Source organism: Setaria viridis, chromosome 6, assembly GCF_005286985.2.
Source record: "Setaria viridis chromosome 6, Setaria_viridis_v4.0, whole genome shotgun sequence".
Lineage (NCBI taxonomy): Eukaryota > Viridiplantae > Streptophyta > Magnoliopsida > Poales > Poaceae > Setaria > Setaria viridis.
Genome location: NC_048268.2, coordinates 25731056 through 25803144, shown reverse-complemented (window position 1 = coordinate 25803144; position 72089 = coordinate 25731056). Strand labels below are relative to the sequence as shown.

Here is a 72089-nt window from a genome sequence, read left to right as displayed (position 1 = left end):
CAAAAATGGTTGTTGTTTTAGTTTTTTACTTGGTCAAATTTCTCTAGCTATGGCCATGCTCATAGAAAAATATGCCAACATCTACAAAACTAAACAAATACATTACCAAAATATATATCATGGTGGATTTGATTAAACCAATTTAATATTATACATATTGTTGTGCTTTTGTATAAACTTGATTAAAGCTAGAAAAAATTTGACTTGGGATAAATCTAAATTGGCCTACATTTTGTAAGAGAGTGAGTAAAATGTAAAGAAGAAGCATGCAATGCTTAAACAAAAAACTTTAAATGGGAAGATCAGCTTCCGAAAACCTATCAGATAAGTAAATAAAAAGGTACCAGGAATATCTTTAACCAAGAAGTCACACGGGTGTTTTAGGACTTCTAACGTAGAAATTGCAACCACCGGATCTTTCACTTTACGGCTGAGATTCGAATGTATTTGGTAGAGGATAAAATTTAAATTTTGGAAACTCAAACACACAAATTTTCAGTTACGTGTGTGAAGCGATGCTAATAAATTGGGCTGGGATCATGCTCCATGTTCACTAATGTAGCGATTTAGCCGCAAAGTCAAGGGCCTCCAAGTCCCCGTACAAAAGCTTATCTCTATGTTATACCTGTAGGAAACTACATTACTGAGTCTTAATCTAAACAGGATCTTAAGCATCTAAGAACATGAACACCACTTAGAGTAGGGATGAGACATCCAACTAGCAGCCATAGTTTGCGACGATCCGGCCACGATTGTCATGGACAAGGCCGGGATGGGAGCTGCCGTAGATGTACTCGCCGTAGGTGTACAAGCTTGACGTAGATCACGCCTGTCTTCAGGCCTCCACCTTGTCTGTCCAGGGACGACGATGGTGGTGTGGCGGTAGCCTTCGGGCGATTCCAGCGCTGCTACGATCGGGTTGGCGTGTAGGGGGAGTTCTCTGGAGGTTTTGGTGCGTTAGCAGTCAACCCAAAACCCACCGGCTCCCCCTTTTCTTATAGCGCAGGGTCGCTCAGGGCCACAACCATAGTTCGATTGCGCCTCCGATCGGAGCGCGAGGTGGACGTTCGCGAGGGAAACATAGTCGGGCGTCACCTTATCCCTCCTGTTTTTCCTCTCTATTAGTTCCCTTTTGACCACCTTCAAAATATTTCCAACAATACCAAGTCAAAGAGTAGGCACAATATTGGTGAATCCACCAAGGCATCCAAGGGTCCAGCCAAACCAAAATAACAAGCTTGGATGCTCACTTGATCCCTCTTGATACTTAATCACCTAGAAACACAACCTCGAGGCCAAAACTAGCACTAAAAACACTTTTAAGCGTAATGATCAATATTAGCGCTCTAGTTGGTTGAATGTCTTCTATGTAGCATTCTTTGAACTCTAGCATCATGGAATGGCAAAGTGAATTGTATATATAGGCTCAACACCTCAGACTAGGCGTTCCTCCAACAGCTCAATTTTGTTGGGGGGAGGGGGGGTGTTGTGAATCCAAGGCTTCAAAGAAGGGTGGCTCATCTTCACCTTCTTCATTCCTCCTCTCTTTCTCTTCTTCTTTCTCCTCCTTTTCTTCTTCCTCCGCTTCAACCATGGCTGAAATTTGTAGGGGGGAGGGAGGATCTCCAGAGGCTGCATGGGGTAGGGGGATCCAGCCCCCAACCCCCACACTGGATCCGCCCCTAGTTGTACTCATTGTAAGATCTAATATGAACAAACTTTCCAAGCACTAAACTATGTAGCATCTAAATTGCATAAACCATACCATTTGTTGGAACCTCACCTATCAGGCATCAGCAACATTGAACACTGTATAGCCTAGCATGTTGCAACTCCTATCATTGGACCATATATATGGCACGTGCATCTTTCCATCTGAGCCTTTTCTTCTTCTCTGCATAAGGCTGCAGTGAAGCTCTAACAAAGTATCCATAATGTATAACCCTTTATCATCGACTATCAATGTTAGAAATCTTTGCAAACTGAAGTAGGGCACACTCTAGCATTCACAATCCATATTGCTGGACCTATCCGGAGTGTACAGGTGCACCAAGGTCATTGCTATGGCATTTAAAATCAGGATCATCTGGCATTCACATTTTCCTAATACTTGTCCAATTCAGTTAAATTGCTATCCTATCTTCGTTCTTCAATGTCTTTCCTTGTATTGCATCCATGATACCTAAACATGTTACTCCTATTGGCCATGTTGTTGTTAAGCACAAAAAGTCACACTATACCCAAACTAGGGACATTTCCTACGGATGTCAACGAAATTTTGGTGGAATTCTAAATATTTTGAAAGAGAATGTTATATGGTTTGCGAAACTGCCTCATCCTAGATAAGGTAGTTCATCATGAGTCCATCCCTTGAATTTTGGTAGGATGGCTCTAAACCTCATGTACTCTCTTCGTTCTAAATTGTAATTCATTTTAGCTTTGTTCTAAGTCAAACCTATCCAACTTCGACCAAGTTTATAGAAAAAATATATTAACATCTACAATATAGGTAAATGCACAGCCAATATATATTGCATGGTGTATCCATTGAAAGTAGTTTGATGTTGTATACATTAGTGAATTTTTCATAAACTTGGTCAAAGCTAGAGAAGTTTGACTTTGGACCAACCTAGAATGACTTGTAATTTGGAACTCAGGGAGTACTAATTATTGGTTTTGTGAGGGATGAGGTGGAATGGATCAACCCATTCCATTCATGAAATTATACAAAAATTAGGACTGAGAAGATCATGGGCCACCCCATTCCTTGAACCAAACACACCCTAACACTTTGGTTGGCAGCAATATTTAATTTTTTGTGTAATTAGTATGGTAAAAATGTCACTTGATTCACTATTAAAGTATTCTAAGTGCATATAAGCTTATAGTTTTTTGGTCATGTATTTGTAACAACATCAATATTCAAATATGTAAGTGGAAACACTCGATGTTACTAAATTGGTAGTACTTTCAATATTATTTGAAATGTCTTATTTTTGTCGAAATCGATAGTAAAGTATCTTCTTCTAGACCATGCCAATTTTCTAAATGTCTTATATTCTTAGTTGGATGGAGTATCTTAATATTTTCAAGGATGGTAGTTATATAACATTAACATATGAAATAGCCATGTGTGTTCTCATTATTATTAAGTACTCAATTAAATGTAGAATCTAAATATACTCATTGTAACATATAAGTCAATTTGTAAGTGTGCATAAATCTTCTATACTATGAAGCATAAGTTTTCTAGAAAATATTTTTCACCAAAGGATAGCCACATGTAACCTTGTGCTATGGATCACGACCGAGCTCCCGGATCCAATGCACCTTAAGGCTATGGAGCTCGACCCATGGCGGATGGCCCCAGCCCCAGCCCCGACGAGGGTTAGACTCACCACTTAAGCATGCACGGCATGAGGGTGGATCAACAGCAGCACTATAGTAAGGCCTCCTAGACCTCATCTGCAACTGGAGCAGATGAGAAGAACTCCGATGAGGATGGTTGAAGGACCGAGCAGGAGACCAAAGGGGGAGTGAATGGGAGCCAATACAAATTTCTTTGAAAGAAACTCAGCCTAGATCCCAAAAACAAACCCCAAGCAACCTTTCTAGCCCTCGCCAAAATCACATGGTCACAACGGACTTACTGACCCTAGGAACAATGCTAGGAAGGCCAAGGAACATAGCGGAACCAAAGATACACCAAAACACAGGCTCACCCAAAACTTATTGTAGTCATTGACTGATCGAATCAGGACAAGAGCCCCTTACCAATTCAATCAATGGTAATAGTGCCTGGCAAAAAGGCTGAGAAACACTGTAGTCAACGATTGATTTGTTGATTCCTTACCGTTCCCATACCAAAACTTATTGTAGTCATCAACTGATTCGATCAGCACAAGAGCCCCTTACCAATTCAATCGATGGTAATAGTACTTGGCAAAAAGGCTGAGAAACACTGTAGTCAACGACTGATTTGTTGATTCCTTACCGTTCCCATAGTATCAATCGGTGGTAACAGTACTTGGCAAAGGCTGAAAATATTGTAGTCACCAACTGATTCCGTGAGGTACTACTATTACCACCGAATCAATCGGGTGATGCCAGTTCGCACAGAAATCAACCAAAGCCGACCAAGAATTCTTCGCAACTCAACCAGACAAACTCCAAATCAAACAAAATTTTAACCAAGGCTGCGCCTGGCCATGATAAATCTTTGCCCAAAAGATCTCATAAAAAAGATCAAGGTTTTTCCATCAATTTCGCACAAACACTCAAGAACACAAGAGAGGGAGAGTTTTGGGGATATCCAAATCGAGCCAATTCCGAGGGAGATTTGAGGAGGGAATCACTTCAAAGTTGCTCACAAGGTTCTTAGCAACAAAAGCCTCCAACAGATCTGAAAGGATTTAATTGGGCTCAAACATGAAGAAAAAAATTCCCCCAAAAATGCTCCGAAAATCTGAAAGAAGAAACGGGAGTAGACCTCAAGAACAAAAGATTAAGCCACAAATTTGTGAAGCAAATTCAACTAAAACACGAGAAAATCATCTGTACAATATGATGTCTAGCCTCCTCCCATCATCCTCCCACTAGAATAGAGAAATCTATTCTCCTAGAATAGAGAAATCAAGAGAATAGAGGTGCTAACCCTCTCAGCTCTCTCCTCTCCTCACTTAAGCACTTGCTAGCCTTAGACCAAATGAATTAGGGTTACAAGGATGCCTCCACAAGCCAGCCATCCTATCTATATAAGGTCCATGGATGAAGATAAAAATAGTCCTACGGCAATAACTAAGATAACTACCCATAGGGGTGTTTTGGTCTAGATTTTTGTAGACTCATCGGACGGATACACCACCTTCATGACTTCACTTCGCCTCGATGCAAGCTCCATGATTTTCAACATCTCATGGTTGATTAAATTTATAAAACTAATTGGTATCCTAGGGTCTTATATTACATCATTTATAATAGGCATGTGCATAGGTCAGCAAACCCACCCAACCCACCTGCCCCAGAACCACCCAAACTGTATAAACAAAATGCTATATGGATGGAGTCGAAATGAGTCAGAACCCATTAGACGCATGGATCTCCATTGTTGAAGCTGATGATGATGTCCCTGCACTTATTGGCCTCCGTTGTCTTCCTCATTGCAATGTGGAGGGCGATTGGCTGCCCATCGGCTTCCGCTTTAGCACCACGGACGAAGAGATGCTTCCACTCTGAAGCACCATACCATGACCGTGTAATGACACCACTACCCCTCAAGGTAACACATTACTAGCGGAAGGGTGACAGCGCAGCCATGGCGTCATCTAGAGGCCATCTGAGAATGCGAAGTTTATTGTCTCGCTGCACTGCAAGCACTCCATCAGCACTAAGTGGATGATCTTCTGTCGCCGTTGTACCCACCGTGCCTCCCCTCTTGCCTCCACCTCTTCCATGATAGTGCTGCTGGAAACTAGCAACATACCCATGCCCATGTAAGCGTGACGGTGAACTATTTACTACGAGGTGTGCAAGCCGAATGCAAAGACATAATAATCCAATAGGTCATGTGGAACCAACTAACACACCCAATCCAAACCATACAAGCTGATCAATAAATGGGTGGGTGTCAAAAAACGATCCAAATCCATACAAACCCACCCATGCGTAGGCCTAATTTATAAAATGTCTAAGAAAAGGTGTACAAAACATTATCTCTCTTAATTTTTCTACTAAATACATGTCACTAGTCTCGAACCATCTTTATACTAAATCCATGTAATTATTTATCTAAATGTATGTAATCTTTGAAGTAAATTCACAAATAAAAATAACTAATATATATTTCCTTGTATCATGGATAACTAGGGCTCTCATAATAACCATTTGAAACTTATGGAACTAAGAAGCATTAGGATGTTGGCTTCTTATTTTGTTACATTTTCAGTACTTACATGTTACTATTTATTATGTAAGTGGGGTTCCACCGGCAGGTCAATGGACCTTTTAGAAGGAGAACTAGTGAAAGCTTTCCTAGTGCGGAGCCGTGATCCTAAGCGAGCATAAACATTTCTTTCTATTGTCATCAAACGAAAAAATAAGTATCAAAGGTGAAGGGCATTATCTAATTTGCTTTTTGTATACTTGTAATATCATTCTTTATAGCACGACATTAGTCAGTTGTCTGCATAAAAATCTTTTATCTAGAGAAACCACCTTAAAAATAGAAAAATGAAGGAAAGGAAGATTTTAGAAGTTCTCTCATTAATCAAAAGAAAAGAATGAAAACTATGCTTCTTATTTTATAGGGGACTAATATTACAATCACTTTTTAGATAATGGAAGTACGACTTCAGCTCTCTACACCATTAGGAGATTAAAACACCACGTGCATATATACATATCAATCCATCATGAAACTGAAACATACCAGCTTTAAAAGACAAAAAAGGGGGAAATTATCATATGCTCCTTGGTCTTGTGGACATCAAGGAAAATAAGTTTTCGCTACATTCCCCAGCCAAATAGGGAGAGGAAAACTGGCCTCCATTGTCATTATCTGCCAATTAGCATGGTCTTGTAGAAATCTATATTAAAATTAGACACGAAACTCATGTACAAAATACTATGTTTGAATGAAAAGCTCACATTTTGCATATTTTTAAATAGCTATGTTTGTTTCAAACTGAGATGCCAAAATGATCTGGTGTTTGGCTAGTCATATAACATTAGAGATACTAGCCATCAACCCGTGCATTCGCACGGGGCCACTATTTTATTAATCACTATATGATAATTTGGTAATTCTGCAGTGTTTTAATATAGTAACCAAATAGGAGCTCGAAATTATCGAATACCCATATTAAAGGAAGGCTTCATCATTTGCCTGGACTTCAGTTCATCCCAAATAGACAATCATCATATCAGAGGCCTATCACCTCTCGATCAACTCTTAGCATACTGAGCATGTCTTAGTGGTTAAGAATTACTACACCATATGACAACCACTGAAAATTTCTCTATGATAGTTTACTTTTCTCAAGGTCAATAGAGTACTTCAAATTTATTATCTTGTTACGAAGCATTTTCAACAAATCTACGCGCATCAATCAATAGAAAGACAATGAGAGCTTGAAGAACAAAGAAATAGCAATAACTGGATAGCATGCTTTGTACAACTAAATCTTGCATTGAACTGAGCAAACATATATGCACTCTGCTTGGGTTTTACTATAACAAAAAGTATAACTTACCTTGTACATGCAAGGAAACCCCAACTAATTTTATTTAAGATCCACCTCAAGACAGCAAGACATCAATGTTACTGAATCAGTAAGCATGGTTTCCAAGAAAAGAAAAGGACCTAAACCAGCCAACCTCAGTCAACCATTGCCTGGTCTTGCCAGGATCTCATCCATATAATTTCCTAAAAGAGCATAAATTGGTCGGTGGATATACTGTAGTATTTTTAGTATTACTACGCATAAAATGCGTATCTAGTTCTGTCCTTACATAAACTGAAAAAAAGGAAGAGAACTTCGGCCAATCAATATTGGTTTCAGCATATCTAATTGCTTGAGGAACAAAATAAAAAAAATGTCATATCGTTTGTGTGAACTGTGTTTTACACGAAAACTCCAAGAGGTTCTTGAGTATGCTGAGTTGATAGCATGGGCAAGAATATGTTATGTTGGAATAACGAAAGTAGAGAAGGCGCGGGAGCTGAGCTAGTATAAAGTGAAATATGAGTCATGTAACAAATAGTTAGCTTCATCTTTAAACAACCATTTGAGTAGCCTCTTCTGGATCCCCTCAAAATTTCTCACATATTTGTATGACAAACCACAGTAGTCGGTTTGCTAACTTGCTTGATCTTTGTGATCATGTTACAATCATTATTTCACGAAGTAGATATTGTAGTTAAAAAACAGTTTCCCTTGCATCATTTGGATTATGTCATCAAAACAACATACAGAGTTTAATTTATGGCCTACCTTTGTTTTCTTGGGTTAAATTGTATCAGCAAAATAATACCTGCAATACTAGAAGGCCTGCAACCACATACGGCAATGGAACTGGAGGTTCCTGTGGTAACAGGGCAGCATGCACATGAAGATTCACTACTAGATTTTTAGTCCAATGCAACGGCGAAAAAACGTTGCAATATGCCTAAAATCGATTTGCAACGGCTACTGGTTGGTTGGCAGGCGTGGCAAGTACTGGCGTTGCAATAGCTCTTTGCAACGTTTTTTGTGGGCCGTTGCAACTTATGATAATTGCCACACACATTTATGTTGCATTATAGAGTATGGCAACGGAGGATTTCGTTGCATTAGCATGTATTGCAACGCAAGCAATCATTGCTATAGTACGTAGTTGCAATGTACAAACTGTGTGGTAATATGGTATTTCGCAATGATTTATATGGTGGCAATAGAATATATTGTCACGGAAATTTGACGTTGTGACATATCCTATAGCAACTAAATTTCTTTTGTAGAAATAAACTATATTGCAACGGAACCATTTTCGGTGGCAATAATTAGTTTTGCAACGGAAACTATTACTTGGGGACTGTTTCTATGGCAACACAACTGCTTTCATGGAAACATGTTTGGTGGCGATAATTTGATTTGCAACGGAAAATATTACGTTGTGACAGATCATATGACAACACAATTAGTTTCGTCGAAATAAACTATATTGCCATGGAAACATATGTGGTGGCAATAACCATTACATATTGCAACGCAAAAAAAACTTTATAACAACACAAAAAAACCGTAGCAATTTGTTCAGCAACTCGCAACCATTTTCAACTCGTTGTGACAACACCGACCTATTGCAACAGATTTTCCGTTGTTGCCTTAGGCTATGTGGCAACGTCACAAATTCGTTGCAAAAATGTCAAAGCCTTGCAACATTGCGTATTTCGTGGCAATAACCCATCGATATTGCAAAGAAAATAATTAATTATTGTAATGAAAAATGCACGTGGCAATATCGCCTACCTATTGCAACAAATTTTCAAATGGTGGCAATAACGCCAACCGGTTGCAACGAAAACTCAAAATCGTTGCAATAACCCCTGCCTGTTGCAACGAAATTTGAGTTGATGGGATGATGGCGGTGGCAATAGCCCTAAAATCTAGTAGTGATTTTTCACATTAATAAACTTTCTAATCTATTATACAAAAAATAAAACTCAAAGATTATTACATTTCAAAGTATGATGATCCGAAGAAAATTTTGATTTGCTTGACACAATCACCTTCGCTAATGCTGCTGAGCATGGCGTCGTAGTTCACTTTGTCATTGAATCTCATCTGACCCACCTTGCTTATATTAGAGAATGTTTAATTTAGGACACCAGATATAATTGATTTAACAAATTTCAATAACGAAAACAACATAAGCACACCAAATGTCTAGCAGCTCGTAGGAAATATATGGTGTGCAAGAACCGTGCAGCCATTTCTGAGTACACATGCTAAAAGGTCTCCAGTGAATTTCATCGAACACACCTAGTATGCACAAAGCAAAACTTGGTGTGTAGATAGAAAAAACTGATCCTGGTTATTCATAGGAAGTGGCGTTGTTGATAGTGGCGCTGAGGTATCCTTCAAGGTGAAGGGTTCTCGGCATCGATATGATGGTCCTGAGACTTGAGAGGGAGTCACCGTCGATGTCTATGGAAATACAAACAGCATGGGTTCGCGGCATCCCGATCGCGAGGGATAGCAGCAAGGTGGAGTCCAAGGTCAAGAGGACCGGCAGCATGAATTAACAAAACTGAGGTTGTAAGGGTTGGCGGCAATGATCGTTGCCGCGGTGAGGGTCGCCGTCGGAGTTGAGGTCGCGAGTGATGGCGTTGAGGTCTGGAATTGAGATTATTCCTGAGCAAGGATATGTGCTTGGTAGTTCATCTAAAACCTTGCTAGTCCTAAGTTTGACCAAGAGCACGGTCACCAGATTGTCATGGTCATCTTGTGCATTGCCGCTTGCAGAGCTGTCAATTAGGCCATGCCATTTCTGGACCGCCAACAGCATAATCTTTTGGCGCGGCCCAAAGTACTGACACCGCAGGAACCTGAGGATTTTTTGAAACAAGGAACCTGAGGATTGTGTCGTGCCAAGATCACAGCATAATCTTGATGATCCAGCATCTTGTACCATTTCAATTTTCAACCTCTTGATTGGTCCTATCTCTACAGATAACGTGGTTAACAAAACTTCAGTAAACATGGGGAGAATATTATTTTTTTTAAAAAAAGAGTATCTGAGCAATTTGTCATGTGCAACCTTTTAGAGCATCCTTTGCTGCACATGTTTTGTCTAATGTACAAAACTGAAACATCAAAATATTGACAGCCACTTCAAGAGTAGATCTAAACCAAAACTCATTTCAGATTTTGGAAACGAACCAATGTAATCTTGATTCTTAATCCTCCGGAAAATTAAAACATAAACACACCAATGAAAATGGAATGACCAAAATTGATTTCAGATGGACCAATGCAGTCGAGATCCTACGGAAGATAAAGAACCAACAATCTTGCTCTTACCACAAGAAATCCTGCAGTTCAACCACGTGAAGATTCCAATCCTATCAGGAGAAATAATCTGACGCTCCATGCTTCTGTCCAGATGTGCACCCAGCTGCTCCTTGATCGTCTTGTAAACGAAGCGTAGACAAAAGGACGACTAATCAAATCAGAATCCTCTTCGCCAAAAAAAAAAATCAGAATCCGTAATAAAATCGCCAACATCCAAGTTGTGCATCTTGTTAAAAAAAATGTACATTGACATTTCCTCTGAATTTCAGAGAGCAGAACAGCTGGGAGCCTGGCACAATTCATTCCATGAGGGCAAGTGCATTGGTCTTGTTTAATAGGAGTCTCACACGTAATCATGAGACGACTTATATAATAGGTTGTTTTTTTAAGTTGTCTCATAGTAGTTCTATTCCCTTAATTTGTGTATAGAAAAAAAAGAAATATTTGAGTTGCATGTAACCACAACTTGTACAATGGTAGAGTAGTCGTCTCGTAGTCCAAAAATCTAGCCTATGATGCGGTTGTTTCGTGAAACAACGATGTCTTTCTCTCTCATCACCCTCTCTCCTCCGCATCAGCAAAAATCTTACATAGCATTGCATGAGATGATCTATGAGACTGCTGCACCCTCAGTGCAGGAAACAAGGAGCACTATAGCCATGGACAGTGAATTTACCGTGACTAACTCACTGTTAAATACGAAGGAAAATAAAAAATAAGGTAGGGAATCGAACCGAGTCTTACCGTGGCAGGGTATTATTCTACCACTAGACCAATGGTGCTGGTTTGCTAATTTCGAAATTGCAAGTCCCAATTATGTTTTTTTACATACATTTGGACAATACGTGTGCTTTCAAGTTCAGAAAAAGCGCAGTAAAGCAAAGGTCCGATTTTGTAAATAAGTTGTCCGTGAGCTCATACTAAAGGGCTTCTTGCCTTATTACCTTTATACGATCTTATGCAAAGCCTCCACATGTTTTGCACTGAAATTTTTCTATATTAATACAATAAATAGCAGTGACTACATGCATCTGGTGAATTCATTACTTATTTATTCCAATATTTTGGATGCGAAATGCGAAATGCGATATCAATGATGCAGCAAGTTAGCGTTGTTGTTGAGCATATGCCATGAGGCATCACAATTGAATATTCTCTCTTCTATGTTTTGCAGAGAGTGAATCTTTGGTAATGGAAGAGTTTTTCTTCTTACTCTTCCCCCAATTTAAAAAAAATTATATGAACGGGCAGGGTACTATTCTACCACTATACCACTGGTGCCGCTGTGATCAATTTAACTCTTAAATGTTAACATTGTTACCTTAAGCTCCATTTTGGATAGTTGTTTATCAACTTCGCCTGGTTTCCTCAGTGTGAAATTTCTACATGAATCGTCGCAAACTAGAGTAGCTCAAGTTAGGTCCTTTACGGCATGAAACCTGCACGTCCAAGTTCCATAACCCTAATTCAACATAGGTGCTTGCATTTGTCGCATTTCATCCCTGTCAGAAGCACAAGACGCCTTACATCCTAGTTTATAATTACAGGAGTAGCTAGAAACAAATTAAATATTCATGCTCTCACCAGATTTACTTTCTGATTAATATTGTGCATTTCATGTGTGACAACTAGTACTGCACTGATGTTCATTTGTTATTTAAAAAAATAGCCGCTTCTGTGTCCTAATTGTGTATTATTGGATTACCGTTGAGTGTGTTCCAAATGTATTGTGAACCTAAGACTTAGTCTCAGAGGAATTATCTCGCTGACAGATGCAAGTAAAAAGAGGTCATAATAAATATGTTGTGCGGCCATGACCGAAACGCCACCCCCTGCAGGAGGCGACCCCATGGCGCCCGCGCAGCACCGCGCCCCCCTCCCCCCCCCCCCCCCCCAAACCAAATCCCACCTAGATCCCATGCAGCGGTCGCCACCCTCACCCATCTAGCACCGGATCTGGAGGCGCCCGAGGAGGATCTACAAGCCCACCGTCCTCCTATCGTCAGTGGCGCTGGGACGGAGGAGATCAAGGCAGCCCAAGGTCCAGTCCAAGTTGCAACCCCCAATTGCAGAGAGGACACGGCGGAGCCACCGTCACTGGCGAGACAACCAAGCGTCAACACTCTTCATCCTTAGGAACAACAGGCCAGGCCAGAGGTAAACGTCAAACTCCCATATCTTGCCCAAGAGATCCACATTCATGGTGGATTCAGCCGGAAGCACAGGGCTCGAGGAAGCTCAGGATCCTTTGCTCCTCAACCTCATTCAAAGGCTCAACCACCCGAAGATCACCTCAGATCCGCAAGCGGCCTCAACGCAAGGTGACAGTGTGAAGGAGACAGAGAGGAGGAGATACACCAATGCAGAGAAGGGGAAATGTATTGCCTCAACAACACCGCAAGAACAGGAGTCACCTCCATTCAAGGCGAGAGAGGGGAGAAATTGAGCACCAGCATGGCAGATTCAACATGGTGAATGCTCTACGGCTAAGAAAGTGGGAAGCTTTCAATCCCCATCTTTTCATGCAAATTTTGGACCAAGGAGTGGTGGACAGCAGCTGCACCGTCAGGTTTCCTCTGTGGATCCCCTCTCTGGAGCTCACCAGAACAATTCACTACAGTCAGACCTCACTGACGAGCATGGCTATCAGATAGTCAGGCCATCTTACTGGTGGCACCGAACAGCCAATTCTCCAAGCAAGGTAGTACATTTTCAACAACCAGAGCAGGAAGAGGAATAGAGGAGGAAGAGATACTTGGCATATGTTAGAGGCAAATGTCTTAACTGCTTCTCCACTGAACACAGGGTTGCAGAGTGCAGATACACAACTAAATGCTGGTGCTGCCTTCAGTTGGGGCACAAAGCTCAATCCTATTCTTCCTGGAGAAGCCAATTTAAGAGACACTCCCCCAAGAAGAGGCAGCACCACCACACAGCAACCCCCACTTTAGCTTCCCCTATTGGCAGGCCCTTCTCCCTGCTACTGGTTTGGCTGTCTGCACGACCGGTCGATCCTTCCTCTATGCGGCAAAGGGAGAGGCGGCGGCCATGGCAACGTACCTGGAAGATCCTCGTGCACACCCAGAGCTGGAGTACTACACCATCTCGGCAACTGGGCCAATTAAGCGCAAGCATGAGTCCTTGATCGGCAAGATGGCGGTGTGCTGGCTCACCGGCAAAAGCCATGACACCGGGCCCCATCACGCTGTCGACGCCCTCGATGAGCAGATGCACATCTCCCACCACGAGGTGAAGGTCATCAAGCACTTCCCTGACCAGTACCTCATCCTCTTCTCCGATAGTCGGGCATACCACCGCATCCTCCACCGCGGCGTCCGAAGCAGGGGCCGGGTGTTCAACTTCAAGCCATGGATGGAGCAACGCGGTGCCGTGGAAACCATGCTAGAGTACCGGGTAAGACTGTGCATCGAGGGCGTGCTTGTGCACGCTTGGTCCGAGGAGGTAGCAGCGAAGGTCATCGGGCAGCACTGCACCATCCACTACATCGAGGGACACTTATGTCGCTAGGATCGCACCAGAACCTACGACCTGTGGGCGTGGTCATCCAACCCAAGTAAGATTCTCAAGAAGGTGCTGCTAACCATTACGGATCTTGACAGGGAGCTGGTAGCCAGCGAGCCGCACCATGAGCCACCACAAGCTGTGAAGGGTGCATACGACTACGAGCTTCATCTTCACCTCAGCGTGGTGGAGGACCTCTCCTTCCTCCAGGGAAGGGATGGGGGGGATTGGCCACCTAATAGGAAGTCGCGCTGGAAGTTCCTATGGAACTACGATGCGACGGACTCACTGAGCGAGAGGCGTGGCGGGAAGCACCACGACGACCACGCCAACAGGGAGTACAGCCCTCGCCGCAACTGGGACGACTACGACAACAACTTCAACCGCGGCACACGGTGCCACCACAGCAACTCCACATGGGGAAGGGCGACAAGATGCCGTGGAGTAGTGGAGCATTGCTACAGCTCCACTCACCACCGGAGCAACAACCAGGGCTATCGCAGCAGGGCTCTCCACCAGGGCACCAAGGGAGAGGAGGGCGATTGGCAGGCAAAGTTGAGAAAGAAGGCCATCTGGAGGAGGAAGGGCAGCAAGAGGGTGACATTTGCTAACCCACTCGTGCAAATCTTGGGTGAGTCGGACCCCAGTTGTCTTTCATTCCCTTTCATTCCCTATTCCTTGTGATGCTGGAAGAATGGCCAGCTAGTTTGATCCTATGACAGAGGAATAGTTCATCACTCACTCTCTTGTAGGCCCCTCAACCAAGGAGAGTCGCATCCTGGGGATGCTGGAGTCGGCTACTACTTGGACCCCGGTGGTCTCCCCGCAAGGTCCAGGAAGCATGGAGTTGCAGCACACTAAGGAAGAAATGACGGCGGCCAAGATGACCAGTAGCGCCCTCCCTAGTCACAACATGAACAAGCAGGTTGGTCAGGCCTATGTTCATGCTACTATTACTTACGCAATTTCATTTGGGGACATGAATAAGTGCATTGTGCCATCACCTAAAATTATAAGAAGCCAGCAACCGGACGCCATTCTGTTAGAGCCACGCTCTAATTTATATTCTGCACAATCACACGAGCAATCTGAAAATGGAGCTGATAACATTACTATCCCCACAAAACTGATTAATGAAGAAAGAGAGCCTTGCACCAACACACCACCTGAGGACATTCAGATTACATCAACACCTCCCTCCTTGCACTCAGAGCAGCAAAACCTGAGTGGCATAGTAGAGATCCCACCACAAGCCCCTGAATTAGAGAGTGAGCAAACACCTGCGCAGCTGAACGAGATACTAGAACCCATAAATTCACAACCGAATGATCTAGCGACAAACGAAATAAATAACAACATAGATGACATGGTGCTTTTTCTTGATTTCATCTCCTGTAAGCCATCTGCACCCCTACTGCACACCCCGCCAAGAGCAAACCCCCCTCAACCTCAAGTTGCACCTACTGAGCTTGCCACAAACCAAAGAAAAAGCACTCGTTTGGCTGACGAAGCAAATCTTAATCCGGGAAAGATAGTATCCAGTTTGCACAGAAAGTCTTGATCAACAAATTAGGAGAGTTGTCACCCAGGGGAACTGAAACTGACAAGTCTAACCTTGATGTTAACCATTTTACGCAGCACATAAAGAACCATTTTACGCCGGCACTAGGGGCAGCATTCTCATAGCGACAATGGAAAATCACTTCAGCCAAGAAAACAGCACCTCTACCGAACATACGATCTCTACAACTATCATCATGAAAGCAAACAACCAATCACGGACACTTACAGGCATCTATGGACCCCAAAGCGACCAAGACAAACTAATTTTCATCGACAAGCTAAAGAACCTTAAAAGTCAAACGCTTGCAGAGTGGCTAGTATTAGGAGACTTCAACCTCATCTATAAGGCAGAAAATAAAAACTATAACAGATTAAATAGGTGGCTAATGGACCTCTTTAGACAAGCGTTAGATGACACCCAACTCATGAAGATTGATCTACGAGGGTGAAAATTTACTTGGAGCAATGAACAAGACACCCCCACATTCACTAGAATCGACCATTTTTTTGGCTCACCAGAGTGGCACCTCCTCTTTCCAAACTCGAATTTACAAGCACTACCAACCATGGGCTCAGATCATTGCCCTTTTCTTAACCGGAGACGTAGCAAGACAAAACTACACAGGTTTTCATTTTGAATCATATTGGATCACCATGCCCAGCTTCAACGAGGTCATCAAGGAGGTATGGAATCAACCAATGAATACATAGGATGCTATTCTCCACATGCACGTCAAGCTTATCCAGACAGCGAAAGCTCTGAAACTTTGGAAAAAACAAAACCTAGGCAACATCGTCTTAAGACTGGCCACTGCAGAGGAAGTATTGTTTCTCTTGAAGGCGGCTCAAGAACAGGGAACGCTTACCCCGGAGGAGCTAGAATTTAGAAGATATCTTAAAGTGAAATCAGTTGGGCTTGCAACAACAACATTTGAGACTTACCTGGATTAGGAAAGGAGACACATGCACACGTCTGTTCATGCTACATGCCAATAACAGGAGACGCAAACTGCATATACCATTGCTCTCCACCCGTACTGGAATCACCACAAATCATCAACAGAAAGAGGAAGCAATCTATGAACACTTCGTACAGCTGTTGGGCCAAACACACGAGTGATCGCTTAGCCTAAATTGAAAAAACCTGGGCTACCAACCACAGGATTTAAGTGGCCTAGAAGAACCATTTGAGGAGGAGGAAATCAAAAGAATCATCATGCAACTTCCTGCCGAGAAATCCCCAGGACCCGATGGATTTATAGGACTATTTTTTTAAAAATGTTGGACGGTGATGGGTAAAGATCTCATTGATGCATTACAGGCCTTCCATTCACTCAAGACCCGACGCCTGGAGCTCATAAATGAAGTCAATATTATTTTACTACCCAAAAAGGAGGGTGCCACAGCTGTATCAGATTTCCGACCAATTAGTTTAATCAATTGCCTTGCCAAGATAATCACAAAAATACTAGCAAACAGGTTGACACCTAGATTAAACACCCTCATTTCCGGGTGCCAAAACGCTTTCATAAAGAAAATGATGCATACACGATAACTTCGTCTATGTTCAAAGTGTTATCAAAGCCTTACACAAGGAAAAACGACCGGCCTTCTTCATCAAATTGGACATTTCCAAGGCTTTCGACTCTCTAGTTGGGTTTTCTTATTAGAGACAATGGCAGCGCTAGGCTTTGGGCAAAGATGGCGAGACTGGATTTCGACCCTGCTAGCTACCTCATCATCCAGGGTTCTCCTCAATGGGATTCCGAGGAGAAAATTCAAACATGCACGGGGGCTTCGACAAGGTGACCCACTATCACCGATGTTGTTCATTCTTGCTATCGGTCCCCTGCACAAAATGATAGAATTAGCAGCCAACCACAATGTCATAAAGCCACTTCTACCAAGGGCAGCCAAAATGTGATGCTCGCTTTACGCAGACGATGCAGCACTTTTTGCCAATCCAGATCAAACTGAGCTCCAATGCATCAACCAACTATTGCAAGTTTTCAGTAACTGTTCTGGCCTGAAAATCAACATGACCAAAACTGAGATATTCCCCATTAGATGTGATGCTGAGACTATAATAGATGCACTTCTGGACTTCCCCGGCACTACATGCTCCTTCCCAGGCAAGTATCTAGGCCTCCCTCTCCATTGGATCAAGCTTAGAAGAGTAGAGGTCCAACCCCTCATTGATAAGATAGACGGAAGACTGCCACGATGGAAGGGGAAAATGTTGTCATTGGCAGGAAGAGAGACACTAGTCAACAGCGTCCTCACGTCACAATCCATCTACCACTTGATAGTTTTCCCAGCACAGAAATGGCTCATCAAACAAATTGACCGATTGAGAAGCAGTTTCTTCTGGAAAGGAGAGGAGCTAGAAAAAGTTAACGGTGGTCACTGTTTAGTTAATTGGCCAACGGCGTGTACGCCTAAGGAGTTGGGCAGTTTAGGGATCATGGACATTGAGTGCCTGGCAAGAGCTCTTAGATTAAGATGGTGCTAGTTCCAATGGAAACATGATACTATACCATGGGCAGGACTAGATATCCCTTGAGGACTAGATATCCCGTGCGATAAGAGTGACAAAGACCTTTTCCACGCTTCGACAGTGGTGACGGTGGGTAAAGGGAATAAAGCAAGTTTCTGGTTCTTTTCCTAGTTGAATGGCATCGCCCCAAGAAACCTGGCCCTGAGTTTATTTCAAAAATCCAGAAGAAAAAATTTCATAGTTCAGAGAGCTCTGTTAGACAATTATTGGATTGACCAAGTATGTCCCTTGGAATTAGGAGAACAAATCAGAGAATATGCCGAACTCTGGGAGTCAATCCACTTGCTCCAGCGCAACCCAAACCAGGACCACGAAATTCTGTGGAGATGGACACCCGACGGCAATTATTCCACAAGAAGTGCCTATCGCATACAATTCCAAGGACGTAAAAAAGGCTCAATATCAACCCAATTTCGAAAGCCAAGGCTGAGCCAAAATGTAGAATCTTCACATGGATCCTCCTTCACCGTAAGATCCTATCGGTGGACAATCTGGAAAAGCGTGGATGGCCACATGATCCCGTCTGTAAGTTATGTAATCTAGAGCCAAAAACACCCACGCATTTATGTAAAGACTGTGTCTTTGCTAGAGCGACTGACAAGTTGGGAGGGATTGCAGGGAGTGCCTCCCAGCCAATGGACTCGGTCCATTCACCGATGGTGGCAAAAATGTCGAGCGATCATTGCCAAGGAAGACAGCGCAGTTTGACGGGCTCATTATCTATTTCTGGTGGAATTTGTGGAAGGAGCGGAATAGACGAACTTTCAACCAAGAAAATAAGATGGCTGAACAAGTTGCATTTCTAATCAAAGAAGATGAAAATCAATTCCAGCAGGCAACACAAGTTATGAGAAGTTCGGACTCGTCAGCGATCTAAGTTGTTCTTAGGGTGCCTCTGGCACCACCAGTTGTACTAGTTGTTTCTCTTTTTCTCTTTTACTTTTTATTTTTTTATATATTTTTGACTCTTTTCTTCTAATAAAAATTCGGCAAAGCTTTTGCATCGTTCAAAAAAAATAAATATGCCGTGCTCATACTGTTGTGTTTGCAAAAACTTACTAACGTGCTTACTTATCTGTGCAGACCAAGAGCAACGAAAAGTAATCGTATATCAGATGGTTGAAATCTTTTTTATGGTATATTTCTCAGATAGTAGAACATTTTCTTGATTTCTTATTTGTATATCAATTTGAATATTTTCCAGGATTCACTGGCACTTATATGCTGCAAACCAAATCCAAAATACATAAATGCTTATTTAAACTTACAGGTAAAGAAATGGCGGAAAGCTCCAAGGGCGAAATATGGAGAGTCTCGGGTGATCACTAATTCAAATTTTAAGTTTTGTCTAGTCGGTGTACCAGATAGCATATGAATTTGTATTGTGGAATGTACCTCGTACTAATACAAGTACACTGGATGGTATGAGTGTGCCTATTTCTGCTTTACTAATCAAACATGTTCTGTCAGAAAAATTATTGCTCTGATCCTCGAAGGTATCTGTTTCATGCTACAAGGTTATTACATGTATTCTGATTTCTGAAGAATGTATTTTTGGCATTGGATATCCTATGTAGGGCCTTGAATGGAGGGGCGTAGGCATCTTGCTAAACCCCACGTGCAATCTAATTGCACAAATATTAAACTGATAGCCAAACGTGATAGTGTGAGTATGTTCCCTTTTTTTTCAAATTTTGAGTAGAATAACTATTGTCGATAACTTATCCTGCTCTGCTCTGCTTTTCTCTCTTCTTCTGGAATATTGTCAGATTGCAGAGTAGAACTATGGCTGACAAAATAACTACTAAATTTCCCATCATTTCATTGAATGTTTGCAAAGTTACTACCAAAAGTCCTCAATACAAATACTAAAAGTATTAATAATCAACACTAATTCATCAAAACATACTACAATTTTCAGTCACATTGAATCCGTACTCTCCTGGCTATAGCCTATAGATATTCAAAAAGAGCAAAAAATAAATCAATATACAAATAACAGATGCAAAGAACAATTACTCAATAGGCAATAGCGGATGTAAATATTGAATTTATATTGCCATACTAATTTATTTTAACAAATATCTTATAATAATTTATTTCTGCTTTTTACTATCATGTATATTCAATTTTTACATCGTTTATCAAATTGTGGTTATACTCTCGAGAATAACAGATGTTCAGAGCACATACAGTTTATTGTAATCACTATATGAAGCAAACTGCTACAGCAAGATATCGTGATAAATACGGTACACTGTAGGTTCGATGCGGAGTGACAAAAATGCACTCTCTCCTTTCCTAACATGAGGTGACAAAAATGTATTCTCATAGATCTATCCACTTACAGATAGATGGAATGAATGCAGTGGTCCTCCCATCACATACGTGATGTCCTAGGAAAATAAGGTTATCAATACTTCATTTTTCACTATCGTTGTAGTGGTAAGTCAGTCCATGAGCCCAGCTCTGCCACACCAAAACTTCCAAGGAAAGTACAGAGCTACAGAGGTATTCGCTGACCTGCAGGGCACATGAATCAGCTCCCCGGCCACATACTCACCAATAAGATCCCAAGCTCCACTGTATGGCTTGAATGATTTGCTGGGAGATGTAGCTACCATAAATGGATAGCCAACCGGAGCCAGGTCACCACATCAATACTTTCATTATTTCTGTCTCCTCATGATGTCCTGCTTAGTGCTCACTAATATCAGCATCACATTAACATGTGCATTTTGTGGTTGTGGAAGGTGTTAGGATGCATCCATCAGCTCCGGTGCAAAGTCCATTTCACAGGAAGATCACTTCCTAACAGAATTGGTTTCCCCTAGCCAAGAAAGGAGGATGGAACAGCCAATTTTGTCCCTGGTATCACTTGAACATTCTTTCAAGCTGGCATTGCAGACAGAATGACAGATGCAGGTATCAAGTACACAATGAATGATAAATTTTGCACTCTTGCTGTCCAAGTATTTTGATTATAAGTTATCCTGAGGTTTAGCTGCAAGTCAGAAAAGAAAAGAAAGCTTTCATCAGCTATGCATTTTTATTTGGTATAAGAACAAGTCTTCGAATACTGTTAATCCCTTCCGCGGGAAATGTAAGAAGATGGCTGCAGTTTTATTAATCCGTAGCATAGTCATTGTCCCCATATTTTTCTTGAACACTTGGAATCATTGAGCAAGAAACAGTAGTTCTGATACAGACACTTGACTAATGGGCCAAGCTGAACAGTTCAGATCTTCAAAACCAACCTTGCTCATGATATGCTAACTCCAGACCATGTGGCCTGCCCTTTTGGTTGAAGGATATGTACTGTAATACAGCTGGTTTTCATTGTGCATATTATTTTTCAAGGTTTTGCTGCGCTGTATGTTCTAGGACTTGTGACAAGTTGAGAAAGGGGTCTAGGCATCCAAGTTGTATGGGCTAGAAGCTTCTCAAGGTCCCCTACACATTTCGAGCTATTTAATTCACAAGGGCAGAGGAGGTGGTGATCTAACCTACACAGGTTCAGAGTTTTGTACTCTGTATATAGAAAGAAACTGGTACAAGAACTCCTAACCTTATGAACAACCAACTCCAGTAATTCATATCGGTTCCTGGAAAGACTTATCTCTCACCAGCAAAAAAAGGAAAGGCTTATCTCTCATCATACACAAATTTTCTTGGCACTTGTTCTTGTGCTACAGCAGAAACTTTAAAAGGTAGCATTGTTATTCTAGTTCTCCTTACAGTTTCAGACATACGAATTAATCCAACCATGGCTCAAGAGGACGAGATGGGAACAAATATGCACACAGTTAAGGTTATAACATGATTTGTTGAAAAGGATGGACCGCATTGACGTCTAATTCTTCAGCTCGGCAGCAAAGGACTGACTGCTTTGGCTGAAAAGGATGGCACGGGAACAAACTTGGACACAGCGAAGTTTTACTCCATTGTTTTGGCCATCAATGTGACAGCCATAAATGATGTACTTTTCTTTTCAGAACATTCTTTAAATGGAGATTTTGACATCTAATTGCTTCGATACTCAGTACAGTCGAGTATCAAGTTAGCATCAATAAGTTCAACCCATCCATTGCTGTCGAACTGAAATGCCTAAGAAATCTAGTGTACTCTGATCTGCTAACCAACTAAGAGATACCTTCTAATAGCGCGTTTAAGGTGTGATGATGATAGTGTATTAGTAGTACTGAATCATAAGACTCTGTTCATAGACTGAAAAATCTGGACCCTATGATTGGATTATTCAAAGGAGGTTTGGTTTGATCTCTTTTTCACGTAATATGTGTCCTATTGACGTTTATCTGTACTGGTATGGGCAAGGATGTCAAAAGAGATGTGGCTCTTCTGTGTGTCTCATTACCTTCCATCATGTAGCCACCTGGTACTGGTATATTGTCAACATCTGTTTGATGGTCATCTATCTATCAGCCTATTGGAATTAACAGTCTCTGGATGAGCCTGGGCTATATCTCTGTCCCTTTAATTATTGCATGGTAGCATATATTAGTGAATGGATTTAATATGATTTGTCTCTGTAATATGACATAATAATAGCAACGTGCAGCTCAAGAACAGCAAATGAACACAAGAGGTGTGGATTTTCACACCCTGACGGAAACTAACAGATGGGTGTTTAGAACTAGTGCAACAAACTGCACAAAACAATGATGACAGTTATCATCCTTGTTCCATAAAAATATGGGAGGAGCAGAATGAAGGTCTTTAAAAATATTAATAGTATACATGTATTTCCTTCTGCCAAAAAAACATAAGTACTATGCCTTGGTGTTTCTACTACTATGTGAAACTAGTTCAAGGAGTTTTGGAGTAATCCTATTATTATTTGTTTAACACTTAGAAGCATCTTCTCTATTAATGATAGGAAAAAGTCCAATTTTCACCCTTCAATTGTAGCATAAGTCTGATTTTCAACCTATAACTACAAAACCGTACATGGAGAGCCATCCAACTGTCAAAACCAGGCAAATTTGGCCCTTTAGGTGGTTTCAAAGAGTGGTTTTGCATTTTTCTAGAAATTCAAAAAAATTAGGTTTAATGAAAAAATTCATAACTAATTCATTTCAAATAAAAATATATCAAATTGTTGCCAAAATTTTTCTGAAAATGTAACCTATATGTTGGTGTTCTGTTTGGCATTATTTGAATCTCAGTTGTTCATGTTCCTTGTGTTTTATTACGAGCAATAAAATATTAGGAATAGTAACAAATATGATGTAAACGGTTCCAAATAGAGTACCAACAAATAGCCTACCTTTTTAGAAAACTTTTGGGACCAACTTCATTTTTTTTGGATTTGAAATGAATTTGTTATGAATTTTTTGATTAAATAAAAAAAAATTAATTTCTGGAAAATCCAAAACCACATGAAGGGCCAAATTTGCCCGGTTTTGATAGTTGAATGGTCCTCCCTGTCCGGTTTTGTAGTTGTGGGTTGAAAATCAGACTTTTCTATAGTTGAAGTGTGAAAATTGGACTTTTCCCTTAATGATAAGCACTCCTTCCAGCTTCATTTAAAAAAGAAACTTCAAATGAACAGAACAGGATTAAATATGCTACTGTATCCTGTTGAAAAGAATGAATTGAAAAATGATCATTTTTTATTAACATGGCAAGAGGTGTCTATCATGCTAGTCACAAAAGTAAATATGCAAGACGAAAAAAATCACAAATGGATATAAGAAACCATACTTGAAAGTTTGACCCAAAGCTATTTGACCTAGCTCATACTTCAGCCTCTTAGATAATCAGGAAGGATAATTTCGGTAGAAAGCCATCACAAAGACTACTCTCACTTGAATCACGACCATCACCTATGCACTTACGAAAGGTGTAAGGTAAAAAAACCGTTATGCATTGAACTTTGGCCTATTTAAAAAGATGCTTTGGTTGGTGCCTTGTAAGCTGTTTATTGGGACAGTACGAGCTAATCATCCTTTGCCATAGACCTTTAGGAATGCTGGCTAGCTTGCATCCAGGCACTAAATAAAAATGACAAAAACTACCATCCAGCTCTAAATAATGCAAGACCATAGTTTAGTACATATGAGGATTAATACCAGACATTATCTGACAACAATATTTCAACATTGGTAGATGTGGCAGTGACTAGTGATGAAGGACGAAATTGCACTCAGAAGAGGTTCTACTAATTGACAGATGCAAACCAATCAGGCACAAAAATTGGAAAAGCAGATAAAATTCATGAGAGAGAGAGAGAGAGAGAGAGAGATGACAGGAACGCACGCCTGTCATGCCTGTATATCAGGGCTGGTGGTATATTCAGAGCAGTTTAGCTGTGGTTGGTTGGCTGATGAAGTTCATAAATCTGAGTTGTACTAGTACAGTGCCGCCTGTGCATTGAATGGCATTTAAATGGTGTTGGTGAGCTTTCTTGAATGAGTGTGCAGTGGCAACCCCCCTATGCCCCAATTCTGTTACCTACAAAAGCCATTGGAATGCAGCCTCAAGGTTGTGTGGCAGAAGAGATCGCAGGGAAACCAGGAATCAGCGCTGTCTGGGGTGAAAGGGCAAAGGGACTAAGGGCGTCAGAAGGGTAGAGGCCGGCTGACTGAGCTTGGTGACTTCTCCAGGCTCCTCCCGGAGCTTCCATGGATTTGATCAGCAGAAGGGTGGTTTTCAAGGCCCTGGTGTTCCTCTGCTTCATCAGATCATCTCAAGGTACATTTCGCCTATTCCTGCTTCTGCTCTTCTTAGAGACTTAGACGCTACTGAATGATCTCCCTTCGATACTTTGCTCAGCTCTGGTTTTCTGAAAGGATCGTAGTGATCAAAGGTTCCCCCTCAGCGATGTTGGAGTTTGATAATTGACAGCTTTCTTTCATTCTTTCTGCCTGTATGTCTGTCAGCCTTTTCTGTTTCCGAATGTTTAACTTGCATTTTGGCTTCACTCAGAAGTTTGGGATAAAGTACTGTCAGACTTGTACAGTTTTAACCATGCACCCTGGCAGCAGTACTGTCTAGTGTCGAATTTTACTATAGTTTTCAACTCAAAAATCCCGCTGTAGCTTCTTAGTCCTTAAAGTGGCCTGTTTATAGCATCTTCATTAAAATAGCGCGACAAACAGAAGTGTTAAGTAAATAAACCTATAATTCTCGCACAAAGAAAGTAAAAATACAAGAAAGTTGGAGACGGGAAAGAGGAGAGGGGGGGCACCTTTTTTTGAAACTGTAGGGGGGGCACCTTTTTGGCTTCTGCAACAATGTATAATAACCAGACAAACCTGATGAATAGTTATAATCAGATTGAGGTATCTGGTAACAGTTCAGAGAATAAAGAGATTGAAATCTTACTCTGCAACCAAGCGGCTTCAGAGAATAACCTGGAACACTTCTGCAGGAAGAGATCATTTCACCAAACTGAATCTCCCTACCTTCCTGGAGGCAAGCAGGTTCCCCACATTTCAGTATGAGGCATATGACTACATCATTGTCGGCGGGGGCACTGCTGGATGCCCACTGGCAGCGACGCTGTCCCAGAAGTACAAGGTACTCCTGCTGGAGAGAGGTGGGTCTCCATACGGCAACCGCAATATCACCTTACTGGAGAACTTCCATATTTGCTTGGCCGATGTTTCGCCAGAATCACCATCACAAGGTTTTATCTCCACCGATGGTGTGATCAATGCCCGTGCAAAGGTGCTGGGTGGTGGAACCTGTATCAATGCTGGCTTCTACAGCCGGGCAAAACCAAGGTACACAATTGCCATGTTCTTATACACTGTATTCTACCTTATGTCTATTTGACCTCAGTTAAGTTTCTGTTCCAATAGATTTTCACAATATACAAACAGTGAGTCGCTTTCACAAACTTAAACTCAGCTAACAAACAGCCTATAATGTGCACAGAGTAGAATGACATATAAGAGGCTTAACTAGACTGTAAGTGCGGCAATGTCATAGGCTCCGAACTATAAAACATAAAAATTGGCCAATGGAAGAAGCCTAATTTAGTCAGTCTAGTAGACACACTTCTTCAACACGCTGACTGTTACTGTTAGTGCTACTAGTAGTAATGTTACTGTTGTAATCTGAAAAAAACATTCATGTGCTTGTCCGTTCAGTTTCGTGCAGCAGGCAGGCTGGGATGAAGAGCTGGTCAACCAGTCCTACCCTTGGGTTGAAGAGAGGATTGTTCATTGGCCCAAAGTCGCACCTTGGCAAGCTGCACTGCGGGATGGGCTGCTGGAAGCAGGGGTTTCACCGTACAATGGATATACTTATGACCATCTCTATGGAACCAAGGTTGGGGGCACCATATTTGATGAGACTGGGTACCGGCACACGGCTGCTGACCTCCTTGCTGCCGGAAATCCTAACAACCTTAGGGTGCTGCTTTATGCTAGGGTCAACAAAATAGTTTTCAACACGAAACAAGGTAAGCTTGTTTAAGTAAACAAAAGTTCCCCAATTCTATAGTAAACAAAAGTTATCTGTATACCTCAAGCATAAAGAGTGGGCACTTCAAAGATGTGTACTATTCATCTCTTGCACAGGGCATAGGAAGCCAAGGGCTATTGGAGTTCAATTCAAAGATGAGAACGGCAGGCACCACCAAGCCTTCCTCAGAGAAAAAAGGGGTAGTGAGATAATTGTTTCTGCCGGTGCAATTGGCAGCCCACAGCTTTTGATGCTCAGTGGAATCGGACCAAGGAATGAACTTAAGAAGCACAATATTTCTGTAACCCTCCGCAATGAACATGTCGGTAAAGGAATGTCAGATAATCCAATGAACTCGATCTTTGTACCTATGAAGAACCCGACAAAGCAATCTCTGATTGAAACTGTCGGAATAACTGATGCTGGTGTGTTTATTGAAGCCAGCAGTGGATTCAGCCAGACAGATGATAGCATCCACTGCCATCATGGAATCATGTCCGCAGAGGTTTGGAATCTGTTTGGCTTTTCCTTTTACTTGTATATCTTATAACTTCTTACAAGTTCACAAGCATCCTGATGCATGACACTAAGTATTATATGCAGAAACAACACCCTACACTAATTATCTTAAGAAAAATCACTCTCTACACTGTCTGCGCAGAGCCAACTTCCCCTCTTTTTGAAAGCTGACATTTCTTAAGTTTATGGATGCTCAAGATAGATATATAAAAGGAACAAGGAATCCGGTTAAATGTGCACAGAAATTCATATTGCTCAGCAAATAGATGTTAACTTACAGTGACATAATTGTTAGCACATCAAGTATATCAGTTTAGTGTTTCAGCAATTCACCATTATCAATATTCTAAAACAGAATTTTCTTTACGAATTATTTGTAGGAAATAAGGTGCAAGGAACAGAACAAAACTTTCTTGAGCTAGTATAAAGAAAATTAAAGGCTTAGCATATGCCCACTACTCCATTTTGAGGAGCATGATAGCTTTCAAGCTTACCTCTAATGAGTTTTGTAACTTCAATGCAGATTGGGCAGCTATCAACAATTCCACCAAAGAAAAGAAGTTTTGATGCAATCCAAAAGTATGTAGATAACAAATATAGCCTACCCAAAGAAGTATTTGATGGAGGTTTCATTCTTGAGAAGATCGATGGCCCCCTGTCTACTGGCAATTTAGTACTTGTGGACACTGATGTTGATAGCAACCCCAGCGTCACCTTCAACTATTTCCAGCATCCAAAGGATCTCAGCCGATGTGTCTACGGGATAAAAACCATCGAGAAAATACTTAAGACAAACCATTTTACTAACCTTACTGCCAATGGTGCTGGATATCCAATGGAAACGCTGCTCAATATGAGCGTATCAGCTAACATAAACTTGATACCAAAGCACACGGATGACACCACATCGTTGGAGCAGTTTTGCAGGGACACAGTAACAACCATCTGGCATTACCATGGTGGATGCCATGTAGGCAAGGTGGTTGATCAACAGTACCGGGTGATTGGCATCTCAGGCCTGCGTGTGGTTGATGGGTCAACCTTATTTAGATCACCAGGAACAAACCCACAAGCTACAGTCCTGATGATGGGCAGGTACATGACAAAAATTATATATGTAACTTTTCCTCCATTATCAAAAAGTAATGATTTACTGGTTAATTTTACTTTTGTTGTATTTGGTGCTCAGATACATGGGGGTGAAGATTCTAAGGGAAAGATTAGGACGAGCAGCAGGAGTATAACAGGTTCATGAACCTTATCCACTTCATCATGGAAGAATGTGAATTAGGAGATAAGTACATAGTGATTTTTGAAGTGATTCATCATGAATAGTCAAAGAAAGGAAAGTTAGGAGTTCCATTTCTAATGATACTGTCGTGTGGAGGTGTATGGTCTGTCACAATTGTGTATTGGCTCCACATGTATACCACTCTTGCTACACTAGATCTCAACAATGTTCATATGACAATGTTCTACATTTTGGACAATATAAGACAATATCTACACACTGCAGTCAGGGAAAGTTGGGCCCATCAGAAGCCATTTTGCAGAGCTGGTGGCAAGTCCGAATGAGGACAAGAGTTGAACATTGCATTTCTATTCCTCAACCATTGGACCTATGAGGCTGTGTGCTCTATGTGGATCGCCATTATTTTTTTTAATTAAAATTGGCTCCTGTACCAGAGGAAATGCGAAACCACTTTTGACTTTGGTATACCATAGAAAGTTTATTTTTATGCACCAACAAACTCACCACATTTTTCCAGAACTTAACCTTTTATGTTGCTCGTGAAAGGTACTTGAACAGACTTATCATATCAAAATCATGGTACCTAGTCAACACCTCAAAATCATGTCGCACTCAAACGAACTGGTGCTTGATGGCTGCCCCGGAGCAACCTGCCACACAAGGAAAACAGTGTCACATGGCATGGCTGTGGATTGATCCAGGATACAGCAAGATCGACATTGCATACCACCGCGCAGGTTTCTGGATGCTCTCAATATGGTGACGCCCATGAACCGCAGAAGGCACATTGGAGCAGGCGGAGCTGCTCTGCCTGAGGGAAATTATTCGTCATCAGATCATACGGCGTGGGTGGGGCATTACCGCGAACACCTGGCACGCATCGCCGATCAGGTAGATCCAATGGCCGTCGATGTGACAGCCTGACAGGAGGCGGCGGCAGAAGAGGGTAGCGTGCGCAGTGCCGAAAGGCAGCGACGGCGGTAGGTTGGTTCGTGATAGAACTTGAAAGGATTCATTGAGGCGAGTGCCGGCGCCGGCGAGCCGAGCATCTCAACGCACGGAATGGTAAAAGCCCGTTGACTTTAAACTTCGTCCGGTCAAATTTACTCCGGCAGTCCATCTTTGTGAGAGCGAAGTAGTATAACATTTCAACCAAGACATTTAAAAGGGGCAGAGTCGAATCCCAATGCTTTGTGTTCTTTTTCGAAATAAAATTGGCATGTTTTTTCGTTACAAGCATCCTCCTGCCAACAAATCCTGCAGATGTAGCATGAAATTTGACAAGCTCCACGGCCTTGAGAAGATGCTTAATGATATTCTACCAATTTCATCAACCATTCTGCACAGGCGGATATACGGCTGAACCCGACAGATAACAAAGTCCCAACTTCCAATTTCAACACTGATCCATATTTACAATATTCAGTGATGACAAATCGACACATTTACACCAAAACAAACAAAACAAAATTAAAAAAAAAAGGCTCTGTGCATTGTGCAGTATGGAGATTCATTTACGACTTTGCACCAGCATGGTTTCCAAATCAACCGATCCTGGGGTCTAACAAACATTGATCATTTCGCACCATTCCCGTGAAGGGTGCACCTGGAGCTTCCATCTATGGATCTACACAGCAAAACGACTAGTTAGCTATCCTCGGAAGAGAACAACCAATAACTCTACAACTGTGGCAACAGCCAACCCAGGGTCCAACCAAGAAGAAACCCGGCGCCAGCAAGACCTAACCCGACCGCAAATAAGATCGCGTCAAAGAAGCCGCCTCCCTTCTTCTGCCTTCTACCTTTCCTCCTAGTCCAATCTTTCTGCTCTTGACCCTGTGCAGGCTTCTCCTTCAGGGACATCCATGGAAGCTCAGGTATGATGGACGCTATCGAATGCTCTTTGTGCTTGAGCTGGAGGACAATATTCTCCAGCTGCATTATCTTCAGCCACTGATTGCATGCGAAGAGATGTGAGGCCTGTCGGAACAAAAGCTTGATGATATCATCTTTCTCGTTGTCCGCTTTCTTGGCAGCCAACTCAGCTTCCCTAGCACGGGTTTGTGAGTGGCGAAGTGCCTCCAAGATCTTATCCCGCTCCGATACATTCTGTAGTGTTTGTTTGCTTTCTGATCCGGTAGTGCTACTGCTAGAAAAATCTTGCGACACACTGCATGAAAATGGGATGAAATGAATATGTGACCAGAATACCGAACAAACCTACAGGGAAATGGAAGACATCTAAAGTTTTCAAACGCTGTGAAAGCAAGTACATGTATGTGAATTATGTAGGCTCTTACTGATAATAGACATGCAAAATTAACTAAGTAATGATAAATTTTAAATTAGATAGCATATCCCGCCACTAGAACCAAAGGTATCAAGCATGATCATCCTCAGATACCAATATGTGAAATGAAACAAAATAAGGTACAAGTTCAGATACAGTTAGGAAAAATTGCAGCTGGTCGCATGAGGATAATGTGGTGAAGCAGAAGAATGCACACCTGAATGGATCATTCCTTCCGTGCTCTTCCCAAACTCCATTACCCTTGAACAAATCCAGCTCATCTGTGCTTCCTGTGCTATAGCTACACTTGACATGGTCACATTGTCCAGGAACAGGATGTGACACTCTTCCTGCAGGAGATGATGGCCCCCCATAATCACCTATATTTTTGCGAGTATATGATTCTGTCCTGTGAACAGGTACTGTCTGGGTAGGTCTTGGCAGATCACAATTCTCAATGTGCTGCATTGCTTTTTCAGCGACCAGTAAAGCGAGCTCATTCTCATCAGCGATTTGCCACCATGGTTGAGTCTTTTCACCTTCTTTCCAAGGTACATCCATATCAAAATTAGCCTTCTCTGGGTTCTTCAAAGGTGCTGGGTCAATACATTCAAAATCAGGGAATTCATTATCATTGTACAAACAATTGCTGGCAGTTTCGCTGCACTTAGACGCTTGAGAATAGCGACCAACAGTCTTCAGTTCTTCCAAGCCTGTTTCAGGAGAATACTTCATGAAGGCTGATGAAACCATCCATGGAGGCTCAAAAATATCACCACTCTTCTCAGTGCTAGTGTCAGCTGCTTCGCAAAGTAAAGTTTCCTCATGTTTAGGCTTTGGTGCTGAATCCTCCACTTTCTTCTCATCAATTTTCCTGCTCAAACAACATTGCCGCTCACTAGCAAGATCCTTCTGGATCCCAAAACTTGGCTGTAACTGAACCCACCATCTAACATCTGGTGGCAGATTAGAATTCATGGGATTCCAGCTCAAAGGCATGAAATTGGAGATGGGATGATCTTCAGAATGTCTACAGCTCCCATTGTTTGTACCGTGTTGTTGTTCAGCCGAGGATGGATAGCAGGCTAGTTTTGGGGCTCTCTTTCTGTCCTCCTGAACCAGGCAACGGTTTGCAGCACGTTGCCAGGCAGCCCTCGCTTCGGCAGCAGCCATTATTTTCACCAATCACAAAACTGTCGATAACAACACAAAAGAATGTTAAAACCCATCTCAAACTTGCAATCACATACAGGCAACACATAAGTCGTCATATTGACAAATACTGAAATGAAAGCATACTGCCTTGACAATGTAGATTTCAGCTTTTTGGTCCAAAGAGGCAAGTGCCAATGAAACAGGTAACTCACTATTATATCTTAAAAAGCGACATCAAGTCAATCGATCCAAGTGCCAGACATGCAAGCATCACTGAAAAGGTAAGTTGGATAAGACTGCACAGAACACAAACTGTGGCTAATACTTAAGCATCATAGCGAAGAAGGCAAATACCCATGCATGAACAATGGCTAGGCACATAAAGAAACTTATTTTTCTGTCCTCAAGATAACATACAGGATGTAAATCGGGAGGAGCAAAAAGGATACATAACTGAATCAACAAACTATTCCGATTTAGCTCACTAGTTTTAGCTTATTGGAATTTAGGGTGACTAGTGTAACAAGACCAAAAAAATCAAATAAAATGGCTTATTGAATAGTTAATTCTTGTATCCCAGACTCCCACTTCTTCAATCAAGATACAGTATAACAATAGCACTCACTACCTTGTGGATTTTTTGGACAATAAACTGATGATCCTTATCGAGATAATTAGCCAACCAGATATTATGATTCCAGAAACTTGAGCTAATGCCAATTATTTATTTATAGCAAAGTAGCTTGACGCAGCCCTTTTATTTGACTTTTGGTTAACTTAGAAAGTATTTCTGAGAGATTCGCAGTAACATTGCAGATTTACTTTTTTAAGATAGCATTACTGAACAAGCGAATAGACAGGCCTATCATTAACCCATCGCTCGCTGTGTCACTCTGGTTTTGGTACCGAACTCTCTTGTTGCTCTAGAAATTCCCCAAAACTGAACTGATCCAACGATTGCTAACCCCAGTTGCTGCACATCTGAATGCCCCAGCATCAAAACTTCAGACCTTAGAAATTACAGACCAAACAGACAGTTCTCACAGCACAATCAGCGAGATAACGGCCATGACAGAGCCGTACAATTCCACCAAAAGAAAATGCCTACCAGACATAAAAGCTTAGATCTGCGCGCAAGTAAAAGCCCCCAACCCGGCGACCAAGAACCAAGCTCCCGGTTCTTGCGACGCCACCCAATCCCAAGCTCGCCTCCACAAATTCTACTCCAACCACGCAATCAATTCCACAGCGGGCATAACATAATCAACAGAGAAGGATAATCGGAGGAGAGACAGAATCCAAAACACGTACCGGAGCCGCAAGCCTCGACGATCCGGGGCGGGGGCCAGGAAGGGGACGACCGTCTGCCGCGGCGTCCGTCCGCTCCTCCTCGGGTTCCTGGGCGCGGCGTGGGGTGCTAACCCATCGGCTTTATGGGCGGGGGCGAGGGTCGAAAACCATGGACGGCGAGCGAGTGAATCCGACGAGTCCCACAGGAATGGAGGAGGGAAACGAGGGTCGATGGCTAGCGGATTGGGTGGAGTGGCAGTCGGGGGTTCCTCTGCTCTGCTCCTGCCTGTCGTTTCTTGGGGCCGCGCGGAGAGGAGGATAATGACGTGTAAGCTGCTGGGAAAGGGAAACAGAGAGACAGATGGATTAGCATTCAAGCGCACACTAATCTTCGCTTTTAAGTATTCCTTCACTGTTGTGCATTTACTCTCTCGGAATTTTACCACGGGCGTACGGGGCATCAATTAACAATGACCTGACACTTTTCGCCTGGGTCTCCGCTTCCTCGTGAAAATTTTGTTTGGACAAATTTGATTTGTTTTTCTTTTGGGTGAATTCAGTCCACATTGCGATTTGTTTGGTTCGACTAACAAATAGAAAATTTTCACCATCAAGCGACTGTCATTTCCTGTTTAGACAAAGCAACTAAGGTTTTTCTTAACTTATAATCTGGAAGCGAACGGTCTGCGGACCGGTTGGTCACCAGAAAAGCTCAAGTAGCACCGATCTTCATAGGAGGTTACAGGTTCGAGTGGATTTCGTGGGGATTTTTCAAAAAATCCCTTGGACTCCGAGATCATCTCTTCAAGGCAGGTATGTGAGTGTGAGTATAGGATGTAGACCTGGTGTGTATGGAGTGTGACTATGTGTAAGTTCATATACTACAACATGTACTCTCGTAAGCGAGGCTATCTCAAAAAAAAAATCTGTAATATGAAAAACAACTAAGTTTTTCTACAACAAATGCACAATCAATATCATTAGAACAACTTTTCGTCAACTTATGTTTTAATTTTAAAAAAGTCTACCAATTTTCAAATAATTATTTTTAGTGACTATTTCCTCAAAGTTCTTCTTGATTTTTTTCGTTAGTCTTTTATGGAATTTTGGCTGTATTTTCTTATGAAAATTTAAAATGGAGAATATTACTAAAAAGTTTAAAAAAATAAAAGACCATAATTTTTGTTAAGCCGATAGAGAAAAGGGACGAGAGAGAAAGTGAGAGAGATAGAGGTTGAATGGGTGTTGCAAGTAGTTTTTATCCAAATTAGAAATCACAATATTCATAGGGGTTGTCCTTCCACATGCTTTTTCCCGTCATTAAAACATTTACCTTGCCTAGATGGCTAGATCAAAGAGAGAGACATTTAAATTTGATAGAAAGGGAAGATGAGAAGTCAGGATAGGTGAATTCTTTAAGATCCATCCCTCAAAGAAACCGGACATGATAATTTTTCATCATCCGGCTCGAGCAAGAATGAATGAAAGAAATAAGATCGTGGAGAATCCACAGTAGAATAGGTATATAATGACTCAACGACTCAAGGCAAGAAAAGTTTTATCAAATTATCTTTTCCAAAGTTGCTCCTATAATTACTCATTGAAAAGAATCCTATTATTATGCGTAAATGCTCAATATCCAAACTTGCAAATTTGATCATGATCAATTGCTTTGGGGTTGCGATAGATGCGATGGGAGCCATGGTGGTTGATCACCTCTGCACGCATGTCGCTTATCAGCTCTACCCCTGTGCGACGGATCTAAATATAGTTTATCTATAAAGACTAAAGACATAGGAGGGTGGGAGAAACGAGGTAACCGGAAAGAAAAGAGTACAAAATGTTATGACTTTTGCATTTCCTTCTTGAGATAGATGGACGCAATTAGGGTGAGCGAAGAGAAGATATCACATCGCTCTATGATATTTTGTGGTCTTGCCATCTCTAATCCCAAAGCTTGCCCTCCAAACACGTTTCATCCACAACTTTGCCATAAACACTTCCTTTTTCAGATAGTGAGATTTAAGACAAAGTACTGCAAAGAAAAGAACCATCAAAATTAGCTTCTCATCTCAGCTCAGGTACCCATAAAATGGAAAGAAATGGATATTTTAACCCTCTCATCAAAAGAAAAACAAGTGCCTAGAAATTTATGAACCCAGAATGCCGATGCGGTTTTGTTTAAAATCATGAGCATGGCAGGAGTGCGAGCTCAACGCACGACACTGGCTTAACTTAGCTACCGCGCAAATCTAGAAAAGTAAAATAACCTACATTTTAAAATAGGGACTATATTTAACGCTTGACAGGGCTACCGCGCAAGTCTGCATGCAGGTAATCACTTGGTACTTGATAAATCGACATGTGAAAAAAGAAAAACAATTCCTACTTCTTGCGGAAGAAACAGTAAGTTATTAAATTAATACTAACACAGTAGTTAAGTCCATTGAGGAAAAAAAAAACACAGTAGTAAACGACACCGCCGGCCTGGCGTCCGGCGACGCAGCACCACCACCCACTGACGTGTGCACATCCATCTCCGGATCTGATATGGATATAAACTTATCCAATCAGGGGGGCCCGCCTTCCGTCAGCCACAGCAAGGGGGGCGTACGGCGCTAGACTAGAATGAAAAACGCACTGGAGAGGCAGACGTCAATGATAACCTTGTACACTTGGGAATATATATTAATGATGTAACTTACGTGTATAGTCAACACCTTCCTCCGTTCAGTCGTTTTATTCATAAGTATAATATATCTAGATGGAATCTAGAAAAATTAAAACGATCTGCAATTTAAAACGGAGGAAGTATTATATAAGTTGGTTGATTGGCTACTAAGGAAAACTCGTATAGCTAGAAGATGACTAAAATCTCCCTAAAGCATATTGGGCACCGATCACCGAGCATCATCACTACATGTAAAACATCAAAGCGAGGGATGCGTGGTCATCCTCCGGTGTTAATTATATCGTTTTGCTCATCTCCCACGATCTAAGTCTGGTCTATTCGTTAATTCAATTTTTTGAATTAAACAGTTTCTTTTTGTTTTTCAAAAACTGAACTAGCAAGTTAGGTTGGGGTTTGGGAGGTGCTAGCGGGTGCACAGCACTGTGGCAAGGCCAAAGAGGTGTCTCCTAGCTGTTAGGGACAGGATTGAGCAAGGGATTAGACTTAGAGGTCAGACCAAATCAAGTCAAACACATAGATAATGAGTCTACTAAGGTGAAGCGTCCCCACATAAGTAGAGATTAAATATAATACAAATATCAGTCCCAAGAGGATGATAACACATTTATTCAACAGATAATTCATAAACTGTACAACTCCCGAGGGAGTGGGCGCGAAAGCCACGCTGAAATGATAAGTAAATAAACAACACCAGCGAGCCAAGCCACTGTCAAGAGACAGCACTCGGGACTACACGGCAGCAAAAGTATTCTGCAAAGGCCAACACCACAGGCAGTGTTGGGTGCGGAAGTGACCTCCTACTTGAAATCCTCGGCGATGAAGTCCGGATCTTCCTCTGAAGCAACAAAATAAGGATGAGTACAAAAGTACTCAACAAGTCCAACCCCATCCACGAAGGGGGATACAATCAAGAATATGCACGGGATATATCAAGGATAAGACTAAGGTTTATTTGCAATAAAGCAAGATTTTAACACAAGCAAGGGTTCATTTTCAAAAGGGATTTCGCAAAGCATTTCTTTAGTAACGAAATCAGCAAGTGGGGTTGATCCTACACGAAGGATCCAAGTTTTAATGCTACTGGACTCCTCATCCGCAGTAGCTCACGACACAACTGCTGGACACTTCCAAAATCCAACACACACCATGAAAATCATCCATCTCCCAACACTAGTCATGTGTCCAAGCCGTAACTCATCCAATGCCGTGGACACAACTATCCGGATAGGTTTTAACTCTGTAGAGGTGTACATTTTACCCACAAGTAGGGTACCGCAACACGATCACCTTAGTGTCAATGCAGATCCTATCAAAGCCATTACCCACCTTAGCTAAGCCTAACTAGCTAACACAGAAGCAACCAAGGGGTTAATGACCTACCAACGAGGTCTTAACCGGGACCTAAGTCATAAAGATCTTACTCCTTCTCCATGGTCTCCTGTTGCTCACCAACTCTTCTGATGGCTAACAGACTAGCTCGTGGGATTTATGCTAAGCCGTTGCTGCATACAACGGTCGAGTGGTTGCACGATAAATTGGGTTAGGCTAGATGGCACATCAACTCGGTCCTTAACTGTGATAAAATGGATATCTCCCAAACTACTCAACCACAAAGGTACAAGCCCAACTTGGCGTTTCACACAAGAAATACCCATCCATCTCATCTAAGCATTTTCTTTCCTTTATTTCCTGAAAACCCATTTTTCTCATTTAAAACACCTACACATTTAGTCTTTGATAAAACATATTGTAGTCATATTTGGGGTGTAATAAAATGAGTAACAAGATCCTAAGCATTCTAACAGAACTTATGCAATGTTATAAAATAGGCTAATGGGTTGTGTTTGAAAAACTAGGATAAATATGCATCAAAGGATAAGATTGGACTTGCCGTCCTCAAAGTCGGTCGGGAGTTCCTGCTTGCGGTACTAGTCTTCAGGCTCTGGCTTGCAGTACTGATTTTCAAGCTCTCCTTCAGGCTCCTCCACGATCACTGCGCGATCTACGACACACACAAGCAGGCACACAATAAATAAAAGACAATAAAGTTTTACCCCTTGAGCTCGAAGAGAGGGAGTGAACTTAAAAATAGAAAAGGATGAGTATTTTCAGAGATTTTTTAGATGACTCGGTGGAAATATATTTGAGTATGACGTGGTCGAATTTGGGGTTCATTGGAGAGGATTTGGCGTATAAAATGTCGGCGAGAAGGTGTTTAGGGGCTGTTTTGAAAGGAGTCAGGGACTTGTTTGTAATAATTTTTGGAGGTGGGAGGGTCTGTGATGAAAATAAGAAAGAGAGAGGTGGGAGGGTCTTGATGCAAAAAGGATTAAACGGAGGGGCAAAAAGGCAAAGCTGTCCTTTCTTCTTCCTCAAGACAGAACGTCTCGTGAGGGGAAACAGAAGGAGATGGCCGGTTGGGGAGAGGCGGCACCAGGGCACGGCGACGGCGGGGAAGAGGGGGAAAACGGAGAGGAGACCGAGGGGGTTTGATTCCTCTCCTTACCTTGGGCTGAGGCAGCTCGTGGAGGTGGCTCTACAGCGGTGGGCAGGAGATGGTGGGAGCACACTGGAAGCTCTCGAGAGCGAGGGGGAGTTGGCTGGGAACCTCGGTGGTAGAGTGGAGAGTGGGGCGAAGGCCCGCCGGAGGCGAGGGAAGGGGCTGCCAACAAGCGGCGCACAGGAACGGGCGGAGTTAATGGCGACCAGGATGATCGGGCACAGGAGACGCACAGGACGGTGGTGTGGCGAGGTGAAGCTCCGCATGCGCGGCATGGTAGGGTCGGGCTCGCGCAGCCAAGCGAACAGGGGCGCGGTGGCGTGCTCGAGCGGTGGTGCACGTGGATTGCATGGCCAGGGCGCTATCAGCGAGGCGTCAGCGCAGCGCAGCGGCGTGCGCGCGGGGCGAGCACCGTGACCGCGGCCAGATGGCGCGGCTTCGCGGGGCGAGTAGGCGCACAGGGAGGCCAGGACGCGAGCAGCGAGCGCGGTGTCGCGCAGGAGGGCGGCGGCGTGCGTGCGCGGCGTCGCGAGCGCGGCGTGGGGTAGTGGTAGCGGCGCGGGGTTTGGGCTTGCTCTGCCGCGGAGCAAAGCCAGGACGGCCTTGGCACATGGGCGAGTGGGCCAGGGGACTGGCACCAGGCGCAGGAGGTGGTGGGCATCAGGCGGCGCAGGTGTGGCGTGGGGCCGGGGTGAGCGCGGCCAGGCGCCAGGGGGAGGGCGCGTGGGGCCAGACAGCTGGGTTGCGGCGCGCAGGGGCGCGCGCGTGCGGGGAGGGGCGCGACGCTTGGCGTGGGAGCTGGCGGGGAGCGGTGCTGGAACCAGGCGCGCAGGAAGGGGGGGGCCAAGGCACGGCAGGAGGTGGTGTGCAACAGCAGTGCGGGGAGCCAGGGGGAAGCGGGCGTGGGCCTGGGGGTGCGCAGGAGCTAGGGGGGAAGCGGTGCCAAGGGCCATGGATCGTGGCTAGGAAAAAAGGAAGCGGGCGCTCAGCCATGAAAAAGAAGGAAGAAAAACGAAGAAAAAGAAAGAGAACGAAAGGAGAAAAAAGGAAAGAAAAAAGGGAAGGAAAAGGAGAAGGAAAAGAGAGACGGCGTTGATTGCGGGAACGGTTGCGAGCACGTATGGCGGTCTTCCTTCCGGCACGCGGCGTCACTTGCAGAGAGGAAAAGGAAAAAGAAACGGTCGGTAGTCGGCTTCGGTGCCGGGACGGCGAAATCGCTGGGAAGATGGGATTTGGGAGCTCAAACGGTGAAAAGATTTTGAAAATGATTTTTAGTGAGTGATTTAGTTTGGTGAATTTTTCTGGAACATTACATTAGGACTATGTCTACAGTGTTACTGTCAACGCAAAATGGAGAACCCCACTAAACATGCTGGTTTAGGAGTGTTTTTCCTCACCAAGTGATGGGCGATGCACTGACTCTAAACGGGAAACGAGAGAAGTGGGAAGTAATGCTTTCTATCGAATGTGCTTCGTGCTTTGCGCGAATGTGCTATCGTGTATCGCGTTTTCTAAATAGGGCTAATAATAGTTATATAGAAGAATATACAATATGATAGTGCATATCAATATTTCGATGTAGTATAGATAACATACTTTTACCATTATAAACATAAACATATGGTCAGAGGAGGAATAAATTAGTTATTTTGCCGTTCAGCATAATGCCTTGTTTATATTTATAGAAAATAACCTGTATGTAGTAAATGTGAGTAAAAAGTTAATTAATCTCTATCTAAACGATTGGAAAACCTAATCACTAGGAAAAAAACATCCTTGAAATGTCTAAATGGATTAGCGATTAAGTAAGTAGCTAACTTGGTTATATTGATCATTAGAGGGGGCATTGGCCCCTACCACCTCTCCGCCGGGCTAGCTGGCTGGCTCACTCCATGACTACTAGCATATGCACTCGCAGAGGTAGTGAATCTTCTCAAGAGCTACTATCACTACTAGAAAACTAACCTCTCATCCCTGTTCTTAGTACCGATTGCGTTTGAAACCACTACTAATGTTAGCATTAGTACCGGTTCCAAAGGATACTGTCTAAGCACGCCACGAGGACCCCTTTAGTACCGGTTGGGGCAACCGGTACTAAAGGGCGAGCATTAGTACCGGTTGGTGGTTGCAACCGGTACTAATGCTCCATGCACCCTTTAGTACCGGTTGTTTGCAGCAACTGGTACTAAAGGGGCACCCTCCAGTACCGATTGCTTCCATCAACCGGTAGTAGTGTGGCACCTCCCCTCTAGTACCGGGTCAAGGCATCAACCGGTACTAGGGAACCCCTTTAGTTCCGGTTGGTGATTCTAATTGGTAGTAATTTTCTTCCTATAAATACCCTCCTCTTTCCTCTAGCTCGAGCTAGATCCTCCAGCTCGAGCTTCACCTTGTCCATAGCGCCATAGGGGGAGGTTTTGTCGGATTTGTGACCATTTCTTGGGATTTCACTCATTCAAGTGTTCTAAAGGTTAGAAACTTCATCCTCCCTTGATACATGGTTAGTATAGTAAGTTTTATGTTTTAGAGCTAGAGTAATTTGTGATTTTTAGAATAAGGTACAATAGGGAAAATTTTCATTTATATGAATGTGTTATTTAGGGGATTTCACTCATTCAAGTGTTCTAAACTTCATTCTCCCTTGATACATGGTTAGTATACTAAGTTTTATGCTTAAGAGATTTGAGTATTTTATGATTTTTAGAATAAGGTACAATGAAAAAAATTTCATTTATATGTATGTGTTATTTAGAGCTCATATTTGTGATTTGTAGAATAAGCTACAAATTTTTGGATTCATAGTTTAGTACTTTTTTCAAATAGAGGTACGTAATTTATGTGTATATACTAAGAAAAATTAGATTAAGTATTTCAATTCATATGCTTATACTTGAAAACAGTTTCAATTGTTCAACAAATTTAGATTATGTGTTTATAATTCATTTGCCAATGACACAGATGATGAACAGGAAGGAAAAACTCCTCGACACCGAAGTTTTCAGGGCAATACAAGATCAACTATGTGGATTTCATCTGGATGAGGTCACAAATCCTAGGGGGAGTTTCATAATTCAGGATCTAATCTAGTGCACAAAGCGGACTCGGGTTCAGATTAGTAATTAAATACGATATGTGTATGCACAATATGTCTATATATAAATATTTATAATATTATTCATATATGTGCGTGCACAATATGTATATATATAATATTATCTCAAATGTTATATTAACGATAAATAGAATTTTCCATAAATTAGCGTATTAGAACCAGTATACGTAAAGGAAACAAATATGAATATAGACTAAAGGAACAGAAATAAGAAAAGATAAGAAAAAAACTTAGTACCGATACCAACCGGTACTAATGAGGGCACCTCCTCGCGTGGCGTGGGAAGCCCTTTAATACCGGTTGGTATCCCTAACGGTACTAAAGTACGGTTATTTGAACCGGAACTAAAGGGTCCTCCTCTAGTACCGATTACCTAGTATCGGTTGCACAATCGGTACTAGAGGGGGGTTATGAACCGGTACTAGACATCATTTTTGCAGTAGTGTATCTAAGAGCATCTTCAATAGCCAATAGCTTACGTAAATCGAATTGTTATACAAAAGCTCCGAGAGATGGCTTATATGAATTGGTATTTCAGGTCCTTGATCTAAATATACCAATTCAAAAGTGGATTGCTATAGTTTCTTCTCTACGTACCAGGATGTTTCTGCACTCATCCCACTGTCGTGCTCTACCCAACCACACCACCTCCGCCGCTAAACCTCGCCACTAAGGTTTGGCAAGTCGGAGTAGGCGAGTCTGCATACAGGGAGACTGAGGGAGCGCGAGAGGAGAAGCCTAGAGGGCAAGCCCATCAAGCGATGATTTTTGTCGGGGGTTTCGTTCCAGACGAACAGACGAGGTCGTGGGGTGCTGGTCTGAGCAAGCATCGAAAATGGAGGATGATTTTAACGGTTCGATCCTGAAAAAAAAAACAGAGCGGTCGGTGTATCCACCGAACCTCACTAATTCTGTATATGTCAAACTCTCAGCACGTTTTAATTTAGTCATATCGTCCTCAAAGGATCGCAACTGAGGTAGGATCGTCCTTCACCGGTTTGATTGAAATCGGGGAGAGGGTATACTAGTAGAAAGTTAAAAGCTTTTGTTCGGTAGAGAAATGCTAGGCCTAAAATAAAATTTCTTACCAAGGCGTACGTGTTGCTCAGGCTACATACGTAGATGAGCAAACCGCCCCCGGACCCGTCTCTTTGGGACCTTGTATGCGCTCACGGTCACGGCATCGAGTGACGACGCTGACAGCGAGCGCGCCCGACGGCCCCAGTGCTGGCTGCTGATGCAACACTACCGATCTCTTCCTTTTCTTTCTCAGTGGGGGCGGGCCGGCAACCTGCAAATGTTTCTGCCTTACCGCGCACATCCGCGGTTTTCCAAAAAGCTCGTGTCGCCGATCCCAAACCGTGGGCGTTTTCCAATGACCACAGAAACTGCTAGCACTTGGCGAGTCACACTTGAGCCCTTGACACGCTCCGGGCACTTGGCGCTCCGAGGATCGGGAGCCGGCCGGTCTCCTTCCATCCAGCGGCCAGCTCCCACCGGCCGGCCACCACCCACCCAACAGCCGGGTCAGCCGCTGGTCGCCAACTCGGCATGGTCTTCGACTTCGAGTACGTACGAGGACTAGAGAGTTGTGGGGCACGGCGCCCAATTTAGATTGGGCCTGTTTCTGTCAGTGGAGCCCCATGGGGTAGGTTGGTAGAGCGCAGCCCGATTAGTAATGATGAGCCAGAAATTGAGCTTGGGCTAGTAGAGTAGATATGAATGGGTCACGAACAGAGGAAGAGTAGTAAGTTGTCATGTTTCTTAACTGAATATCTTTCCACCTTTCTTTGTACTCTCTGCTTTTTCCCTTAATTCTAACAGTGCAATTTTTTTTTATAATGGATAGAATATCCGGCTTCATCCCCTCGTAGAAGGGAATCAGTCCACAGTAGGGGCGGATTTAAAGCTAACCTTGAGTACGGGCACACCTTAAAAGCAACCAAATTTTGAAAGCTTAAACATGGTGAGAATGTGATCATCACCTTAGCTTCAAAAATTTGAGGAAGGGTCTGTGCCTCGCTCGGGTGCATGTAGGTCCGCCCCTATCCACCTATCCACACGTAGTATGCAGATACTACACACTCAAAGAACCGAAATATTAGAGTACCAACACAATTATTAAAACTCAATTGGTAAACTAAAAGACCATCTATAGGAGACGACGAAGAAGTGTCCGGCACGTTTGGATCATCATCTCCATTGTTTCGAAAGTATTGTTTCCCATAAATCTCTGTTGTTTGAGACGTGCATGCAGCGCGCTGGTTGAGCTGCCCGATGTGGCTACCCTTCTGCTGTATAGCATTGAGCATTTGTACAACTGTTTCATAGCATGTCATTTGGAGCTCTCTGAATCTCACGCTTCGTTAGAGAGAGGAGCGCAAGCCGGCCGTGCGTGCACGCCGCATATGAATGAGCGGCGGCAAATTCGGCCTGTTAACCGAAACGCGAGCACGGCCCAAACCAAAACAACAGCACTACCATCCCAGGCCCAGGTCCGCACGGCAGACGACCTCCCACAGCACCCTCGCCCCCACACCGGCGCCGCACAATCACCTCCCCACCTCGCCGCGGCCGCCGCCCGCCCGCTCCAACCCCTCCTCCTCCCCCTGAACCGAGCCGGCACGGGTCGACGCCAATGGTGCTCCCCGCTGCCGCTGGAGCCGTGCAGGTCGAGGCCGTCGGATGCGTGGCGACGGTGGGCGGGAGCCTCCTGATCGACGCCTCCGCCGGCCAAATCCGAGGCGCCCTAGTCGCTGCCACTGCCTGCAGCGGCGGCTACCCCTGCGCCGCCGCCGCACCCCGGACGCCTCCACCGGCCGTCGAGGAGGTGGCTGTTCTTCATGGCCAGGAGAAGCGTCGGGCGGCGGGCGCCTCCTCGTCTTCTTCAAGCGAACCACCCCTCAGCCCCGCGCTCCAGCTGGCGATTGCCAACGAGCTGATTACCCGCTTCGCAATGGCGCAAGAAAACAGGTCGCTTTCGGACGCCGAGCTCTCTCTCGTTAAGTTCCTGTTGGGTAGGATCCCCGTCTTGGAGGCTGAGGCTGCCGCGGAGGCGTGCGGTGGAGACCCCTCGCCGAGGTGGGGGTTCATGGTCGCACCTCCAGTGCGGTTGGCCTGCCTACAAAGGAGAATCGATGGGCGGCGGGCACCTCCTCCAACCGAAGAAGAACCCGTCACGCCCGCGCCACACCCGGAAATTGCTAAGGAGGTGATCAGTCGCTTGACCTCTCTCGTTGCTTTCCTGGAGGATAGGGTCCCCGGTCTGAAGGCTGCCTCCGGGGTGTGCCGTGGTGGAGCAGCTCCGGCCCAATCCAAGGTGGCTCCCTCTGGTCGTGCTCGTGCACCGGCTAAGGTGAGTCGTGCTGCTGCCGTGGCTAAGGGGAGCCGTGCTGTTGCCATGAGCTCATTACCGGTGGCTACCCTGGGTCACCCAGAGCAGGTCGCTACGCTGGCTGCTGCACATGTCACCGTTGGTCGGCAGGTCGTTACCAGGCACTCGGGTGAGGAAGCTAAGATGCCCATGCTACCTCTGGTGTACACAACATGTCAGGGGCCAATGTCAGCCATGAGCATCATAGAGGACAAGAATTGTCAAGTGAACATGAATCCTTGTCCTTGTCTTCTTCAACCGAAGAACCCCCAACGCCTGAGCTTCAGCTGGAAATTGCCAAGGAGGTGACTAGTCGCTTGACCATGCCACAACAAAAGAGGATGCTTTCAGCCGACGAACACTCTCTCATTAAGTCCCTGGAGGATAGGATCCCTAGTTTGGAGGCGGAGGTTGCCTCAGGGGTGGGTGACGGTGGAGCAACTCCGTCCCCGCCCAAGGTGGCTCCCTCTGGTCATGCTCATGCGCCGGCTAAGGCGAGTTGTGCTGTTGCCGTGAGTCTGTCCCCTGTGCACACCCTGCAGCGCCCAGGGCCGTGTGCTCCGCTGGTTCACCCACTGTTTCACCAGGTTGCTACGCCGGCTGCTCCTGTCACTAATGGCCGGCAGGTCGTTACCAAGGACTCGGGTGAGGAAGATGCTCAAGCTACCTCTGGTGTACAAATCAAGATGTCAGATGCCAATGCCAGTCACGAGCATCATAGAGGACAAGAATTGTCAAGTGAACATGAATCCTTGTTCTCGTCCTTGTCTTCTTCAAGTGAAGAACCCCTCACGCCTATGCTTCAGCTGGAAATTGCCAAGGAGCTGATTCGTCGCTTCACCATGACACAAGAAAAGAGGATGCTTTCAGCCGGCGAGCTCTCTCTCATTAAGTTCCTGGAGGATAGGATCCCTGGATTGGCGGCTACGGCTGCCTTGGGAGCATGCAGTGGACAGCACCCCCTGAGAAGGGGGTTTATGGTCGCAACTCCGGTGCGCTGGGCCTGGCTACACAGGGAAAGCATTAGGTGGCGGGCACCTCCTTGTCACCATCCTTCAAGAGAAGAACCCCTAACGCCTGAGATTCAGCTGGAAATTGCTTCTGAGGTGATTAATCGCCTGGCTGTAGCACAAGAAAGGAGGATGCTTTCAGCCAGCGAGCTCTCTCTCCTTAAGTTCCTGGGGGACAGGATCCCCGATTTGGAGGCTGCAGCCTCAGGGATGCATGGTGGTGCAACTCCGTCCCCGTCCAAGGTGGTTTCCTCTCGTAGTCGAGCGCGGGCTAAGACCCGTTGTCACGCTGCTGTTCTGAGTTCATTGCTGGTGGACACCCTGCTGGAGCAGGTTTCTACGCCAGCTGCAAATGTCACCGCTGGCCGGCAGGTCGCTACCAGGCACTTGGGTGAGGAAGATGCTCATGCTAACTCTATTGTGGTTGATGGCAGCTCCTCATTGCCATCTTCTTCAATCGAAGAACCCCTCACGCCGGAGATTCAGCTGGAAATTGCAAAGGAGGTGATTAATCAATTGGTCATGGCACAAGAAAAGAGGATGCTTTCAGCCGATGAGCACGCCCTTATCAAATTCCTTGAGGATAGGATCCCCGGGTTGGAGGCTGCCACAGGGGTGCGCAGTGGAGAAACTCAGTCCTTGTCCAAGGTGGCTTCCTCTTGTCTTGCACGGGCTAAGGCGCGTCGTGTTATTACCACAATTTTGTCGTCAACGGCAGACAACCTGCGTTGCCCAGGGCTGTGCACGCCGATGGTGCACCCACTGTCTCACCAGGATGCTATGCCAGCTGCACATGTCACCGTAGGCCAGGAGGTCGTTATCAGGCACTTAGGTGAGGAAGATGCCCATGCTACCTCTGCTGTCCACAAGATGTCAGATGCCAATTTCAGTCATGAGCACCATAGAGGAGGACAAGAATTGTCATGTGAACATGAATCGTTCTTGGAGAAGCGCAATAGTTGGTGTGATCTAGGAGTTGTCACTGAAAAGAGCAGTACTACTATTGCCCCAGAAATGGCTCCACCACCTTCAGATGGTGACAATACAGCAGAATCATCAGATGTTTCAAGTCGTTGGGGCACGGCACCAGATGCTGAAGGTTTTAATGACTTCGGGCTTCCAGATGACCTTGGACTTTACTGAGACTCTGAGAGGTAACGTCGTACCACTAGCAAAGTGACCAGCAGATTGTACATTGCCATAGGATCGCAACTTTGCAAGTGCTAAGCACTCTGATCAGTGACTTAGATTAGTCGTTAGGATGCTGTTTTGGTTGTGTAATATCGTTGTTTTGGTTGTGACGCAGAGGAACTGTACTGTGGTGGTTGCTAGGTTGTTGTTCATGTAAGGTCGTTGCTGTGGTCGTGTTAGATCGTGCAAGGTCGATGTTGTGGTAGTGTTGTACTTGGCTATTTTAGCCTTTCCTATCTCTTAATGCAAAAAGAAAAAGTATCACTGAAACAAGTCAGCAACAAACTCTCAACTGAAACAACATGAATACAAACTTCTCACTGACACGGAAGACAACTCGGCAAGAAACCATGCCAACCCAGCACAACTTTCAAGTTCGTTCAAAGTTTATTTTCTCTTATTTACTACTCGATTTCATGGAATCATTGCTTTTGTAAGGCTATGGAACTGGTGATATCTGAATAGGATCAGTCAAAAGCTTTTATGTGTCTATTTGAACTCTTGGAATTTAGTGGAAAAGCACCATATGTTTACACAGTGCAAAGGTGCTGTGCTCTTGGCTTAGCCCAGGAAAGCTTGCCAAGTATACTCATCAATCTAATCTTTTTTTTTAGCAAGGGTCAGTTAAGATAACATGGATAGACTTCTTTATAACTGAGTACTACTATTTCATAGCTTGCGCAGGAACTCCTGAAAAATCAATTTTGTGTACCAACACATAGTTTGGACTTTGGAGAGTACATAGGAACTGATATGTATAACAAAAGTCACCTTCAATATGCTTATCTTATGGATCCTGCAGCAGAGATGTGCAAGTTAAAGGTTTTTCCCCCATAAAATGGTATACCACATTCTGCCTTGTTGAGACACCAAGTGTTTACATAGTTAAAGAAAAATATTTGCTCACAATGATGTACATGGGGCCTTTCTTCCCTCAGCAAAATGTTAAATTAGAAGGATTACTGGAAGTCCATTGCAGGAAAGATCTTCAGGTGGTTCCACTGTCAGTTCAGCAAGATCCTAAGTACAAAAGAGTACGGAAATATGATGAAAAGATATTGACTAAGCATTATCAATCATTTCAGAATTCAGATACAGAAGAAGTAAGACTATTAGTTAATGATGCCTATTTTGAGCGCATGTTAAATATATGCAATATTGACAATAATTAGGTTTTAAACATAAGCCCGTTACTTATGACTACTGAGAGAGAACTATCAGATAATGTTTGTTTTGCAACGACATAGATAGAGATATCAGATTCTAAAATCTAAATAAGAGTGGAGTAGAATCAGATTGAGTAAATATTATAGGGGTTCATGAATGGTACGTGTTGGCAGTAAATACGAAAAGAGATAGTGCTATACATATGCAAAAAATTTACAAGAATAAATTGAGCACCTTGGTTCTACTGTGATTTACTGTACTTCATAAAGTTTTGTACTGTATTGGTAGCGACTAAAAGGAATGTAGAATGTGTTTATCTGAAGTACCTGCTGACCATCCTTGAAGTGTTCTAAATATCTTTTTATTTGTTCTGCTTTTGCCATCCCACATTCTGAAAACAATTTGATTTATTAATTACTCCATTACATATGATACAGAAACTATTGCTGGATAAATGAAAAGATTAGAGTTTTGAACCCAGGCTGTTCAGTGTCAATGCACTGAATAAGTGAATATCTCGAAGTAAAATTTCAAGAACAGTAAAGTTGAAATAAAATATTTCTGTAAATCTCAAGAGGAATGCACATGCATGAATGGAGATGATATTTTTGTAACTCCGATAAATACCTGGGTACTGTGTTGTTTTCGAAGATATAGGCAGTTAGGCACCATAGGTGGAAGATCATCTTGTTCTCAACTGAACTGCTAGGGATAGCAATACTGCTATCATTTTTAAAGGTACAATTGATTGCTTTGGAAACCTGGAATCAAAAGAGTTGCTATCACAGGCTGTCAATTTAAATGTTAAATTTAGGGTAAATCCAATTTCTAGTAAAGTGATGATACACCCTCAAGTTTTGAAATTTCAATAGATGAAAGATTAAGTGCAATAGGATTGTTACCTTCTGATATGATGTACATGTAAAGGTACCATAGTAGGATCATTAGCCAATTACATGATTTTTAGGCTAAACTAATTTGGAAAAAAATCTCATACAATTAAAATGAAGAGTATGACAAGATACATGTATCAGTGTAACATATTCTAATTATTGTGTAAAAAAGCACAGTACATTGTATCTAGAAAAGTAACTAATAAATCACAAGTATTCAGGGATTGTGCCATAGTGACCAGACTGGGCTCTGGCAATCTGGCATGCAAGGATAGGTAAATGCCCAAAAGACGTATGAAACAAGAGGAGCTACTAGTTGAGCATCTCATGGCTCACTGAGAATTTTCAGGAGTGATGTTCGAGAAACTTAGAGCAATAACAAACTGCTTCAATTGCTGGTATTTGTTTGCATTCTCATCTGCAGTGTATGATTCCAATTTTCTGCAGCCATGGTACAGTAGAGTCTGATCCAAGTCATCAAATTTATCAGGACGATGCTGATTAAAGTCAGCTTGTCAAACTCTGCAATCGCCATCACAATGATTTGTAAACATCTCTTCCTTTTCGAGTTCTCCAGAGTCAAGATCCTGTGCCTTGGTTCAGACATTTGTAAAGAACTACTTGAGCTGGATCCAACTTGAACAACTTGGATTGCCTACACGCATTGTTAGATTCTTATTAGGTGTTACCATATTTTGGATTCAAACCAACTGGGCCTAATTTTCTTCCAGAAGAAGCCTGTTTCGATGGGTGTCTCCTCTACGTACTCGTGTTCATACCTGGCGTTTGGTCTTGTTTGATGTGAATGTATTCTACACCTTCTTGGAAGGTGTCTGTGTACTGCTCATATTAATAGTTTATATTATATTTCCTTTTTAAAAATGGAATATATTGTGATTTAGCTTCAGTCTCAGGCAAAGCTATATATTATGTACTCGTGGCATACAATGTAGAGATAGCAAGTAAATGAGTGAACTGTGATACAAATGTTTGTGGTTGTGGAAGGAAGAAAGAGCAAGAAAAGAAATCACAATCCAATGGTGGGTGACAGTTTACTGAAATCGTTGTTTTGTTTTGTTATTTTCCATTTTGGGTCGGCCTCAAACTGAGAATTTCCTTTCTAACTAATCTGAAAAAAAACAGAGCACCTTCTAGTTTGCCCTAAAAAATGTTTATTACAATCCACATGTTTCCTGAATTAAGCACGGCATATGCAAAAAGTATTTGGGCGGTGCACATTTTGCGGTATAAAACTGATCAACAGCTTTGCATGGAAAAGAGGATTGAGCAGATCACAAGCGAATATTTCGGCTTTTCCTTCAAATTTTCTTTCAGCTTTGCATAGAAAAGTACAGCCCTGAGAAGTTAAATATATTTTTTACGAGGGGAAACAGTGCCCGGAATGACTCTTTTTTTTTTTTCCCTTTTGGCCCAGAATGAGTGAGTAGTCTCTCTGTGCCCTCTCTGTGATGAGCAAATGGAATGTGCCGATGTCACAAATTCCAAATCCTTTTTTTTTTCATTTTTTGGTGTTGAGTCTAAAACTGCTGTTGTTGCAATGGTCAAGCACAAAATTAACACGCAGAAAGTCACTTGTCTCCAGAAAACAGATCCTAAGTCTCCAACACCATAGCAACCTTCAGTGAAACATGATCTCTTTCTGAGTAACGACTTGATCGATGAATCTGAGAACGCTTAAAACGAAAATAAGGTTCTGCACAGCACAAAGTCAAACAGAACTCAAAAGCTAACGAATTCGAAATCAGGTAATATAAGCTCGAACTGGCATAATTGAAACCAGAAGAACATGTTAGATGTTACCAAACACATCACTTATTTATGATTAAGCCATACTGCCATACTGCTGCTTCGCAACAACTGCTTCCGAATAAACACACTGGGTCACAACCAGTTCATGATACCAAACAGTTTCGACACAAACGACACAGATTCTTCAAAGACAACGCCCTTCATGGCAGCAACCAGACGACCCAGGTACAGCAGCAGCTTTGATGACCGATGGCTTACTGACCACTACAGAGACGGAGGCACCAGGTGGATTAGACTCCTCCCGGATGTTGTAATTGGCAAAGGTGCGGCCATCCTCCAGCTGCTTGCCTGCAAAGATCAGATGTTGCTAGTATGGGCCTCTGGGGGGATGCCCTCCTTGTCCTGGATCTTGGCATTCACGTTGTCAATGGTGTCGGAGCTCTCAAACTCCAAATTGATGGTCTTGCAGGTCAAGGTCTTCACGAAAATCTGCATGCCTCCCCTCAGGCGGAGTACCAGGTGGAGAGTGCTGTGCTTCTGAATGTTGTAATCAGCAAGGGTGCGGCCGTCCTCGAGCTGCTTGCCGGCAAAGATGAGCCTCTGCTGCTGGTCCGGTGGGATGCCCTCCTTGTCCTGGATCTTCGCCTTGATGCTGTCAAGGGTGTCGGAAGACTCCACCTCAAGGGTGATAGTCTTGCCAGTCAAGGTCTTCACGAAAATTTGCATGCCTCACCTGAGATGGAGCACCAGGTGTAAGATGCTCTCTTTCTGGATGTTGTAGACTTGTAGTCAGGAAGCGTGTGCCCGTCCTTGAGCTGCTTGCCGGTGAAGATGAGCCGCTGCTGATCCGGGGGTGACGCCCTCCTTGTCCTGGATGTTGGCCTCGATAACCTTGTCCTGGATGTTGGCCTTGACGTTATCGATGGTTTCAGAACACTCCACCTTGAGGGAGATGGTCTTGCCAGTGAGGGTCTTAACGAAGATCTGCATCTGCAGAAGATAACCAAACAACAGGGGAAGTATCTGGCAGTAGACCAACGAAACAGCCTCATGCAAACAGCAACATCATGTCATGTGTGTTCTGTGTTCATCACCATCGAACCAAGTATATCAAAACAAGTAACAAGAGCATGCATGATCATCAGGTATAGAAACAGTGAACGACAGCAGCATGTCATCATCCAAGTATATCAAGCTAAGTAACAAGAGCATGCATGATCAGGTATACTAAAGAATCATTGAACAGTAGCAAGCATGCATATCTAGCTAATCAGCAGGAGGATGCATGTTGTGGTAAAGGCTACCACAAGAAGGTTTTATCCCTAAATCCAGGTTAATCCAAAAGAAGGTTTCCTTCAGGAACATAGTTACATTAGCCTGATAAGGAATAAGCAACGATCGGACTTTCAACAAGGTTCCTCATACAAAGAAAGATGGAAGCAGATCCGACCTAGAGTCACTTAGAGCTTCTTAACAAATCAGAAAATGCACACATCCCGCCAAGTCGGAGCAAAAAGGTGAACTGTTTTTACCTTTTATAGTCTCAGCATTGAATGCACAGGCCACTTTGTTTCCCTCTGGAAAATGTGCTTTGTTTCTACCATCCTATCTCAGTTCTGGAACTCGTCTACTCCAGGCTCTAGTTGATGGTCCTTTTTGACAAGCAAATTCTAGCATATATGGTTATAATGATCCAGCAACGTGATAACCAAAGCATATATATAGAAATTCAGGAGTAAAGGTCAAGACTCAAGAGGGTCCAAATAATCAGAAGCATACACTCCACATAAACAACCAATATTGGGAGAAATACAGATTAGTAATGAAGCAGGCTCGGGACCAATATAATCCATATCAGAAAACCAGTCAGGAAATCAACTCCGACAATTGTGTCATGATCGTCATTACCAGACTGGTACATTCTTCCTCAGAATATCAAGGGTTCCCCTCCGTCCAGGATGAGGATAACACAACACTGCATCCAGCCTAGAGGTTAACTAAGCACAGTAGCTCCCTTTTCCCCCATGTTACCCTGAGCACTTGTAGACTTAACACTGATAGGCATTACTTGAAGAAGCTACATCACACTTAATGTCAACGAAGTAATTTCACTTAGGTTCACATAGGAGCTATTGACATTATTTGACTTAGGTTCTGATCTTTAAAATTGGCGCAGTGACTGACAGTTTTGCATTGTTTTGATCTTTAAAATGGAATAAGTGTCCTTGTCAAAATTATTGTTTGTAAAAGGGGTAAGGTACATCTTCCTATTGGTGCATGTAAAAGAATCCTGTAGCATCGAACAAACAAGTTAAAAAGTTATGCAAAATAAAAAAAGGTGTCAAAAGGATTAATGGTGACTTACCTGATACTAACAGTAACTCGTCAAGACTCAGTGTGCTTGTCAAGAAAATCTAGTACCATGCCAGCCTATCTTTCCAGCAAATTATAAAATGCATGCACCAGGCAAAATTTTCAGTCAACATACAAATGAGTAGAATGCATAAAGTTTGATTATCATAGACATGCAAAAGGACAACCTTTTGGACTGGAGACTTAGCTTGTAATGTTAAGCATGTCTGTGATTAACTTTATAAAAATGGAAGACCAATTTGACCATCTCAACTCAAAGGTTATGTTGATTAACTAGGAAACATTCAGATCAATCTATTTAGTAATAATTATAAACCAAACATTCTGTAGCTTAACTAGGAAATGCTCATAGCAGAGATAGGTATTTGAGGTCACTCTATCAGGAGAGAAATGCTAATTCAACAATTATTTAACTCAGCAGAAGTGCCTGACATGACAGAAGCTGTTGCAGACTTGCTAGATTATTTGAAGAGTTTCAAGGAACTACCTCCCAGTTTATATTGTGCAGAATCTTAACCCGTATGATTATAATTCTGAATCATTGTTAGCATAAACAAGACAAATGACTGCTAATGACAAAAACAAAGTTTGATCCTGTCAGGCAGATGGCCCTCCTTGTGGACTGCAGTGCTCCAAAGTTAAATGGGATATTCACAGAACACGACAATTTCATTAACTCTATGCACATTCCACCATAGAAAAAATGGTCCAAGGGGCAGGATTTTTATACGACAGAGCACGGCATTTAATATCATCCAATAGTGCCTAAATAAATCAAGATGAAAATGCAAGACAATAGGTTGAGCATACTATTGATTTTCTTTACCCGCAGTAGCATCTCATGTTATCTACATGTCATCAACTAAGACAAACTTTTCTTTACTAGCAGTAACATCTCAGACTATCTAGATACGATCAACTGAAATGCAAGTAAACGACAGTCCTTAGGATATTGTTTTACAGAAAACTACAATGCAACTTGCAGTTGACCATGCCTTAGTAGAGCCTCCCAGAGCATTGTGGAGAACCACATTGACAAACTTTGAACTTTATCCTTCCATTCGCATCTTGGATCTGATCTATTTCATAGTTATAGTCATAAGTGAGCTCCTGTAGTGGTGGAATCGTCTCCGCAGCAAAGAACATAATATGAGTCATCCTTTTGTCATCATGGTCCCAAAGAACATTTTGTGTGTAAAGATTAGGTGAGCAGCTATGGTTGATGAATCTTCCAATATTTCCATACTCAGCTGCATCTATTGTGAAGCCCACATCTTCCATGGTCTGAGAGCAAGAGCTAGAAGAGTTCAGACCTGAAACAGTTGATATCAACCCATTGCAAAGATTCTCATCACCACATTTAAGGCCTAAATCAAATAAGTAATCACTGTTCCTTCTCTCATCAGCTTCCTTGCCATACAGCAGCTCACCAACATACTCACATATGAAGCTGCCAGAAGAAATGGAGCTCAAGGATCTTACGCCCCAACCGGTCTTGGTTGTCCTGAATACTTCCAGTGGTATTTTCGTACCATGCTGACTGACCCTGTTCTGGCATGAACGAGGGCACTTACAAGATGGACCACACTCAAATATCAGGGGCTTTTCATTGACAATTGCACCGTTTAAGTTAAATGGGATTTCCCCTCCATTCTTCACAGCACATGCACAGCTCACGGAGTCTGAGCATCCGTTGGTGCAGTCACAACCCTGATGGCATAATTTTGTAAGCCCGAATGGATATTTAATTCTAGTGATGTATCGGAATGGTGTAGGTCGCACATCATCAACTGTATTAATGACACAGATGGGAGTTCCCTCCTTCCCTTGAGATATATCAACCACATACAGGCCTGGACGCGTTTTGGACTTCCTCATCCCTTTAGCTATGTGCATAGGAAGTTCTGCTTGCCCAGGAATCTTTTGCAACTTGTACTTAAACACCCTTGAACCTGGTCGACCATGCATCCAGAAATCCACCACCTGATACAATCCGTCATAAGTGAATGTTGAGATTTGTTTGGCCCTTGAATGACTACCTCCCTTGGTATTGTGCCCCTTAAAGCCATGAATCACCCTGACTGGTGTTTTTGTTTTGATGCAGTTTTTCAATGCAAGATTCCCACGCTCAAGCTTCTGATCCTCATCATCCTTCTTGCCAGCAGGCTTCCCACCAGAACCAGTATATATCAATTCACCTGAGCAAGGCAACTCATCTGGATAACCTCCAGAGGCAATAATGCTTATTGCAATGCGCTCGCCATTTCTGTATGTGGTAAAGTCAATGCCTCCCTGGTATACACGATGTAGACCAACAATGGCAAGCTGAACTCTATATAGAAACTCGTCACCAACTAAAACTCCTGGAACTTGTCCCACAATAGGACCATGTTTGGTAAAACCCGGCAATTTTCTTATCACTTTATCAGCTTCAAGGTCAATTCTCCTAATCTTCAGTGAATGCTGCTCCACAGCTTGCACCAGGGCTCGGCATACAAACTCAAACCTCCTGGACAGCATTTTGAATTTGCTCCTAGCATCTGCATTCTTGGATCCATACTGCCTTGGACACGTCACAGAAGGAAGACCTGAGGAATTGTTGAGGTATAATTCAAGCTTTCCTCCATGAACAACTAGTGCCTTCAATATGTCATCATCATCCAAGTTGGAAGCCACCTCATCATTCAGTTTCCCCTTGCTACCCAATGCACCTGTAGAGGCAATCTTCATCTGAATATGGGCTGAAGCTTTTACCTTCACCTTCTTCCTGGGACCAAAGAAGCCCTTAGTTGTGGCAGCCTCTTTATCCTGTGTCATGTGGAACTTATCTGAAGCAACTGGAACTTGCATTTGATCTGCAGTAAGCTCACCAGTATCCTTAATCCTATTTATGATCACACCCCTTCCATGTTCAATCTCCTCCTCCTTGTGCAGATTTTTGGTAGGTCTGACTACTTTCCTAGGTGTAAACGTAGCCTTACGTCTGATCTTAGTACCATCGCCAGACTCTCCTGCTGCTGCAAAATCAGAAGATGCTCTGTTCATCCTAGCACTTTCAGACACTCTCTTGCCCATCATGTCTTGTTTGGAAGAATCTTCAGCCAAAGATTCAGCAACAATGTTGTTCGAACTCCCAATAGATTGGTTCATCAGCTTTACATCATTTGCAAATAACCGTGATGGTCTGTTCTCCTCACACTGCAATGTGTTCCCACCTGTCTTCTCATTAAAAGACTGCATTACAGAAGTCTCCACAGCACTGAATTGGGGAGCAGAAGCACCATATCTATAAGCTGTAGAACCATGCACAGTAACATTTCTTATCGTAGTGCCATCGCCAGCTGCAACATCAGAAGATGCTCTGTTCATCCTCGCACTTTCAGACATTCTATTACACATCAGATTTTGTTTGGAAGAATCTTCAGCCAAAGTTTCAGGAACACCGTTGCATGAGCTCCCAATGTTCATCACCTCGACCTTCTTTGCAACTAAGCATGATGACCTCTTCTCACACTGCAACATGTTCCCACCTGTCTCCTCATTAGAAGATTGAATTGCAGAAGTTTCAGCAGCACTAATTTCTGCAGAAGCCCAATGTCTAGAAGCTGAAAAATTTTGCAGAGTATCACTGGTAGAAACTTGAGACTCTTGAACCACAACCTCGGGAGGAATCTCACCCTCCTCCAATCCATCATCCTGTACTGTTCCCTCAATAGTAACATTGCATTGTGGAGGCAAAATCTCCATGTCATGTCCATGCACAGCAGAAACACAGCCATCGGCAGGCACTACCACGTCCTCTGCCACACCCAAATCACCATCAGCAAGATCAGATTCCAACGGCAATCGCATTTCGCCGACGCCTCCACCAACGAGAACAGATAACACTGCATCCTTGCCGCAACCAGGGGGAAAGCTGCTTTTGGTGAAAGATATCATCGGCTCTGCTTGCAATGACACGGCCAGCACAACCTCCTTCCTCCCCAATTCACCACTCCTTGCTCCGCTTCCCCTGCCCTCCACTAACACAGCAGGAACGCCTTGCAAACCAGTACCCAACGAACCATCTGGGGCAGCCACATCACTCCGGCGCAAAGCCTCTGATGAAGATTTCACCAAACCTGCTTCTGGACCATGATGGCCGCAGTACGCCATCGGAGCATCAGCACCCGCTGCAGAAACTTTCTGCAGTACACTCGTACAAGCAGCACCGCGAGTCACCGTTCCAAACAGGGCACCGTCCTTGCCGCCCGCAAGAGGAGCAGTAGCGGCCGCCGCCTTCTCCAACACAGCAGAACAGCCGCGGGCACCAGCATCTCCGGACCGAGGGCGGCCGAGCGGAACAGCCGCTTGCCGCCCGCAACCGGGCGGGAACTGCCGCCTCGCGGACGTGGTGACCGCCCTACGCTTGGGCGGCGGCGGCGCGGACGCCAGCGGCAAGCGCCTCTTGCTCCCCACCCCGCCGCCGGCTCCGCCTCCCCTCTCCTTCTCGTCCCGCGCCACCACAGAAGCCGCGAACCCAGCCGGAGCGCCGCCGACCGACTCGCCCGCGACGACCGCCGCATTCGCTCCGGAAGCCGCCGCGCCCAGCCCCGCCACCTCGCGCTCCGCCAGGCCACCACCGCGCCGCGTGCCCTCGCCGCCGCTGCCGCCGCCGCGCGGACGAGGACTAGGAGGCCCGCGCGGAGGAGGCGGCGGGTGCCGGCGAGGAAGAGGAGGGAGGCCGCGGCGGTCGTCGGCGCGCGGGGGCGGCCACGCGCAGCCGGCGTGCCCCGGCGGCCTCCGCTGCTGCGCAGCGTCGAGCCTCGCCGCGTGGAAATCCATGCTCCACCCCACCCCCGGTGATCGTCCTGCAACTCCCCCACCCGAGCACGCAACAAAACCACAAGAGCAAAATCAGCATCCACCAAAAAGCACCAGCGTCGCTGGAAAAAAAAAACCGAAGCGGGCGACGAGGCGTCGACCGGCGGAAGCACGCACTCACCGGCGGAGCGAGGCGACGTCGTGGAGGGGCAGGACGCCGACGAGGCGGAGGGAGCGGAGGGAGGCGGTTGGGGTTTTTGGGGGGACTAAAGTGCGTGACAAGAGAGTAAGGGAGGAGGAGCCGAGGAGGAGCGGGTGGACCCGGTGGTGGTGTTGGGCTGTTGGCTCGTGGCCTCGTGCTCCGAGGACTGGAAGGCAAGGCATCGCCGCCGCCTCCTGCTGGGGACTCGTAGGCACAGCAGCAGGCGTGATGGCTCGGCACGTGGCGCGCCAGTCTCCGCGCACGGTACGCCCGGGCCGGGTCGGACTGGCCGGGAGGACGGCGCGGCCTGCGTGTGCGACGGGGTCGGGTCAGAAGTGTTAATGGTGATCAGGATAATCCCCACACCAAGGATTATTAGGCACTGAACTGCCTATGTAGGGTAATTAACCAATGACGCTGGATGTGGGTGAGCCTAGTTGTGAGATACAACCACCAACACGTTTTTAACCACAGGGGTCATCAATATTTTGTAGTTGTAGTTATCTGCTCACTCGGTCGTTGAATGCATGAGATTCCGCTTCAATAATAAATACGGTGATCACATATTGTTCGAGAGCACTTAAAATTGGTGGCAACAATGAGTTTTGCAACAGAAAATATGAAGGAGCAAAAAGTGATATCACAACAAGGTATTGTTCGAGGTTATTACCGATTATAGTAGCACTCAATATTAGTGGCAACAAGTTGTTTTGCAACAGAAAATATGTAGGAGCAAGAAGTGATATCGCAACAAGGTATTGTTCAAGGTTATTACCGATTATAGCAGCACTCAATATTGGTGGCAACAAGTTGTATCGATACTAGAGTTTTGTTGCAATAACTTTTAGCAACGAAATATAATTGTTGCATTTAGGTTATTGCAACAGGTAGATCCCTATCGCAATGCATATTGCATTTTATATATTTGGATAATAATTTCTTTTTAATAATAAATAATTAACAAAAATTCAAGAATCGAATCATCATAAAACTGAAACAAATCCATCATTAATTCTACCAATGAGTAGATAATAGTATGTAAAGTGCCCAATACATTTTCCGAATTGAGAATAGTTCATAGGTAGCTAGCTAGCGTTGGGTGAACAACACAACTACATCTATCTTATGTAGGCTACAACAAACATTGTTTAACACTGTAGAATTTCTTTGTGTTGACCATGGAAGGCATCCGAGTTCGAGTGATCCATTCCGCAAGTTCAAGTATCCTGCTTAATAAAAAGAATTTGTATGCATCAGCAAAGGCTCAGTAGTTATTTTCATAATTAGTATTTAGTATAATAGGTATGTACAGGTCATCAAAGCAATGGTGCTAGGTTAATGTCATGCTCCATATAGAAATTGAAACATAATGGAACATGTTGCTAATTGTTTCAGCACTAAACTACAAGTCCTTTGTATTAGAGCATGTCGCTTGTTTTTGTAATTAGTGGCACATTTTCATATGTTTGATGTTTTGTGGGCGTAACAAATTGAACCTATTATGAATTTATTTATGAATAAATTGTGCTCCTGTTGTAATTTTTTATGCATAAATTATGTTCCTATTCAGTTACCATGGTTGGAAGAGCTTCTCCAAGGTTGAACATTCTTTTATTCAAAGCTGCACAAAAGAAGCCATCTCCAAAATCAAGAAAACATGAGGATCTCCAAAAGATGTTAGTTGACTTGTTTACATGCTAAATTCTACAATTGACTGGTTCTCCAAAATATGATGTTTCATCCTTGTTTTATGTGGAGAAAGTAAGAGTTGTCTGGAATCCAGCACTAGAGAAGACTCTTGTTGACTTACTTCATGATCACAAGACCCCTAATCATAGGGGTCAAAATGGATGGCCATCAGAATCCTGGAACAAGATCGTAAACGAATTCCATGTGAGAGAAGACTATGTGTATTTCACCAAGGCCCAAATCCAAGAGAAGGAAAAGGAGTTGAAAAGAGAGTACAAGTTGCTGAAGGACGCAAAACAGCAAAGTGGAGCCCATTTTGATGCTAAGGCAGGGAGGATTAAGGCTGATCCAGCAGTATGGAAAAATATATTAGTTTCATATCCAAGGCTAAGAAGTTTCACTGCAAGGGTTTTCCACTCTATGAGGCTTTGGGGGAGCTTTATGATGGTTTCTCATCACAAAGTTCATGCTTTGCCATATGCTTTGCATGTCTTTTTTTAACAAAACTTCATTATGTAGGTCAAACAGCTAAAGGGACCTACAATTACACCTCCAATCAACTCACAGATCCTACACAAGTGGAGAATGGGGACAAGGTTGAGAACATGGAAGTTCTGAATTCAGATTTGCAAGAAACAATGGCAGGTCAAGAAGATGATGATGTGATGGTAGTAAAAGATGATCAGATGCCACAAAGAAGGATGCAACTGTGAAAAGGAACACAGAAGATGATGAAAGGTAGTCATTCAAACTCTTCCAAGGACCTTGAAAACATGCATAACTTCTTGAGTGCTTGTGACGACGACCCAGAAGTTGCATTGATCTAATTGAGAAGCGAAATTTGTTAGGAGGTATGTTCTCTTCCTTCCCCTCTCCTCTCCTACCTGATTCTGACACCATGGCAAGAAATTATGTGCTTACTGTTTTATTATGGTGCCTCTATCACATAAGCAAGAGCCTGTAAATGGCCAACTGTGTTGTTTTAGATCAATGAGTAGCCTGGCTTACTGCATGCCTAGGAATTAAGACTGTTTGGAATTTAGCAGTTAGTTGGAATTTTACAGGAACACATAAGGCCTTCATGTTTGTCATGAGTACAATTACACTTGCAAGTTTGTGCATCATCTTATCTACCTGTGTACGGTCTTTACAAGGTGTGGTACAATTTATTTTTCTGAGTGCCAAACCAATATTTCCACTTTACATATTTAGCTGATTATGAATGCTCTATCAACATATATGAAACCTGTGCCTTATCTTAAGTGACTCTTGCTGAAAATAATCAGCCATAGTACCCTTATCCTTGTAGATCTGCAAACCATGATTTGTAATGCCTAAACTGAACTGAATTTGGATTGTATCTGTATATTTTGGATAAATACCTTTGTTATTATTTTGTTTCTCTATCATGATGAGATTCTATCTTTGGTTATCTATATTGATCATTTGGCTATACTTTCCCTGAACAATGTAGGACAAGGAGGTGGTGTTGGTGGCCTGGTGCTAGTGAAGACTGAAGAGGAGGGAGCACAAACTTCCATTGCAGAAGTAGAAGCTACTTTTAAACAAGATATTTAAATTATATGTAAACTGAAATCAGAGTTACAACATTGATATGCTTATCCTTGAACCAGAGCTGTTGTATATACGCTCATATGCTTGTCCTTCACTTTGTGCGTATGTTATGAGTACTAGGCTGCATTCTCTTTGCAAGTTGCATGTTTTATTTTGAACCAGAGATGATGAATCCATGATGCCCTACCATAAAACACTAGTCAGGTTGAGAAACAATAACACTTGGCAGGTTGTCAAGTTGTGAAACTTCAGTTGGATTTACTTTGCATCATAATTTGAATTATATCTCTTCTTGTCTTGACTTTGCTAGCTTTTCATCCCTGCATCAATCCCTGGGGCTAACCGAACAAGAAAAGGGTGGTAGGGATTAGTGCTAACAGTGAACTAAACTCCATAGGGATTGGGTGGCTGCACAGGGATCCACCCAATCCTGGTAGGGAATAAATCAGCCTGTGGAACCATTCCACTCCTACCAAACAAGGTCTTGTACATCCCACACCCCACTAGGCCACTTGGGCCATAAGGCTTGCACGCCGAGCCACTCGTTGTGGGGCTGCACACACGCGGGCCAGACTGGCAGGCCAAGCCAGGCCAAACCTAGCCAAACCAGGCCACCTTCAACATTTCAGCCTCAGCCGATTTGCCTACTCCTTTTATAATAAAGCCACCAAGATTCTAACTATTTACATGTTTAGAATATTCCTGTTCTACATATTCTTGTTTTAGTCCCTGGGTTGTTCTATATTTATGGGTTGTCATGTACATTAGCTACATATACCATTAGGTATTAGCACCAATATAATAAGGATGCCAAACTTACCACATCAATTGAGCATCATCTACTTAGAATAATCATTACATGTGCAATTTATTTGCCTTTAACACTTCATTAATATTCCATATCATATAGAAAATAATGAAAAATTAAATTAAGGCATATCAATATGAATTTTTGGAACAACATAAGGTGATGCGACCTAGGCACTGGTTGCGGTAAGTTCTTTTCTACGTGCTTTTAGGTAGCAAATTACTTGCTCATCACTGAAAGGTCTACATCTAATGAGGAGATCACTCCTTTGGATACACACAACACAACTCCCATAGCTATGCAAGGACTAATCACTAGAGCCCGAACAAGACAATTGAATCAACATGTTCTCATTCTTAAGTACTTGTTTTAATGTTTTAGAGAATGGATTGCTACCTAATAATATTATTGGACTTAGGAACAATGGAGAAGACTAGGGAGTACTTGAGAACAAGCATGGAGGTTTGGAGAGGACCAGCAAGGGGCGTCCAAGACATGTGGAGGCCCAGTGCACAATAACCTCGAGTCCATCTCGAAGTTTAGGAGTAGTCCGCCTTAGAATCAACGCCCATGGCAATGGGGCAGTTGGCACAGTGTGGCGCACAGGGTCAGGCGTGGCTAGGTCATGCGCGTCCCGTCGCATACGGGCACGACCATGAGGGGAGTTCCCTCTCGACCCCTTCAGGCGGGTCGGGTGTAATAGTTGCCATTTGAAATATCAAAGTAATTATGGGAAATTGGAAAGAAATCCAAAAGAAAAAGAAGAACAATTGGCAAAAAGATCAAATTCGGCCAAATTTTGACCGAAATTTGAATTTCAAATTTGAAATTCAGAAAAATTTGCCAAAAAAAGTGGAATACAAGTGTAAGGGTGTTTAGGACTAAAGGATCAAAAATTTGGAACTAAGCTAGTGCCAAAATCTTTTAGAAGAATCAAAGAAAGAAAAGAAGAACTGCAGTTTACTGTTCATTGTCCGAAAACAGCAATTCAGGAAAACAGCCACAGAGTCCGTTTTCAAAATTGATTTCTGAAGAATTTTTCAAATAAGTGCACCATGACAACTATACCATAGTGAAGTGTGAACTTTGGACTACAAGATTTGGGTGTTGTTGGCCAGGATCAGTAACAGGAAGGGAGTCAAATTCCAGCCCAAAGTCAGCACAAAATCACAAATTGACTGAAACTCTGAATTTTGACTAAGTCTGAATATCAGCAATACATCAACTTGGAGCTCGAATTCAGAGCAATGTGGCTAAAGGGAGGTACTTGTTCATGAGCAAAATGGAGCATTGGGACATAGTAGGACATGTTTAGGGAGAAGTTAGACTGGAAAAACAAAGTTTAGGTCACTGATTTGGATTAACAATTGAGATCGACACCACTGTCGATACTGACAAAACTGAATCTCTGATTCAGTCAATTTCAGAACCCTTCGAGCAACATTTCAAAAATTCCAGTGATTCGATGTTTATCTCAAGCCGACGCCAAAATAAAAGATGACGGTCTTGAGTTTATCTTCCAACTCTGTTAAAGCACGGGAGGCCGTTGGATTGAGGATCGACCACCAGTTGCTTCTGAAGATCACGGGCGCCAGAAGAACGGTGACAGAGCTCCAGACGTGTCGTCGCCGCCGTCGTCTGTCGACCGCCAGGGCAACTAGCTAGGCTACCTCCTCACCACGCAAGCCTACGGGTAGGCCACGGTGTCGTCCATGCGCGGGGTTAAACGCTTGAATGTTTACTGTTCCCGCGCCACCGTTTCACTGCCCCTCTTTTTACCGCCGCCCGCTCTCCTCTGACCAGTATCACCGCCGCGCAAAATTCTACCACCTCCTAGTAGCTCCCGTCGATTCCTCTCGCCCTCTCCTCCACAGACACCCCAGCTACACCCCGAGCCAGTCGTTGTCCCACATCCTTGCCGGAATAGCCGTGCTCGTCGCCGCTTCTGTCCGCCGTCGTCACGCCGCCCGCTCACGGTGAGAACCACCTTGCGCTGCTTTTCTTTCTTCTTGAGTAGTCGTAGTCGAGTCCTTAGGGTCCTAGGATGGAGTAGAAGTAGTCGTTTGAGTCGGTTAAGCTGTTGTCGCAAGAAGCCACGGCCGGCTGAGGGAGTCGCTGCCTGTCGCCGTGGAGGGGATGGCTCCGGTCATCTCCGGGGAAGCGGTTGCCGCGCACGGGGTCGTGTAGGTCTAGGGTTGGGGTCGCAACCTAGTCCCGCCGCCGGGAGGGCGCCGGCCGGCGAGCCGTGCCGCCCCCTGTCTCGGACACGTTTTGGCGGGAGGTAGGGGAAGACACTGGAGCTAGGGCCCGCACGTCAGTGGGAGGAAAGGAGGCGCGGCCGGAGAAGACAGGCCGAGTGCGGTCGGTTGCTGGGCCGCAACCCTGAGGCCCAGTAACGCGCGCGCGCGGTTCGGCTGATAAAAGGAAAGGGCCGGCGTGTCGCCACGGCCCAGTGAAGCAGGCCGATGTCATGGAGAAAAAGAAGGAAAAAGAAAGGAGGCCGTGGGCCGGTGCTGGGCTGTCAAAGGAGAAAGAAGAGGAAATCGGCCCGCGGGGGCCCGTCAGGGGGAAGAGAAAAGCCGGCGGGTAGAAGTGAACAGGAAGGTGGGGTCCGCGCCGTGCGGCCCAGCGTGCGTGAGAGAGGGTAGAGCGTGGGTGAGTAAGAAAAGTTTTTCGGGCGATTTTCGGGAAAAATTAGATTTCCTTTAGTAATTTAATCCGTTTAAATTCGTTTTACACCATTTTAATCATAGAAATTTGTAGGAGTGTCCAAAATTAGTGAAACCAATTTTGTTAGGCTTGTTTTATTTTCCTTTATGCATTAAAATTTTTACACCCTAGGAAAATAATAAAAAATTCGGGTATTTATTTAATACCTTCCTTTTAAGGTAATTAAATAAATACTTATTATTTATAAAAAGTATAAAAATATGAATAATACTTTATCAATCACAAATAATTTTTAACCCATAGGAAATTAGATTTTCAAGTTAGAAAATATTTACCGCTTTTTCTAAAATTAAAAGAAAAGCTATAGGAAGGGTTAATTAAGAAAAATAAAAATATAGGTTAATCTTTTTAGATTTTATGTGTTTGGCTTGCAACTTTATCATGATAAGTCGTATAGTCCTTGTTGGCTTGCAACTTTATCATGAAGGAAAGTTGTATAGTCTGTTATTCAAAAAGTTTGCATTCTAACCCCTACATGTATATGTGCCGTAGATCCAGAAGCACCGGAAGAGGATTACTGGGAATTTTCAGAAGGACCCTTGGAATCCGACGAAGTGTTTGAGTTTGTTCCCTGTGACGCACATCCGTCGGCTTCTACTAATCTTTTTAACGATCAAGGCAAGCCCCGGTGCATTTATACCTATCTATTTTGGAGTCGTTATTTTATGTGACTAGTCATAGGTTATTTGCTTATTGTATGCACTAAGTCTAGGAATTGATTGAAACCTATTCTTGCGTATGATCATGCCTTGATTTAAGGACATCTTTGCCACTTGTTCAAATCCTAGAAACTACCCAAGTCTAGAATTGCTTACTTGCTTACATGATTGGTTTACCAACCTTAAGGAAAACTCTTAAGTCATACATGTTGCTTATGAAGGATATCTGGAATATGAAAACGGACAGAAGCTAGAGATGTAGTTCTGTCTGCTAGATTAATCTGGTTAAGGCCCGATTTGTGTCTTAACCGTTGATCAAGTGATAAACATCTGATCACTTACTGGGTATGGGACCAGTAAAGCCCAGTAGGTTAGTAAATTCTATGATCAGGAATGCTTCGTACCCGCGCTTGACGTGCTGGAGATTGGCAGGGGTGTAGCCTGAAACTCACATGGAGATCAGGCTAGACGTGGGGTCCCAGGTGGGGGTGCATCCCTGGGTCCGGGTAGTTGTATTCCTAATCATTGACTTTGCTAATCGAGAGGTTGTTAGTACGACCTGGACAGTCGTATAATGCTGGTGATCGGGGTACTCTCCTGCAGGATGTAATTAGATCCGGATCGCCGCAATTCTCGGTTATGAATGCACTTGATCACTGTTGAGCATCGTAGTATAAACTCATGCGATATAAAATCTCCTGTTGCCAAGTACTGTATGATTTAACAGCTATGATTCTTTTACTTCTGTTATCATCTAGAATGATTAGGTAATGACTTAACTAAAATAAAAGATAAAACTAAGGCCTCACTCGTAGTAAGCTTTTTCGGCAAAATTGTGTCAACCAAGCACACCCAAAGGCTGACATGCATTCCAAAGAAAAACTATTATATTGGTTAGTCGGGTAAGACTTGCTGAGTACCCCGTACTCAGGGTTTTCCCCTTGTGGTTGTCTTTCAGAAGCTCCACAGGAGGCTACCGAGGAGGAGACCCCGAAGACCTAGAGTATTGACCTGAGTCTCACAATACTCTAGAAAACAGTTTATCGACGCATCTTCTCCTGAACTATTTATGTTTAATCTTAGAACTTGTCTAACACTGCATCACTAAGTTTGCCTCAACTTATGTCTTGTAATAACTCGTACCTCTTAATTATGTATGTAAAAATGTAATGTTTGTTGATATTATCCCATCGCGAATATTATCCTGATGTATGGTTATGAGACACGCCGTGGATCCTTCGAGGAGTCCTAGGGACACTCGACGGACTACCGGACTTACGCTGTTTTAGGTGCGTTTCGGATAATTGCTGTTCCGACAGCGATTAGGCGCACTTAAACCAGCTTAAGTTGGGCGGTTCCGCCACAGCTGGTATCAGAGCCATAGGTTGGGATAATCAACAAATATTACCTTTTAAAACACTGAGACTCTATTTTAAAATAAAGAAAACATGAGTCACAGGTGGCAGTAGTGTTAACTGGTTGTTTGTTTTGCAGATGCTGACTGTTTGCTGCGTGTCGCTAGTATTCGGTAGTCTATTATTTAGGGAGAGATTACGATGCCACCAATTTTTCTACGAGTGTGTATATGAGTCTGAAAGTACGTAGGAATCGTTGCATCATGATTGCATTGCATGTTTAAAAACTTTTGGGTTGGTGAGTGCCGCTAGACCTGACCTCGTTTCTTTTATAGGATGTTTGAAGAAGGTTACACAGATAGGGATGGGTGGACCCGTGGTCGTTATCTGGACAAACCGGGGTTCGTGTAGTTACTCTGGAAGACACTACAAGAGTTGGGTTTCCATAGTCCCCCAGAGTACTATTGGAGAAAGGAAGATACCGGCCATAAGCAATATTGCACGGTGTATGTGCATATCCCAGATGATGATACCCGATCTAACTGGCGTTTGGAGGAAGTAATGGAATCGGGTTTTGAATTCAATGATACTATAGAAAGGGTAGCCATGACAGCTCTTACTGAGCTGTGTGAGAATCATAAGGTAGAAATAGGGTCGAGCTCTGCTCGATTCTATCCAATCAAGCATCAAGATGATGGGGTATGGAAGCGGAGGATTAAAGCCTTGAAGAACACATCTCGTGTGGAGCATGATGTGTTGGTGGCTGCTGCTTCTGACTACATGACTGCTATGTACAACTTACATCAAGCTTGTATCCGGGAGTATTATAATCAGAGGCAGAAGAACGAAGATACTAGAATGGAAGTGATGGGTGCCCGGTATGACAAAGAAATGTACAAGAAGGCGGCAATGGCAAGGGAGCATGAGATGGAAAAGGCAATGCGAGAGCAGTCCAGGCGGATTGAAGATTATGAAGAGAAACTTCAGGCAATGCAAGGGTTCATCGAAGCAAGTCGAAGCATGGCGGATAGAGCAAGAGAAGAAGCTGAATCCAATGTCCATAGACTGGAGGCGGAAAGATTTCAGCAGCTAGACGAGATTCTATCACTTCGTCTAGCCCTGGAAGAAATGCAGGCTCAGGAACCTGCGCAAAATATTGTCAATGTTCCACCACCTCCCCCACCAGAAGAGCCTCAACCACAGAACCCGGAGGAAGCGGATCAGCTAGTACCTGTGATAGAAATGGAGGAAAATCCAGTGCCCCCGGCAGATCCTGAGATAGATTTATATGCTCACGAGAATCTGGAAGGCTTTGATATGGACATGGAAGATGACCAGGGCGAAGTCCCTGTGGGAAATCAACAGTTTGCTTGGGCCAACGCCAATGCCGATGGACTAGATCCTTAGGGTTATGGTCCCATGCAGCAGTGGGGAGAAGAAGAACAGGAAGGCGAAGAAGAAGAGGAGCCAGAAGAAATGGAAGGAAATTCTGGAATTAGCACCTCTGACACTTCCCGCACTTGGAGTGACTACGGACCGGAGTCCGGGAGTGAAAATTCTGTCAATCAAGCTCCACCTGTTGCTCCCCCAGGGCAAACTCTGATGACCGTGGACCAAGACGTCCTACAAGAAGCCATGGCACGACTGGGATTAAATGCCGAAGAACTGGGCATTTTCCCTTATGACGGTTGAAATGAACTTGGTTTGAAAGTGTTGTAATATATTCTTGTAAGATATGGGTGATGGACAAGTGGCACTAAGGGGTTTTGTAAATATTAACTCCTAGGCATGTAATATAAATAAGTATGTACATAAGTATGGTTTGTGTGTGAGCATGCTGTGATGTGTGATATGTTAGTATGCAGAGAGTTGTTTATAAAAATGCACCGTAGATATTAATATCTTGTTACTCTTGGCAGCATGACGGATCCCAGAGAACCCCGAGCTTCAGGTTCCGGAGGACAGGAAGAGGATTTACCCAGAGCACCTACATTGGCTGACGCGATAGCCAGTTTGATGAATTCCGGGGCAGAGCAAGCCCGATTACTTCAGATGATAGTGCAGAACACCGGCAACGGTGGACGTAGGAGGGATCCGAAGCAGGGGGTGTCCTACACCCAATTTCTGGAAACACGTCCCCCAGTCTTCTTAAAAGCCGAGCATCCCTTGGAGGCTAATGAGTGGCTTCAGGCCATGGAGCAAAAATTTCGAGTAATTCCCCAATGTACTGCCGTTCAGAAGGCCGAATTTGCGGGGCTTCAGCTTCAAGGTCCCGCGGCAACTTGGTGGACCAGTCATCTGGCCAGACAGCCAGTGGGAAGGGAAGTCACATGGGAAGATTTTAAGGAAGCCTTTCGGACGCAGTTTATACCGGAAGGTGTCATGAGAATGAAACTGGAACAATTCTTGGGACTGCAACAAGGAACTCGCAGTATTCTGGCATATACCAATGAGTTCGATCATCTAGCCCAGTATGCACCAGAGCATGTTAATATTGAAACCAGAAAGAGGGATTGTTATCTCCGAGGACTTAATACAAGAATGCAGGAAAAGTTATCCACCTGCACTTTCGCTGATTACAGTTCCGCGGTAAGTACAGCCATTACCGCAGAAGAAAAGATGAAAGCATTGGATGAAACATTGAAGAAAGAAGAAGCATTAAAGAGGAAGGCTGTTCCTTCTGGAAATTTTGGAAATGCTCCTCAGAGGATGAGGATGGTATATAGAGGTCCTCCCCGACCCATGTATCGTCCTTCATTCCAGCAACGGCCTTTCCAGTCCTGGAATGCCAGAGCTCCCAGTGCTGCCCCTCGTCTTGGAACTGCACCACCTTTCGGGTTTCGTAACCCTACTCCTTCGGGAACCCCACAGGTTTGTTTCAACTGTGGGAAGCCAGGACATTTCGCTCGAGACTGTCGTTTTCCCAAAATTGGGGGAAACGCGAACTTAAAGGCTCAGACCTCGGGCCAAGGCACTGGACAAAAGTTTGTCCGTCGTAAGTTTGTCAACACCAAAACGGGACAGGCTCACTATATGACTGTAGAAGAAATTCCAGAAGGAGAGCCAATCCTAGCAGGTATGTACCCTGTTAACAATTATCCTGCTATGCTTTTGTTTGATTCCGGTGCATCGCATACTTTTATAAGTAAAAAGTTTGTTACACAACATCAACTAGAAGTTCATACCTTAGATGTCAAATATGCTATTCAAGCTACTGGTGCCACACAGAATACCAATCAAGTAGCTCGCAATGTGATTTTAAACCTAGAAGGAAATAAAGTGGGAGCTTATCCTTTAATTCTGGAAGATCAAGGAATAGATATTATTTTGGGGGTAAATTGGATGAAAGCACATGAAGTTCAAATTAATGTGGTTACACGGGTCGTTAGCCTGAAAGATGACCAAGGCCACTCTTTCGAACTCCAATTACCCGTTCAACCTTGTTTGGACCAAATGGTCAAAAAGACTAGAGCAGTGACTCTAGAATCTATTCCTGTCGTTAATGAGTTCCTAGATGTATTTCCAGAAGATTTGCCTGGGCTACCGCCTGACAGAGCGGTAGAATTCACTATTGAGTTAGAACCCGGCACCGCTCCTATCTCTAGAAGACCGTATCGAATGCCACCTAAAGAGCTAGCATAATTAAAAACACAACTCCAAGAATTGTTGGATAAGGGTTTCGTCCGACCCAGTACTTCACCATGGGGCTGCCCAGCCCTGTTTGTTAAAAAGAAGGATGGTACATTAAGGCTATGTGTGGATTACCGTCCCTTGAATGCGGTAACCATCAAAAACAAGTATCCGCTACCACGGATTGACTTGTTGTTCGACCAGTTGTCCGGAGCTAAGGTCTTTTCAAAAATCAACCTTCGGTCAGGGTATCACCAGATTAAGATAAAACCCGAAGACATACCAAAAACAGCCTTTTCAACCCGATATGGACTATATGAGTATTTGGTTATGTCTTTCGGATTGACAAATGCCCCAGCGCATTTTATGTACCTCATGAATTCAGTATTCATGCCAGAACTGGATAAATTTGTGGTCGTCTTTATAGACGATATCCTTGTCTTTTCTAAAAATGAAGAGGAACATGCGCAACACTTGCGCATTGTTCTAAATAGACTCCGGGAACACCAGTTATATGCCAAATTTAGTAAATGTGAATTTTGGTTAAAGAAAGTTCCATTCCTTGGGCACATACTGTCTGAAAAAGGAATTGAAGTAGATCCCGGAAAAGTCAAGGATATATTGGATTGGAAATTGCCAACTTCTGTTCATGAAGTAAGAAGTTTCTTGGGAATGGCTGGTTATTACCGTAGATTCATTCCCAATTTCTCCAAGGTGTCTAAGCCAATCACAGAGTTATTAAAGAAGGACACGAAATTTGAATGGAAACCTGAGTGTGAAGAATCATTCCAAATCTTGAAGAAATTATTGACTACAGCCCCAGTACTAGCTCAACCTGACATAGAAAAACCCTTTGATGTATACTGCGATGCCTCCGGAACAGGCATCGGGTGTGTTCTAATGCAAGAAGGCAGGGTTATTGCTTATGCTTCTCGTCAGTTGAAGCGTCATGAAGAGCATTACCCTACTCATGACTTAGAGCTTGCTGCCGTAGTGCATGCACTAAAGATATGGCAACACTATCTTTTAGGTAGTGAATGTCGTATCTTTACCGACCACAAAAGTTTGAAGTACATCTTCACTCAGATGGACTTAAACATGAGACAAAGACGGTGGCTAGAATTGATTAAAGACTATAAACTAGAGATTCATTACCATGCTGGTAAAGCTAATGTGGTGGCCGACGCCTTGAGCAGAAAGGCCCAATGCCATTGCACTACCGTCCAGTCTAACCTGAAGACCCTGTGCGAAGAAATGGGAGAATTAAGTTTGGAAATAGTAAAACAAGGCACCCTTCAGAATGTTATGGTTCAAGATACCCTAAAAGAAAGAATCATAACAGCCCAAAAAGAAGACCCATGGATTAAAGCACTTTATCAGCGAAAAGCCGAAGGGAAGATTCCTGAACTTAATAAAAAAGAAG

General features: G+C 43.6%; 3 protein-coding genes and 2 pseudogenes across 3 annotated transcripts; 2 read left to right on the top strand and 3 right to left on the bottom strand.

Moving 5' to 3' along the window:
* Positions 1 to 24638: 24638 nt before the first annotated feature.
* On the top strand, positions 24639 to 28666 carry LOC117860684 (protein HOTHEAD). Its single transcript, XM_034744060.2, has 6 exons — positions 24639 to 24909; positions 25589 to 25943; positions 26313 to 26626; positions 26745 to 27133; positions 27671 to 28242; positions 28337 to 28666. The coding sequence occupies exons 1-6, from the start codon at positions 24840 to 24842 to the stop codon at positions 28389 to 28391; spliced, it is 1755 nt and encodes a 584-aa protein (XP_034599951.1). The 5' UTR covers positions 24639 to 24839; the 3' UTR covers positions 28392 to 28666.
* A 1106-nt stretch (positions 28667 to 29772) lies between these two features.
* On the bottom strand, positions 29773 to 33467 carry LOC117860685 (uncharacterized). Its single transcript, XM_034744061.2, has 3 exons — positions 33156 to 33467; positions 30907 to 31882; positions 29773 to 30569 (listed from the first exon to the last, which is right to left on the bottom strand). The coding sequence occupies exons 2-3, from the start codon at positions 31860 to 31862 to the stop codon at positions 30080 to 30082; spliced, it is 1446 nt and encodes a 481-aa protein (XP_034599952.1). The 5' UTR covers positions 31863 to 31882; positions 33156 to 33467; the 3' UTR covers positions 29773 to 30079.
* Positions 33468 to 50938: 17471 nt separating this feature from the next.
* On the bottom strand, positions 50939 to 52121 carry LOC117860040 (polyubiquitin 11-like; annotated as a pseudogene).
* Positions 52122 to 53613: 1492 nt separating this feature from the next.
* On the bottom strand, positions 53614 to 58064 carry LOC117860039 (uncharacterized). The gene has a single exon (XM_034743242.2). The coding sequence runs from the start codon at positions 58037 to 58039 to the stop codon at positions 54212 to 54214; it is 3828 nt and encodes a 1275-aa protein (XP_034599133.2). The 5' UTR covers positions 58040 to 58064; the 3' UTR covers positions 53614 to 54211.
* A 1731-nt stretch (positions 58065 to 59795) lies between these two features.
* Positions 59796 to 60622, top strand: LOC117861844 (uncharacterized; annotated as a pseudogene).
* Positions 60623 to 72089: the final 11467 nt, after the last annotated feature.

Excerpts from the sequence above, each read along its gene's own strand:
- LOC117860684 (XM_034744060.2), top strand. The coding sequence starts at position 24,840 with ATGGATTTGATCAGCAGAAGGGTGGTTTTCAAGGCCCTGGTGTTCCTC. Across the intron at positions 24,910-25,588 it reads CTTCATCAGATCATCTCAAG|GAAGAGATCATTTCACCAAA; the intron begins GTACATTTCGCC and ends ACACTTCTGCAG. Across the intron at positions 27,134-27,670 it reads ATGGAATCATGTCCGCAGAG|ATTGGGCAGCTATCAACAAT; the intron begins GTTTGGAATCTG and ends ACTTCAATGCAG.
- LOC117860685 (XM_034744061.2), bottom strand. The coding sequence starts at position 31,862 with ATGGCTGCTGCCGAAGCGAGGGCTGCCTGGCAACGTGCTGCAAACCGT. Across the intron at positions 30,570-30,906 it reads GGAAGGAATGATCCATTCAG|TGTGTCGCAAGATTTTTCTA; the intron begins GTGTGCATTCTT and ends ATTTTCATGCAG.
- LOC117860039 (XM_034743242.2), bottom strand. The coding sequence starts at position 58,039 with ATGGATTTCCACGCGGCGAGGCTCGACGCTGCGCAGCAGCGGAGGCCG.